Source organism: Primulina tabacum, chromosome 9 (assembly GCF_025594145.1).
Source record: "Primulina tabacum isolate GXHZ01 chromosome 9, ASM2559414v2, whole genome shotgun sequence".
Classification (NCBI taxonomy): Eukaryota; Viridiplantae; Streptophyta; class Magnoliopsida; order Lamiales; family Gesneriaceae; genus Primulina; species Primulina tabacum.
In genome coordinates, this window is record NC_134558.1 from 33021750 (window position 1) to 33078164 (window position 56415).

At 34.4% G+C, this 56415-nt stretch overlaps 7 protein-coding genes and 1 pseudogene across 9 annotated transcripts in view; 4 read left to right on the forward strand and 4 right to left on the reverse strand.

The window, feature by feature from the left end:
• The first annotated feature begins 3852 nt into the window (after positions 1-3852).
• LOC142504426 (protein decapping 5-like) lies at positions 3853-21101 on the forward strand (annotated as a pseudogene).
• LOC142555315 (uncharacterized) lies at positions 11619-12539 on the forward strand. The gene is made up of 3 exons (XM_075666132.1): positions 11619-11631; positions 11715-11833; positions 11920-12539. The coding sequence occupies exon 3, from the start codon at positions 12013-12015 to the stop codon at positions 12421-12423; it is 411 nt and encodes a 136-aa protein (XP_075522247.1). The 5' UTR covers positions 11619-11631; positions 11715-11833; positions 11920-12012; the 3' UTR covers positions 12424-12539.
• Positions 21102-22263: 1162 nt separating the features above from the next.
• LOC142504427 (uncharacterized) lies at positions 22264-22728 on the reverse strand. Its single transcript, XM_075617295.1, has one exon. The coding sequence runs from the start codon at positions 22726-22728 to the stop codon at positions 22264-22266; it is 465 nt and encodes a 154-aa protein (XP_075473410.1).
• A 3834-nt stretch (positions 22729-26562) lies between these two features.
• On the forward strand, positions 26563-29631 carry LOC142555316 (uncharacterized). The gene is made up of 6 exons (XM_075666134.1): positions 26563-26679; positions 27439-27501; positions 27586-27665; positions 28422-28530; positions 28615-28774; positions 28870-29631. The coding sequence occupies exons 1-6, from the start codon at positions 26677-26679 to the stop codon at positions 29367-29369; spliced, it is 915 nt and encodes a 304-aa protein (XP_075522249.1). The 5' UTR covers positions 26563-26676; the 3' UTR covers positions 29370-29631.
• A 1641-nt stretch (positions 29632-31272) lies between these two features.
• Positions 31273-34315, forward strand: LOC142556576 (transcription factor bHLH30-like). Of its 2 annotated transcripts, XM_075668040.1 has the most exons (3): positions 31274-31528; positions 31931-32398; positions 33735-34315. In XM_075668040.1, the coding sequence occupies exons 2-3, from the start codon at positions 32003-32005 to the stop codon at positions 34164-34166; spliced, it is 828 nt and encodes a 275-aa protein (XP_075524155.1). In that variant the 5' UTR covers positions 31274-31528; positions 31931-32002; the 3' UTR covers positions 34167-34315. The 2 variants fall into 2 exon arrangements, with proteins under 2 accessions (XP_075524154.1, XP_075524155.1); XM_075668039.1 differs by having other exon boundaries at positions 31273-32398.
• Positions 34316-37614: 3299 nt separating this feature from the next.
• LOC142555317 (transcriptional repressor ILP1-like) lies at positions 37615-42908 on the reverse strand. 2 transcript variants are annotated; one of them, XM_075666135.1, is made up of 8 exons: positions 41529-42908; positions 41188-41355; positions 39441-40108; positions 38693-38987; positions 38310-38599; positions 37916-38180; positions 37866-37881; positions 37615-37724 (listed from the first exon to the last, which is right to left on the reverse strand). In XM_075666135.1, the coding sequence occupies exons 1-6, from the start codon at positions 42777-42779 to the stop codon at positions 37988-37990; spliced, it is 2865 nt and encodes a 954-aa protein (XP_075522250.1). In that variant the 5' UTR covers positions 42780-42908; the 3' UTR covers positions 37615-37724; positions 37866-37881; positions 37916-37987. The 2 variants fall into 2 exon arrangements, with proteins under 2 accessions (XP_075522250.1, XP_075522251.1); XM_075666136.1 differs by lacking the exon at positions 37615-37724 and having other exon boundaries at positions 37794-37881.
• Positions 42909-49115: 6207 nt separating this feature from the next.
• Positions 49116-49693, reverse strand: LOC142556577 (small polypeptide DEVIL 4-like). Its single transcript, XM_075668041.1, has one exon. It carries the CDS (start codon positions 49409-49411, stop codon positions 49283-49285), a length of 129 nt encoding a protein of 42 aa, XP_075524156.1. The 5' UTR covers positions 49412-49693; the 3' UTR covers positions 49116-49282.
• A 2151-nt stretch (positions 49694-51844) lies between these two features.
• The window catches only part of LOC142504428 (uncharacterized), a 7113-nt gene continuing 2542 nt past the window's right edge, over positions 51845-56415 (reverse strand). Inside the window, exons 3-5 of the mRNA XM_075617296.1 lie at positions 53715-53797; positions 52527-53391; positions 51845-52330 (exon numbers count right to left, since the gene is read on the reverse strand). Of these exons, the coding sequence (XP_075473411.1) occupies positions 51845-52330; positions 52527-53391; positions 53715-53797 (1434 nt within the window). The remainder of the gene's footprint in view (positions 52331-52526; positions 53392-53714; positions 53798-56415) is intronic.

Below are 56415 nucleotides of genomic sequence, written 5' to 3' on the forward strand. Positions count from 1 at the left end.
ATACTTAAACAAAGAAGTAAGGGCTTCCAGTAACTCCTTGATGAGGCCGGGACATGTGGGACTCCAAATATTTCATGTAAGGTATGTGCTCCCAACACAGTAAAAATTAGTGGCCTCGACTAGAGTATATGATCCTCCAAGTGGAGATGATGGACGGATAAGCTTGAGGGAAGGCCTGAACCATGTGAATAATGGTGATCTTTTACTTGAGGGAAAAATTGTTAGAAATACAACTAAAGTATCACATTAGAAATATATGAGAAATATAATGAGTTAATAAGATGAAAAAATATTTTTTAATATTAGGTTTTATTGGTAAATTTGAAAAAAAAAAATTCATGAAGATTTATGATCAAAATGGACAATATCATATCAATTTTTAGATGTGTGATTTCCATTATGCAACAAGTAAGTTTCGAACAAATACATCCTGATTGATAGAATATGATTTTTGGATCATTTAAATTTACTCACCAAATTTTCTTAGAACTAATAAATTTTCAAATAAAGAGTATAAACTGTTTTAAAGAGTTCATGAAGTCAGCCAAATACCCTTATAATTATATATTGTACTATGAATAATCTAGATTATAATGGTTAGGGGAAAATTTAATTGTTAATATCTTTTTAAAAATAGAGACGAATGAAAGCATATTTCGTAATAATTATGAAATATAATAATAATAATAATATAATAATAATAAAAAAGTAAGAGGGACAAATCAAGCGACACTCGTGACTATGGAAGGTTTCTAATAATTTCAATTAAATTAACATTTTTCATTAATTCGTGCCATCATTTTTAAAATAATTAAAGAAAATGCTCTCATTTGTTAGTGTATCTCATTTGTTAGTGTATTTGCGTAGGCACGTACACTTTTTATATTTATAGGGGGACCGAAACATTAATAAAATGTAAAGGGCAATCGATGGGTGTAGCGGTTTATTTCATCTTACCCATGTGGGCATTGTCCCCATGATAGGATGGATGGCCAATATTTGTCCATGTATATATAGGACCCATTTTTTTAAAAAAAATTGTATGTATGACAAGATCTTACCCATTAAAATGAAGTGAAAATAGCGCCCACATAGATAGGATCTCATTAACCGGGTGTAGCTAGCTAGGAAGATCTTGTTTTATGGGTTAGGACCACGAAATCTATTTTTTTGTTTTTGCCAGCTCTAACACACTTGATTTGTCATTTTCTCCTTACAATATAATATCATTTGAAAATTGGGAAAATATTTATTAGTACAAGCATCTTATATAAATATAAGTACAAATATAAATATATATATATGTGATCTTATATTACATAGATAATTGTGTTCGCCAAAAATCAACGTACTCATCATCTAATTCTTTTCGTCTCGATCAAACCTTCTATGATGTTCACACTAATTGTTTGAAAGTAAAATCTTTCCAAATTTAACATGATTAGATCATAGCAACACTGAGGACATCTCCAACCCAAGCATCAAAATGACGTTAAAGCAAAATGGCGTTATTTTGCTGCTTGGGCTTCTCCAAAGCTCCAAGCTCTGCGCCAAATGTGGCGCAGAGTTCTTTTCTTATTTTTTTTTAATTTTTTTTTTGTTTTTTAATTATAAATATTTATATTAAAAATTATAAATATTTTTTATATTTATAGTTAGATAATATCTATTAAATATAAAATTAAAATATTTAATTATATAAATTATATAAAATATTAATTATATTTAAACATCTAACACACAAATTTATTGAATAATATTTAAACATTCAAGTACACAGTTAAAATAAAAATACGAATTCGAATTCAGATAATGCAGGGGAACCTGATATTGGAGATTCTGGTTCTTGAGTATCCGACTGTGATGAATCCAAATTTGTGACATGTTTTTTGGATAGTGGTATCGGTGCACTGGCGTTGGCCGAAAATTTCTCCATATCTTTCATTATAGGCCAAACATGATCAAACTTGAATCCTTTAGTGAAATTTTTATCTCGAATCATTAAATCCTTTGCCATGTTCAAAGATGCTCATTATGCATTACGAAATACTTTAATTGATCATTTATGGGATGAATATGGTCGTTCAAATATTTGAAGTTGTATTTGTGCAATGTTATTTAATTTAATGTCATATATTAATTTTATTTCACCAATTGAAATTATTTTTATTTCAATTCGTATAATATAGATTTCAATAATATATTTAAAATAATTAAATTAATCATTTTTGTAATATTATCACATTTATTAAAAATATAATATTAAATATATTCAATATAAAATGTAATTATAATTATATCACTAAATTTAAAAAATATATATTTAATAACTTATAAAAATGAAATAAATAAAATAAAAAAGAATATTCCGAGAATATTTTTTTTAGAGTAAGATTTGAAGTAGATGGGTTGGAGATGAACATTGTATTTGGTGCAGAAACTGCACTATTTTAGAGTAGAGTTGCTTTAAAATAGAGTTTTGGGTTGGAGATGGCCTAAACAAATGGTCCGTAATTCTTTTTATGACTAAATGAGATGTAAAATAAGGTTAGTCTATGTTTCACTTTAAGTTATTTTCCTTATTATTTAAAGTCATTAGATCAAAACATTCCTGAAATTCTTATATATTTATTGTAACTATAGGTTTTAGTCAAATAGGAGTTAGAAGAAAAGTAAAAGGTAAATGGCCATAAACTCTCTATTAAATCCATCTTATAACTTTATTTGGTGCATGTATGTGTATGTGTGCTTGAATATGATTTTATGGTGGTCTATCACTATAGTAATTAATGCTCTTTGTAACCTAAGAGATATGGTACCAGACTTGATGTCTTTTAAGAGGAAAAATTGCAATTTTAATATAAATTTGTTTATTTTGGGTTTTAGTCATGTAATTTGTTAAAGTTTGGTTTTCATAAAGTGATTTGATTTTTTTTTTTGAAACCACTAAATCAATCGAATGTAATTTATTTAACTCCAATTTCATTTTATGCGACACGTGTGATGAGAATAAAATATATATTACCTATTAAAATTTGTCTAAGCAAAGAAGTGAGAGGAAAATAAAACAAAACGACCCGAATAAATCAAAATGTGAGAAAAACATTTATTATTTTCCTTTATTTTTGTTTAAGTAGAATTTTAATGTGTGTAATATATGTTTTATTCTTATCGCATGAACTATATAGGAGAGCATCAATGTTAAATAATTAATGTTCGATGAATTTAGTGGTTTCAGGTAAATAAAAGACCAAAACAAAAAATTCAAATAATCTGATGTAAATCAAAATTCGATAAGTTACACGATTAAAATTTAAAATATGTCAAATTATATGACCAAAAATGTAATTCTCTCCTAGTTTCAATTGATAGAAAAAGAAATTTAAAATTGATGAATGTTAAAAAAAAAACAACGACATTCATTTGTTAAAATTAGAATTATCCTAAGTGCAGGACCAATTATTTTTGGTCAAATGGAGATCATATTTACTTTTTAAATTCAAATTTGAGCAATATTAGTTTTTTTTAAAAATTTCCTCCAAAAAATGGAGGTGATAGATTCAACATTTATTTACACGAAATGCGTGCATGTTAGGGCCACTTTAAGATTTTTTTTCCCTTGCTCTTTTTTTTTTACCAAAAAAACAAAAAATAATTAATTTTCAAAAAATAAATAATTAATTAGAAAACTTTTTTCTTAAAAAAAAATTAATATAATGACTTCATCACATATTAGTACAAATATTTACAGGGAACAGTTATTGGACTCATGTGGATGGACAGCCCAAATTTAGGCCCAAACTAGCCAAGGCCTACATATATGTAGTTAAAACGGTCAACAGCTTTCTCTCACTCGCTTGTTGACTAATAATTCCTCCATTTCTCTCGATCCAGACACGTATATAATTATTAATTTTAAATAGTAAGTTATCTGATATTGTCGTTTAGCAGTCGGAGAAGATGGCGGCGGCGGCGGCGGAATCGAGCAGTAAATATGCAGGTGGCGTGGCATCGGAGGACTCCTATATCGGCAGCTTAATAAGCTTGACTTCGAAGAGCGAGATCAGATACGGAGGCATATTGTACAACATCAATACCGAAGAGTCCAGCATCGGATTACGCAATGGTGAGAAGGATCAATCATTCAGTAAACTGTATTTGTATTTTTCTAATTATTTATAATTTAATATTGAGTGTTTTTGTCTCTTTCTTGGAATTTTTGGAAATAGGATCGTGATTCGTGGCTGATCTATTCGGTAATCCGTACTCAAAATTCTGTGAATTTTGTCTTTTTATATTTGTGTACTTTCAAAAACTAAGATTATATGGCATAGAAAGTTCGAGCATATATCAGAACGAGGGTTGAAAATTTCTCAGAACGAAAACGGCTGTCGGTAATTACAAAAGTGTCATTACGCTTTTGTGAGCACTGTGTTACTAGTTAATAACACAGATTAAAGTTTGACACTTCTACTGCCAGAAGCAAAAGTACATTGGAGCTGATTTATTCGGATGTTTGGCAAGCACCGGTTGTATCCTTAGGAGGAGCGTACTTTGTCTCGTTCATTGATGATTTTTCTAGGAGATGTTGGGTGTATCCAATCAAGAAGAAATCAGATGTTCTCCAAGTTTTCAAGATTTTAAAGCGCGGGTTGAACTTGATTCTGAAAAGAAAATCAAGTGTCCGAGGACTAACAATGGAGGAGAATATACCAGTGACGAATTTGATGCATTTTGTCAACATGAGGGCATCAAAAGACAATTCACGACGGCTTACATACCTCAACAGAATGGAGTGGCAGAGCGGATGAATAGAACCTTGTTGTACAGAACAAGAGCTATGTTGAGGATTGCAGGTCTAGAAAAGTCATTTTGGGCGGAGGCAGTCAAAACCGCTTGTTATATTATCAATCGTTCTCCTTCAGTGGCGATTGATCTGAAGACTCCGATGGAGATGTGTGCTGGGAAGCCGACAGATTATTCTCATTTACATATATTTAGAAGCCCTGTGTACGTTCTGTACAATGAGCAAGAAAGATCGAAGTTGGATTCGAAATCCAGAAAATATATCTTCTTGGGTTATGCTGATGGAGTAAAAGAGTTTCGCTTGTAGGATTCTACTGTTCACAAGCTTGTCATCAGCAGGGATGTTATCTTCGAGGAAGATAAAGTAAAGGGAGACAAAGACACATTGAATTCAGAAACTGCTATATTTCAGGTGGAAAATAAGACGGACGAAGGTCAAGTTTCTTGTGAAGCAGTACCAGAGCACGAAGAACAAGAACATGTTGAGTCTGAAGTTTCCAATGTGAGGCAGTCAACTCGAGACAGAAGACCACCAGGTTGGCTTTCAGATTATGTCACTAAAAGCAATATTGTATATTATCTATTATCAGAGGATGGTGAGCCATCGAGTTTCCATGAGGCTACTCAAAGCTCGGATTTATCCTTGTGGATGATAGCAATGCAAGAAGAATTGGAAGGCATTGGACGACAATAAAACTTGGGATCTTGTTACACTAACACGAGGGAGGAAAGCTATTGGAAACAGATGGGTCTATAAGATCAAGCGATGATGGCAATAACTGTAACGCCCCGAAAATTTAAAGGTCCACGCGAACCACATGCATATAAATTATTAAATTCTTTGTATTTTGATTAAAATGTTTTAATTGCTAATTAATTATGTGACATACTTGTTCATATGTTAAATGAGATTTTTATTGTCATCATGCATAAAATTGTATTTTTAGGAATATTCAAAGTGACGATCGAGGAACGGGGATCGAGGGCTGAAAAATGTCAAATGTTTTTATTAAATAATTGTTTTTGATTATTTAAAATATGGGTGATGCTTTTTATTATTTTTGAAGATATGGGGTTTTGAGGTGATTTTATACGCCGGGACGTAATTTTTATCGGTGTTAGATTTTCAACAAAAATACGAACTTTTTGGCAACCCGGCTATTAAATTCACAAACTATTTTTACAAAAACTATTTTAATATTTTAATTAAATTCTAATTAAGCATTAATGGACCTAATTAATCTCTTAATGGGCCTAAGCCTAATTAGTGATTAATTAAACTATAAAATACTCAAAACCCTCCCATTAATTCATTAACTCACGCCCACCTCTTTTCCTCAATTAAAACTCTTCCTTGGCACTCCATATACACGACATCATACACAAATTATTTTGGAGAAAATTTCGAAGGAAGTTTCAAAGGTTGTCAAGACTAGGCCCTCCGCGTCAACGTTTTCGTCGTCAACGGTTTTTCGTGCGTTTAAAACGCAAAGGCACGCCTTAATCTTCCTTTTCTCATCCATCATATCATATTATTGTTTAAATAATTTATGCATGAAGCACATGAAAACAAGTTTCTGAAATTTTCGGATTTCTACACTATTGCATGTTATGCTCATGATTTTGAATCCAATAAATTGTTTTATGATACTAAGGGGCTGCCATGATGTCTAGGTTTGGTAAAGTAAGGTTTCTACTTGTTTTGGAGTCCCACACACCACACGTAAATCGCCTGAAACAAAGAAAGAAAAGAAACAAGAACATGCAGAAACCGTGAACTTGCTGTCATGGGTTTAGGGGATCGGGTTCCTTGTTCCGGGGGTTGGCTTGGCTTTGGCTTGGGCCAGGGCATCGGCCAGGGGCTTGGTTGAGTCTAGGGTAGAGTCCTAGCCAAGCTAGGACTCGAGTTTGAGGGCTGGGAGGAGTCCTGAAGCAAGAGGACTCCTACCCGAGAGCAAGAGCAGGTTGGTGCAGTTGGGTGCGCGGCTTGCAGGGGAGGGAAGGCAGGTTCCAGGGCTCGTGGGTTAGGCTTAGGGTGACTCATTAGGGTCCTAAGAAGGTACACAACATGTTGGTTCAAGGGCTGGGGCGTCGGTCTAGGATCTAGGCACCAAACAAGAGTCCTAGGGTCATTACAACTCTCGGCCAGCATATGAATCTTTAGGGGGCTCACATTTTTGGCTTTGGGTAAGGTTTTCTAGTGGTTTAAGGGTCCAGTAGGTTACTTTAAGATGTTGGTCAAGTTTTGGATTAACATGGTCCGGGAGTAACTCGTGAAAATCAAAAGTTGGCTCGGGGTCGAAGTTTAAGTGTCAAATAGGGCTTTCAAAAAGAAGAAAATTGGAAAACGACTCACGGGGGTCGAGTCGTGGTCCATAAGGGCTAAAATAATATAAAAAGACTAAATTTAGAATTTAGGAATTTTATATTAAAGTTTGGGATTTTTCGGGATTAAAACACCGTCAAAACAATTAAATAAGGATAAATGAAAAGTCTAAGTTTTAAGCCAAATAAAATTATGGGAAAATTAATTTAGGCTTAAATAATTATTTGGGACATGTTAGAGTCATGAAATCAAGAAAAAAGTCGAAAACGTAAAATGTCGAGTCCAGGGGTAAAACGGTCTTTTTACACCGGAAATTAGTAAAGGTTATGGCAGTGCCCTAAATACTGTTTTTATGATATTATGATTATTTTTAAATGTTTATGATTAAATTATGATTTTAAAATGTCTATTTGATTTTTATGATTTATGGAAGACATTTAAAAGACATGTTTCATGCTTGGTTTCAAAAACAAAATGTTATGTTATGCATGATTTTTATAAAGTGATGAGAATGTAAATGTTGAAGGATGTGAAGTGATTGTGACTAATTCGTTAATGTTGGCGACGTCGTGAGAGTTATGGTCCCAGTGGGAGCCCGACGATCGTGTTTCCATCATTGCGAATATGTGGTAACGATTTTGTGGTAACGGAAGAATGGGAATATCGTGAGGGGAAAAAGGCCCCAGAGGGAACCCATTTATGGGAAAAGGCCCCTGAGGGAACCCCGACGAGCGTATTTCTATTCGATCATGATAGGCCAGGGCCCAGTTGACCGGTGAGAGTGTTGCTGGTGTCCCCCGCCGCCCAGTACTGAGGTTTCACGTAGATGGATCCATCGTCATGTCATGTCATGTCAGGAAAGTCACAATTAACGATCTGAATTCAACAAAGGAAAAAAAAGGAAGTGTTCATGATTATGTTTAAGGTTTTATGTCATGTCATGTTGAGGAAAAGGAAATTCATGTTTGCATGTCATGAAAATGTTCATGTTTAAGTTTTATGCATCATGAAAATGTTTACGAAAATGTTTATGTTTATGCATCTTCATGAAAACGATATTTTAAGTACAAATATTTTTCACCGTTATATGTTGACTGTATTACGTATTACTCGTTATAAAGATTATGGTGTGTTGAGTCTTTAGACTCACTAGGTGTGATGGATGCAGGTGGTATTGAGGGAGAACTTGATGAGTGATTTGACTGGACTGAAGGCGCACACAACCCGAGGACCAGCGCTTCTACTTTTTCCGCATTATGACTTTTGACTCATGCTTTATGATTAAAGATTTTTAAGATTTTTTATTTATGCATTTGAGAGATTTTTGAGAGGTTTAGTATGGGCTATTCTTTTCAAATTATTGTTTTTTAGGTTTGGTAAAATATGCGATGATTTCATTTTCTCACTATTGCACATGGTTTTTAAAATGCTAGCTGGTTAATGTTTAATTTTAAAGGGTTAAATATTTTATAAAAATATTTTCGTGAGAGAAAGGTACATGGCCGAAAATTGAGTGTTAAAAAAAAAAAATTCTAGTACTTTTAAAGCAATAAAAGGGCAGGACGTTTCAGGTACCGTGCTAGGTTGGTGGTAAAAAGGTATGCTCAAAAAGAAGGCATTGACTTCAATGAGATATTTTCTCATGTGGTTCGGCTTAAGTTATAAAAAGCGAGCGCCTGGCGACAGGCGCAGCCAAGGCGCATCTTTTGCGCTTGGGTGATACTGTAATCAAGCGCGCGCCTAAGCGTCCCAGGCGCACCTCATTTGAAAGGCGCGCGCTTGTGCGCCTATGTCAATAAAGCCAACGATTCTATACATATTAATTATAATTAAATCCCAACAAGTTTTAGGCCCAATTAACAAACAGAATCCCTATTTTATTTTCTACAAAGCCCTGCATGTGTGCGTTTTCTCCCTAGTGAGACAGAACTCAGCGACCTCTCAGTTTCTCTCTGTGTAGCGACTTTGCGTGCAGCGGCCTCTCTCAGACTTTTTCTGGTTCATCAAAAACTGTGAGTTTTCATACTTATTTACATACTAAAAACGATAAAATATTATGGAAGAAGTTGGACACAGTCCACGGAATATATGAAAGCATGTTGCAGAAAATTTTTGTAGTGGTTTATACTTTATATGATGATTGGAGCGGATCAGGCTATGAAAACATATGCTATCCACACTTTTAAAGTCATAGCCTTATTCAAATCCTTCCCAGTAGCCACACCTGATCGCTGCCGGTTGTGAGTAGATAAGCCAAATACTCTAACGTCCAAACATTTTTTTTTCATGTTTGCTGTCGTCTGTCCAATTGAATTTACTGACGTAATCTGTCTGTAATAGCATTTGGAGTTGGTTTGTTTATTTTTTAATACATTATTATCAGAATTATGAATGAAGTATGAACTAGAATTATTTGATTTTTAATGAAATATTTTCCAACTTTTGATCTATCTTATATAATCCCGTAACCTGTTGATGATTGAATTATTTAATATATTGTATTCAGCAATATATTTATATTTTTAATTTTGTATTTCAGCAATTTATTGCAGAATTCTAGAATAAAGCCTGTTTTTGCCGATAAAAATGTCAAATTCTGAATCACAAACCCTTCGAAAAGATCCAGCATGGAATTATGCAACATTAGAAGACCCAAAAAATACCAATAAAGTGAAGTACAATTTTTGTGGGAAAACAACTAACGGTGGGATTTATCGACATAAACAACATCTTGTTGGAGGCAATAGGAATACAAAAACTTGCTCAAAATGTCCAGAGCACGTGAAAGAAGAAATCAGCTTTTATATGTCAAAAAAGAAAGAATTGAAAAATCAAATGGATGCAATCCCTCACTTTGATGAAGTTGCAGAACAACAAGAATATTTGGAAGTTGAAGAAGATATACATGCAAAAGGGAAACGGCTTATTTCAGTTTCATTTGGTCAGCGTTCCAATCTTGCACCTGATTTTCCTGGGAAAAAATTAAAACAAGCTGGTCCAATAGATTTATACTTCCGACAAGATGTTGATGAGACTGTATCTCAAGGAAAGAAAAAAGATGCAAAGACAGCGAAGTTGTATGATGAAAACAAGAAGAAACTGAGGGAGTATGCAGTGCAAAAGTTCGCTAGATGGATGTATGATGCAGGTATTCCTTTTAACGCCGTGAATTATGATAGTTTTAAACCATTTATTGAAGCTGTTGGACAATTTGGTTGTGGAATGAAGCCCCCTACTTATCATGAAGTTAGAGTTACATGCTTAAAAAAGGAGTTGGAACATACAAAATTGATATTGAAAGAATACACGGATGACCATGTTAAATATGGATGCACTTTGATGGCAGATGGGTGGACTGATAGAAAAAATATGACATTGATTAATTTTTTGGTAAATGGTCCTCGAGGGACTGTGTTTATAGAATCAGTGGATGGGTCAAGCTATTATCACACGGGTGCGAAATTATTTGATTTGTTCGACAAATATGTGCAACAAATTGGGGCAAAGAATGTGGTTCAAATTGTTACTGATAGTGCAAGCGCAAATGTTTTAGCTGGTATGATTTTAACTTTTGAATTTTTATATTAGTAATTAGTTATATCGCTTTATATAAAATTATTATACTATTTAAATTAAAGTTCTAACTTCTAATGTGTAATTTGTTTATTGTATTTAAATTTTAATGAACATGACGTCATTTGGAAGCACAATATCCTCACTTATATTGGTCTCCATGCGCTGCTCATTGTTTAGATTTGATGCTTGAAGATTTCGTTAAGCTTCCTCACTTGAAGAAGGTATATGAAAGGGCAATGATGGTTAATGGATATATATATAACAGGGCCCAAGTTTTAAACATGATGAGAGAATTCACAAGACAGAAAGATATGGTTAGAGTAGGAAAAACTCGTTTTGCAACTGCTTTTTTGACTTTAAAGCGTTTTCAAAATCACAAGGCGAGTTTGAGAAAAATGTTTACACTCTGAGAAATGGACCACTAGTAGATTTGCAAAGGAGGCACGGGGTAAACGGGCAACAGAGGTTATACTAATGCCTTCATTTTGGAATGCGGTCGTTTATGCTGTTAAAGTGAGTGGTCCTATTGTGAAAGTTCTTCGATTGGTTGATGGGGAAAAAAACCTCCAATGGGCTATATTTATGAGGCAATGGATCGAGCTAAAGAAGCTATTGTTGCCTCATTTGATCACAAAGAGGATAAATATAAAGATATTTTTGCTATAATTGATCTTAGGTGGACGATACAACTCCATCGAGCTTTACATGCTGCTGGACATTTCTTAAACCCGGAGTTCTTCTATTCGGATCTAATATAGAAAATGATAATGAAGTAGTAACGGGTTTGTATAAATGTATCGCTAGGATGTGTGAAACCGAGGAGCTACTGTATAAGATAATGGAACAATTGCCAATGTACAAAAGGGCCGAAGGACTTTTCGGGATGCCCATGGCAGTCTGACAAAGAAACAAAAAATCACCAGGTAATAAATATTTTATTTTTATTATATGATAATTGATATGTAATTTTAATGTTCATTTTTTTATTTTGTTTCAAAATAACCAGCGGAATGGTGGTTGGCTTATGGGTGTTCGACACCCGAATTGCAAGTGTTCGCGGTGAAAGTTCTAAGCCTCACTTGTAGCTCATCTGCTTGTGAACGAAATTGGAGTGTGTTTGAATATGTGAGTACTAAGTATTAGTATTTAATTAACTATTAAATAAATTTATTATTTTAAAGCTAAAATTAATTTGTATCAAATATGTGCAGCTTCATTCCAAAAGAAGAAACAGACTGGAGCAAAAAAAATTGAATGATTTGGTTTATATCAAGTATAATAGGGCTTTGAGGCGCCGATATGATATGCGTGATACGATTGATCCTATTTCTTTGGCCGATATAGATGATAGTAATGAATGGTTGATGGGGGAACTAAATTATAATAGTGGTGACGAAAATGATCTCGTGTTTGATGATGATAGTTTGACTTGGGGTGAAGTTGGACGAGCTTCTGGGGTTGATGAATATGCCTATAATTTTAGATCTCGAGGTCCATCCTCTACAAAAGAAGCACCAGCTAGTACGAGTACATTAAATACGTATAAAAGAAGATCCACTATCCATCGTTATAACAATGAAGACGATGGAGAAATTGATTTTGGTGAAAACGATGAGGAATCAGAAGGATACAAATCTGGAGCTTCAGCTTCTGGAGATGATGATGATGATACAGTTGGGGAGGATGAAGATGGATTTGATGATTTAGATTTTTGAAGTTTTTTCCTTAATATACTATGATGGACTTACGACTTAATAATGAATTTTAGATGATTGGAGTTTGTTTTTTATTATGATTTATGCTACATTATCTGTTAATTGATTTTTATTTATATTATTTGTTATTTTTGTGAAAAGTATTTAATTTAAATAGTATAAAATACTTTATATATGTTGAATTTAAAATTTGTGTCAAATGCGCTTTACTTCGATAAAACGTGCGCTTCGCGCCTCGCGCCTCGCGCCTCAGGCTCCAAGGCACCCTAGCGCTTTATTGCGCCTTGCGCCCCAAATAACTATGCACTTCGGCTTACAACAGTCAGAGTAGTGTTGGCATTGTGTGAGGTGTTTGACCTTCATCTAGAACAGCTAGATGTGAAAACGGCGTTTCTTCATGGAGATTTTGAAGAAAAAATCTATATGCTCCAGCCAGAAGGTTTTGCGGAAAAGGGCAAAGAGAACTTGGTTTGGAGGTTGAACAAATCTCTGTACGTTCTCAAACAGGCGCCGAGGTGTTGGTACAAAAGATTTGATTCCTATATCATGAGCATTGGATACAACAGACTGAGTGCATACCCTTATACATATTTCAAAAGGTCTGGTGATGATTATATCATTTTGCTAGTTGTATGTGGACGACATGTTGGTAGCAGGCGCCAACAAAGATCAGGTCCAAGGATTGAAGGCACAGTTGGCTAGGGAATTTGATATGAAGGACTTGGGACCAGCAAACAAGATTCTAGGGATGCAAGTTCACCGAGACAGAAGTAACAGAAAGATTTAGCTTTCCCAGAAAAATTATTTGAAGAAAGTCTTGCAACGCTTCAACATGCAAGATAGCAAGCCAATATCGACCCCTCTTCCTGTTAACTTCAAGTTATCCTCAAAGATGTGTCCTAGCAGTGAAGCGAAGAAGATGGAGATGTCTCGAGTACCATATGCATCAGCAGTGAGAAGTTTGATGTTCGCCATGATCTGTACAAGACCGGACATTGCTCAAGCAGTGCGAGCAGTTAGTCGGTATATGGCGAATCCTGGACGAGAGCATTGGAGTACTGTTAAGAGGATCCTTAGATACATTAAGTTACTGGTTATGTTTACACTTGCAGGAGGAGCAGTAAGCTGGGTTTCAAAACTGCAAACATTCGTGGCATTATCTACGACGGAAGCAGAATATATGGCAGCTACTCAAGCTTGCAAGGAGGCAATATGGATTAAAAGGTTATTGGAGGAGATCGGGCACAAACAAGATAATGTTTCTTTATTTTGTGACAGTCAGAGTGCCTTGCATATCGCAAGAAATCCAGCCTTTCATTCCAGACGAAACACATTGGAGTACAATTTCACTTTGTGCGGGAAATAGTAGAAGAAGGAAGTATGGATATGTAAAAGTTCCATACAAAAGATAACACAGTTGATTTTTTTGACCAAGCCAGTGAACACTGATAAGTTTGAGTGGTGTAGATCCTCAAGTGGTCTAGCGGAAACATAAGCAACAGGAAATGGCAAGATTGAAAGGATGTGTGGAGATGTGTTTGATTCTCAATCAATCAAATCTCCAAGTGGGAAAAATGTCGGCAAATAATAATAACCAGTCAAAGAGAGGAGGCTGAGGAATTTGAAAACGTGGTTGGCAGAAATTTCACGGAAATTTCAGAAGACGTGTTTTATACGCATCTTCACAATGACAGAGGCTCTATAAATAGAGCTCCCCTCTTCATTCTGAAATCATCTCTTCTTCGAGTTTTCTCTCATCTTATAACATTTGAGTGCTTAGTTCTATAATATTTGTGAGGTGTTTGTATCCTGTATTAAGAGAGAGTGTGTTCTCTTTGGAAACACGGTGAGTGAGTTGTACACCACAAAATATTATAGTGAAATTCTTTTCATCTTACCCGTGGTTTTTACCCTAATAATTTTTAGGAGTTTTCCACGTAAATCTCGGTGTCCGGTTTATTCTTTATTTTCGGGTTTTATTCTCTCAAATTCCGCATGTGGGATCAACAAGACTGTTAATTCTTCTCCTGAACCAATTGATGCAACAGCTAGTTCTGCCTCTTTGTGTGTTTCTCCCAAAAGTACATACAGATTTGCAGCAACTTTTTTCGCCTTCATAACCAAAAGCGCTCCTTTCACAATTTTCATGATCCCTTTCTCGATACGGGTTTTGCACCCGATGTCATCCAATTGCCCCACGGACAAAAGATTTTTCGTCAATCCTTTCACATGTCGTACCTCCTGTATGGTGCGAATTGTGCCATCAAATATTTTAATTTTGATAGTATCGACCCCAGCGATTTCCAAGGCATGATCATTTCCCATGAATACAGATCCTCCTGAGACTGGTTCATAATGATCAAACCATTCTTTCCGAGACGTCATGTGCCACGTCGCTCTTGAATCCATAATCCATGTGTTACAAAATTTGTGTCTGTCTTCTGACTGTTGCCGCTTCGCTGAATAATATTTCACCACTGCCTGAAGTACTGGCCACATTTCCTTGAGAACTCTTGTCGATACTCGTACACTCTTTCTTGAAGTGCCCTTTACCGCCACATTTAAAGCAGTAAATATTTTTTTCTTACTTCTCGATTTTGATCTACCCCGTCTTTGGCTCCCACTGGAGTCACGGTCCATGAATCTTCCTCTCATCATCGGTAAAGCCTCTACCTGCTTCGAGGTTACCACCACCCTATCTTCCTTATTCTTGCGCCGACTTTCTTCTCCGAGAACCGCAGTTAAGACATCATCGAATCTTAGAAAGTCCATAAGAATATTGTTGGTTATGTTGATGATAAGTTGATCATATGAATCTGGTAGACTTTGAAGTAGAAGCTCTGCACGTTCATGTTCCCCAATTTTATGCTCCATGGAAGTGAGTTGGGCAAATAGAGTATTTAGTGTGTTGATATGGTCGGTTATTGATGAGGATTCCGTCATCCGAAGAGTATAAAGCCTTCTCTTTAGGAAAATCATGTTGTGTAACGACTTGACCTCGTACATCTTTGTCAGAGTATCCCAGATAACTTTGGCTGTTTTTATCTCAGAGATACTTGACAAAACTTCGTCTGCTATAGCCAAGTGTAAATTGGCAACATCATTAGCATGCATCTCATTCCACTTTCCATCGTACGTAATTTCCACCGACCTATCTCCAATAGCCACCAAGCAATTCTCCTTTCTTAAAACTGCTTGTATCTTTATTTTCCATAGCATAAAATTGCTTCCGTTGAACTTTGTTATCTCGTACCTTCCCGCCATTATGTTTAAAACAATTTAGTAGACTGAACAAAATTAATCCCGCCTTAAAAAAAAATCTCAAAAAATCTTTTCTGATGTGGAAGATCAGTCTAGGCTTCAACCACAGAGCATGCTCAGAATTTTAAGAAATTTTAAACCAAGGCTCTGATACCACTTGTTGGTCCCACGTGTGGAATTTGAGATAATAAAACCCGAAAATAAAGAATAAACTGGACACCAAGATTTACGTGGAAAACTCCTAAAAATTATTAGGGTAAAAACCATGAGTAAGATGAAAAGAATTTCACAATAATATTTTGTGGTGTACAATTCACTCACCGTGTTTCCAAAAAGAACACACACTCTCTTAATACAGGAGACAAACACCTCACAAATATTATAGAACTAAGCACTCAAATGCTATAAGATGAGAGAAAACTCGAAGAAGGGATGATTTCAGAATGACGAGGGGAGCTCTATTTATAGAGCCTCTGTCAGTGTGAAGACGCGTATAAAACGCGTCTTTTGAAATTTCCGCGAAATTTCCGCCAACCGCGTTTTCAAATTCTTCAGCCCGCTTTCTTTGACTGGTTATTATTATTTGCCGACATAAGAAGACATGATTTTTTTGTTCAGTTTTGAATGAGTTGATTGTGTTCTTGTATTTTCATTTCTATTAAGATTCTTGTATTGGTCATAACAGATATGTTCTTGTACCTATTTGTTATCGGAGTTTTGATATTTTGTAGCGGAAATAACGCGAAAGCTTGAGTGCCTAAGAAATGTGAAGTTGGTGCATTGAATTGGTAATTACCGGTTATATTCATGGTGATCATTGGTTCTATTCACGGAATTAGCAGGAAAATTTGAACGTGATAGTTCTCTTCACAGAATGAATTTGTACTGTATTAGATATTTGATTGATATTTACAATTTGGACGGATATGGCATGTGGCGGTACCCATGCTAGGCCACCGTCTTTTGAAAAACTGGAATTCTTTAGCTTTTATGACATTAGATATGTCAATGTTGTTCTCCACTTCAACAACATTTCTTTTGTTGATTTGAGGATCAGTTGAAAAGAAGAATGGACTAACATACATCGTTACATATTGATTGAGTTATGAGATTATATGAGTGTCAAGTACCTCAGTCAGTCGACATTGCACTTTTGTGATTGTAATCCAACATGATAAAGGGAAGTTAAGCACCTCAGTCAGTCAAGCTACCATAATAGTAAACTTGGGCATGTCTGGGGAGAACTATGCTCGTAGCTAACATGATACCTTTAATCTAGTCTATCTATTCACATTATTGATTTTGTATATGAAACTGGTTGTATGTAACAATTTTTTGTTTTCTATGATGCTTGAAATGTAATTATTGGTGCTCAATACCTTTGGCAGTGAGATCATTTGGAACAGAAGTTCGGAATAGGATGGCCCACAAATAACTCCAAGTGATAAAACATAAGATTATATTCTGTTTAGAGGAAGCGATATTAAGGTATCTATTTTGTTTTTCTGCTTCTTTGGTTTGTCTTGAATTGCTGATTCTTTCACTAGCTACACAACCCTGTTTGAGGACTAGGTCTAATTACCTGGTGGGATATCTCCTGATTTGGTTACTAAGAAATCATTACTTTTGAATCTGTTATTTACATAACAAAGGATGAGACATGTAATTAAGCTGAAGAGCATATGTAGGTCTCCGCGCATCTTGGAGGCTCTAGAAACATTTTAAGCGTACCTCATATGAAAACATTGTATGTTTGAATGTAATCGAATTTAATAGGTTTTGTATTTGCCTGTTCACTGATGAAATATTTGTTTTATTTTGTGTGTGTGTGTGTGTCTATATATATATATATATATATGTTCATAAAAGTACAAAATTCACATCATCAATGAAAAAGTTTACAAATGTCTACAATTTTTGCAAAAAGTCCACAGAAGTCCATGTTTACAAATCTTTGAAATTCTATAAAAGTCAATAAAAATTTATCAAATCCACGAAAATCTGTAATTTTAAAAAAGTCACTGAAAATCATTAAATCTATATATTGAATACACCCCACTTAGTCTCAATATACTCGTCCAACAACCCTCCACAAACTTGTCTTCCGGTCCCAGTGGATCTTTGGCTGATATTGGTTCCCATTCTTCACAGTTGGGGACTCCCTGGTTCAAATTTTCAAAGTGGTCTTCCTTTATATCAACCTAGAGCCCCAAATGCAAGTGGCAGTGGGCTAGCTGGGCCAATTTATTGACAGGGATTTTACGGTGCACTTAATGGGCTTCCTCAACTGCCTCAGCAGTCCTTGTTCCAACCACCTCCTAGCTTGGCTATTCCTCCCTCCATGCAACCCATGCAATTTTCTAGTTTCAGTTCATATATGCCAATGGAAGCATCAAGCCTGCCCACTTCTAATTTTCTGGAATATCATTGGTCCTTGGTTCCTAACAGCAATGTTTCTGCTACTTTAATCTCTACTTCTTTACCTTCATCCTTGTCTTTGAATGTTCACCCTTTGCATCCTGTGCCGCCTACACCAGAAAAAGGAGTAATCTATTGCCAAAGAAAGCTCCTATCTCTGTTATTCCTACATCAACACTGACCTCTAATTTGCAAATTTTGTCTCCTTTCTCTGGTTTAGCTCCTGATAATGCAGGTCTATCTTCAGTTGCTAACGGTCCCATGATTCCTGGCCCTGGTGCTGGTGTCTCTTCAGTAGCTGACAAGCCCACAATACCTGGCCCTGTTCCCTTGACCCATCTGACAATTTCTCAACCCTTAACATCTGTTGCTTTGGCATCTGGTTCTGTTCTGTTTTTGCAGAAACTTCGACAACTTCACATAAAACTCCTGGGCCGCTACAGAAATCTGGACAAACCATTGTGTCTTCACCTCAAACTTTACTAACTAGTCAGAAAGATGTGAAAGTAGTTCAGGTTTTACCACAGCCTTCATCTGAACCGTTGGTTCCTGCAGTGACGGAAGCTCAACCGCCTATACTACCTTTACTACCAAATACTCGAGCTCTCAAGGTTTGTCTCTTTAAATATATCACAAGCAGACATTTATTTTCATTCTTTCTGTATCTTCTTAAATCATCCTTTCAGATTGAATTGAATGCTACGAATGATGAGTATCTACTTGGTTCCCAACTGAATTTTACCGAACTCTATTACTACCTTTTGGGGTTACAAGTCGTATAAAATGACAGGAAGAGTGAGATCTTATGCAATGAACTAGTTGAGCATAATCATAATTACCCTTACGACTTTGAGAGAGATTACCCTTTTTTAAAAAAAAATTATCATAAAAACACATTGTCCTTTATAATACATTTAGGAAACCATTAAGAGAACATTCTTTTGTCTGTTTGTTTCCAACAAGTTTTTGGAAGAAATTATTGCAGTGTTTTTTTTATTCTATTATGTTTTCATGATATTATTATCAACAATTTTTTGACTTAATTTATGTATTTCATGACGTTTGATCACATTTGAAATACGTTTAGGGTTCTAATCTGTTTTGTTTAAAAGTATAATTTTATGAAAACCACTACTATTGAATTTGACATTTCTTTTCAACTTTCTGCTATGTGATCCTTGATCAACATATTTTTTTTATTGATATAATATTATTCTGACACCTCATTATATTTACCCAATGCGATACAATAAAAAATAAAGGAAAAACATAGTTCACGTCTTCCCTCCCCTGTCTGCCCTTTCTCCTTGCCCACATCCTCTATACACAAATGGTCACTCAGAGATTTTTTGGGGGGAGTAGTGAGATTGAAATCCTTATTTGAAGTCTGTGGGCTGATGTTGTGTGAGCGGGTATATGTAAGGGCATATATCGGACAGGTTGGACGTTATGAAGAGTGCAGGTGGAATGGTTAAGTTGGTAAACATAGGGTTGTGGTGGAAGGGATGATGGAAACAATTATCCGATGGATTCCTGTTATCTGTAAAACTTTTTGAAACTGTACTTGGGGTTTTGGTGCTTGAATCAACTAAAATTTCTAACGGAAATTGGTTATTGTTCCTCAAATGGAAATTCTACCGTTGGGCAATTTAAAATGTTTTCTGAAAATTGCAAGCACAATTTATGGGCAAGTTAGTGGAATGTGCAGTAGTGATCCATCAAGTGACAACCAGATAATCCTCCATTAAGTAGCAAAATCAGAACAGTGGCCTTAATTTTTCAATCCCTCGGTCTCTGGGACGACAAACCGTCCTAATTTGCAAAATATTTATTGCTGATTGTAGTTGAAGTTCGTAGCACCTCATTTTCTATTTGCTGATGACAATTTGGGATTGGGAAACTAATAAAATGTGGTTGGATTAATTATGTATTGTTTGTGTTTCTTTTTCGCCAAATGATGTTGGTCATCCATTGAGTAACAACTACGGAGGGCCTGGCGGACAAGGATCTGGGGTAATTTTTGAGGACTTTGTACTATTTTATAAATTACCAATTTCTCCAAGAATGATAATTTGTGCTTGAATAAATTTATATCTATGTTTGTTAATTTTATGACAATGATTTTAGAAGTAATTGGTTGTATCTTTTTTGCCATATAAATACATACTTGATTATGTATAATTACTATTTACTTCTCAACATGTGCACCTTTTCTCTGGCTAACAAAGGGTATGCAGACCAACTACCACATTGCACGCCCTGTGAGAAAGTTTACCGAAGAATTTGATTTTATGGCAATGAACGAGAAATTTATTTAAGGACAAAGTGTGGGGTCATTTGGGAAAATGTAATCAATCACAATCTAAATATAAAGTGTTAAATGAAAGTGGAGTTGATGAATATGATTCACCGGGTGAGTATGATACTGAACTGTCAAAGATTGAGATCAAGCCATCAAGGTTATTTTCATTCTTGATTGTTATCTGATCACTCTCTACATTTGGAACAAGATTTTAGGTTAACACTCTTGCTATCTTTGTGTGCTTGCAGCCTGTTTATAAGAAGGATGATTTTTTTGATTCCCTTTCTTGTAATGCTCTGGACAATAACCCTAATTATGGAAGAAGTAGATACTCGGAACAAACGAAGTTGGATCCCGAGGTCTCTCCTATTTGTTCTAATACTTTTTTTTTTACTTTATACCTTCTTCACCCTAAAACTGAGTGTGAATACTGGTTTTCCAACTCTCTCGAACGGGTTTTTCATAATCTTGGGTTGTTTAGCTGTATTTGCCCTTGATCTCCTACCATCGGTTTTAAGATTGGGCAATGCATTTTTTTGAAATGCAGACATTTGGAGATTTTTCAAGGTATCGGGGTGGTCGTGGCTCTGTTCGGGGAGTTGGTGGTGGTCGATTTCGTGGCTCTTACTATGGTGGAAGAGGTTATTATGGATACGGCTACACGGCTAGGGGTCGTGGTCGAGGTTTGCATACCTAGAGTAGTAAAGCATGTGTTAGTAATGAGGATTCGAAACCCAAAGGTTAATCTTGTCTACCGGGATAAATGTTGATCTGATACTTGCTATGATGCATAGAGAATCTTGGCCACTCTCGTTGTATGTCTGTATTTGTGGAGAACAATGATGGAAAGGTCTGTCGTGTAAATGTACTAAAATCTTTTAAGAAAATATTACATGAAGTTTGAGAAATTTTGTATTTCGAGGCGATCTATTTATATTTGTTTCCAGTTATGTTTTGGTAATTTGAAATTGAGGGGAATCAGGCATCAATTTTAAATTACTCTCGATTATTCCTTGGAGTAATTCTTTTGTTGTAGTGTAATTACATCGTTTGAAAGTTAATAAAAATGTAATAATTTTAACATGTTTTGACACGATCTTGATATGCTTTAAAAAAATTATCATAATTGTTTTATTATATATATATATATATATATATATATATATTTAAAATCTATGAATTTCAATTATAATTTTATTGTGTTTACAATAAAACAATAGATCAAATCTTAAATTCAGATCTTACTTGTCTTATTCATTTACATGTTAGCAATACAAAGTAATATAAATTACAAATTATACAACTTAAAATTCATCATAAATTACATGATATATATTATATAAATATGTAAACATTAAAATTTAAAGTTTATGTCTTACTTCTCTAAACAATAAAAAGACATTTGGAATCAATCAATCCAAATACAACCTAATTTAATTTTAACAAAGTATATTTGGAAAACTTCGAAATCTTTATGCTACTTTATCATGCAGGAGCTGCGTAGAAATAGATTTCTTAGCATCCTACAAGGTCAAATATTGGAGAAAAATTTATTTCGAAGAAAATGTGAAACCTTGTTCAATAGATGAAAAGCCACATAATTAACCATATTATATAGTTTAAGTAAAAGCTGTCCTATGTATACTATCCCAACCTTAATTCTAATGACATATGTTTTTCATAATTTTTTTGAAACTGTTTTACTGTATAATTATAAATTGTCTCTTACTTCAACTTATATTTATTTAAACCAAATCATTATAATTATAACTTATTAAAAGTTGAAAAAAAAATGGAGAAAAACAGTAAAATTTTCATAACAAACCAAATAGACATTTACATTTGATTTGAGTCATTCATTAGACATCCAAATGATCCTTTTTCTCCACAAGAAAAGTAAAACCTCTCAACGGGCCAACTCTCGGTGACTTAGGCATCTCCGGGACCCTATTCCCATCATAATCATAGTAGATCGCCCCCGAAAACTCCGGCGGCTGGCATTTCTCCCCCATCAATATCGCCTTCTGCCAAACCCCGATCTCTTCTTTCCCGGCACCGGAGTCCGGCCTTGATTTCTTGCCATGAACTAAAGACATGATCGCCATGCTGCCAAGACTTGTTTTCAGTTGCTTGGGTAATACTAATGGCGACTTAAGGGGCGTCTCCGGCTCAGTCGTTTCGGAAGCATACTTTCTTGGTATTTGTCTTGCATGCTTTGCACAGAGGGCGACTAGGAGTGACGCTGAGACAAACAGTCCTATTGCTAGAGGGATGGAGGAGAAAGTATCACTTATATGGATTGGGATAGGAATTGGACGAACCATTTTTTTGTGAGTTTTTGTTGTTTTGGGAATTGAGATTGCCTTAATTGAAATGGAAATGGTTTGGTGTTCATATATATATATATATATATATATATATATATATATAGGGGTCAGATAATTGATTTCCATGTATATAAATTGCAGGGTGCAGTTGAGAGGTGGGAGTGTGAGAGACAACTTCAACGATTCCACCTTCTTGGTATATATTACATTTATCGGATTTGTCAAGTCTCTGTTGTATTTGCTGCGCATCAATTGGATTATCAAGTTAGATGTCAACTTGGCTCGCTTCAATTGTTTTGATGGGGGTTTTATTATATCTATATATTTTATAGATTATTAGCCGCCAAGACGCACAATTGTAACATAATAATAAATCATAAAAACTCGTATAAAATTGTCATACATGTCAATTTTGTGAGACTGATGTCCCACACATGAAAAAATATTATTTTTTAAATTATGGACCAGGTCGATCGATCTCACATGAGACCTACTCATAATAAATATATGATGTGAAAATTTTCTCCGATTTATTAATCTAATTTTGGAACAAATAGAAGCTTTTATTTGATCCGCAATATTTATTCTCAATTTTTCGAAAAAATTGAAAAACTATATAATGAGAAGTTATATTTAAATCACGGCATGTGATATTTTTGGAATTAAATAAATTGTTTTATCATGTATGTGCTCATATTTTGATAATCTAAATTCAACTTGACTATAAGAATATTTTCATTGATTAAGCCTGAGAGTTGTAGTTGAGAAAACAATAAAAATAATAAGAATTTTTGAAAAAGAAAAAGAATGAGGATAACAGGAGAAAATTTTAGGGGAAAAAAAAAACTAAAAATAACACTTAAGATAACACTAAAATATCGTTCAATTATAAATAAATGGAAAAATCTACCAAATAAGTAACGTTTGAGATATATCAATTTCAGTTAAAAATTATCATAATTTAAATAATTTTTTATTTTGGGCTCTAACTATAGCTCAAAATTTGTTATTCACAAGCTCAAAATTATTTTTTAGATATTTTATTTATTGTATTATAATTTTAATATAAATAAAGATAAAATTAATAAGTAAACAAAATTATTATTAAACAAAAATGTTGATATTAATTTCCTTACATAGAGTTTATAAGCTTACAAATTAAAATTGTGAATGAGCTCAATACAAAAATAAAAAATAAAATAAAATAAAATAAAAAATAAAAAAATTCTTTTCCGTCGCAAATCAAATTAGCGACAGTTTCAGTGATGGAACTTAAATTAGCGACAGTTTAGGTAATTGAAATTTTTACGATAAATTTCTTATAATACATGTCAAATATATTATTATTATTGGGTACTATATTAAATCCTACATTCATATTTTTAATATTTTATTGATTATGCTAAATATAATAAATATTTTTAGAGAACGAAACATGATTTGTTGAATTTAATTTCAACTTTTTTAGGTGATGAAAAGCCAACGCCTCTTCGGGAATATACCATTTCTTTACTCCTAAACCGAAATCATGTTCGTGTTTCATATTATGTACTATAATTTGTTAGTCAAACAAACCTCGTATCTTTTAATTTTTTTCTCAATATAAATAGAAATATTAAATTATTAAGAATAGATTTATTTTTTATTTTAAAGTAAGACGTCACAATTATAATATATAAGATATATATACATAAAACTCTATTTTAAAAAAATATAAAATAAAATTATACTAGACCAATTTGAGTCAACTGCAGTGACCAAGTCCAAAAACATTTACACCTTTCTCAAATAAAAACGATATATACAATTGTGAAGATTGGATATATGAATGTTTGACTTCCTGTTCTGCGTTGACTTGCGCTGTACAATTTCCATTTTTTAAAATCAATGATTTGCAAATTGTTGAGGTTTCATTTTCTTTCAATCAGGCATACCGAATCGTGTTCATAGGTATCAATAACTTTGACCAATTTATGTACTTAAATGAATATCATATTACATTTATATAAATACACAAAAACTCTTATGAGATTGTCACATGAGTCAATTTTGTACGATGGATCTCCGACCTGACGTTATGCCAAAAATATAATTTTTTCACTGTAGGTATGAATTTGGTCGACTCTTCTCACTCATCGTGCTCATCTCATTACCCATCAATGATGTATCACTCATATATTGGATGTGATGAAAGATATCCAAATTTACATCAAATAGATAAGTCATTGGTGGCACAAAGGTAAATACGGTGGATAAGCATATCAAAACTCTATATATAATACAATTTTGATGTGTTGTATGTCAATCGTAACTACTTCCGTGTCCACCATTGAGGTGACACTACCTATTTGATATGACAAAACCCTATCTTCATCATTACATCGTTAAAAAAAAATAACTCGGGTAATTTTAAAACTCTGTCTTCACCATTACATCGATATATTTGTCAAAATTCGATGAATGTTTGGCTGTTTTAGTTGTGGATTTGTAAGCCATATAAATAATCATTGATCTTTAAAAGTTGAAGTCAATGATTAAAAATACGTAGTCTTTCAAATTGTCAAGTATTTGAATAATTCAACAAAATACATCGACATTAATAAAAAACTACCGTGTCCAGCGACTTTGCTTAATTTGTCCATGCAATATTTAATGCTACGTGAAACGGTTGACCTTACTTTGGAGTTTACAATTGGCCTCATACAATGATGTTTTAAAATTTGCTTCCATATTTTTGTATTAGGCTTTTTTTACATATTTTAACCAGAAAAATACGGCTTGTAGTAATCAATTAGATTATCGTGATGTTATAATTAGTCAAAGTTAAAACTTGTCGACGAAAGCGACCGACGCTTTCGGTTAAAAATAAATCTAGAAAGGAGACTAAGTCAAGCTATAATAAATGATTGACGAGTCCAAATATCGATATCACATATATTGATATTTAATTATTAATTTTTATCACTTAGCTTAAGCTAAACCCAAACTTAAATTTTTTTAAAAGGGTATTTTCATGCTTTTCTTGTAATATTAATATTAATTTACTCAAACTTGAGTTGCGAATTGGAAGAGTTTATAGTTGATCTGATCCAATATTAATATTACCCCGACAAATTAGTATCTTGTTATGTTTGTTATAATCTCTAAAATACCTCTATTTCTTTTATTTTTTTTTTAGTATGACAAATTAAAATTATTTAAAAGCTTTTTTAAAGAAATATTAAAACTTAGAAAATTTTGAATTTGATTTTAAATTTTTCAATCTTTTTTAACAACAATATTTATATACTAGTTATTCTTCACACACGATGCGTGTGTGTACAGTCTTTTTTATCATTATCGATGGACTAAAGTGAAATTTGACAAATTATGAAGGGATTAAATTGATATTTGAATTGTTGAAATAAAAATAAAAGTGTGTTGAAATTTAAAAACAAAAAACAAAAATGTAATATTAGTTTCATATAAGGGTAAAGTTGGAAGAAAAAGTTGATATACTTCGTATGTGGTTACTATCATGTCATCACTTTTAATAAAATAAAATAGATAAATAAAAAAATTATGCTCGGACCCTGGCTCAGCTAATAACAATGGGCCCAAGTCCGTAACACTAGTCCAATTGAAGTCTTGGTTTTGGATTGGGTTTAGCATTTTACTTGAATAGGCCAGGCCGAAATTGTCCTCGGTAATTTGGATTCAACATTGACCATTTGAAGTAAGTTACACATCCTAAAATTACATAATAGCCCAATATAATTTGGATTGGGCCTGGGGCGAGGGGCCACTAATCGAACGACGTCGCGGCATCTACTTTTTCAGCAATGATTAAATTATCCCCACTCGGTATCTCTCGCATAAAATATTATCGAGGCCTTCGCGGAAAACTAGAAATCAACAGCTCGCCTTCTTCAAATCTGATCGGAAAAAGAGAGTAACTATCACAAAATGGTGCGTAATTTATTTATTTTTTGGTTTACTTAATGGTTTTGTTGCTGGATCAGGATTTTTTATTTGTGCGGTTATGTATGAATTGAATTCTCGGTTTGAACTTTGTTTTAGATGTTTTTACCCCGATTTGTTGGCTGGTTTGAAGGATGGTGGAAACATGAGCCACTCGTATGAGATAATCGTTGAATTAATTGCTTCTCCAGAGTTTGAGTTGAATAGGGTTTGAGACATGAAAATTACCTAAAACTGACTTAGAGGTTGAAATAATTCTAGGTGAATTTTTCATGAAAATAGAAAATTGATGTTATTTTGGGGGGGTGGGCCTTTGGAGGAGGCTCAGTTTCCTTGTCAGCCTTCTGGTTCTATATATCCCTCTGTGCTTGTTGTACTTTTTTTTTTAGTTTGTCTGGGGATTTGTGGAAATAATATGTTTGATTTGTGAAAAGTGAACGATTTTGCAATGATGTTCAGATTACATGAATGAAATTTGAATTGGATTTCTATTGATTATAAATAAGATGAGCTTCTGCAAATTCGTTCTTTACTAAAAATATTCTATCTTGAATTTTTATTTGAACATCTTGCCTACAAGCACCGATTGTTTTATATATTTTCCACGTTTACAAGGAGTTATAAATTGTTATTTGCCTTAATTTACTTCTTTATATGTTATTCCACTTGATTGATGCTCTAGGATTTGGGTTTGCTTAAACTTTTGTTTATCAAGTGATTGAAAGTGAATTCGTTTGGTTTCTGCAGTCATCTCTTGCAGCTGCGAGGGCAGATAATTTTTACTACCCACCGGAATGGGAACCAAAAAAGGTACTGTGTAGTGTAATTCGTTTAATTGATTGTCATGATTAGTATGTACATATATTTCATATTTTTATACGCTCATCTCTTCAGGGTGGGCTGAACAAGTTTCATGGTCAACATGCTTTGAGGGAGAGAGCAAGAAAAATCGATCAAGGCATCTTGATAATAAGGTAATGTGTTAGGCAAGTTTAGTGATTAGTTTCTTGTTATTTTGTTTTTTTCTGAGGAACTGACCTATAGAAAAATTTTTGTAATTTTTTTTGTTTAATCGCAATTGCTCGACAAGAGAAATGTGCCGTGTCATCTGTTTGGATTAGGATTTCCTTTGGGAATTTTCACAGTAGAGCTGAACAATCAGCTTTTAGTCCATTTTGAAAGATGCTCCTGGGTGATACAAATCAATGAAATGATACTTTGAAAATTTATGGCCAAATGTCTCATTGATTATGAGACTATTTAGAGATTGGAATTTACATGGAATGCACTAGCTTGTATCCTGGACAGCGATTGTCATGTAAATTTTAGTTTGTTTCGATGAGGGCAATGTAGACCAGCTTCCCTCCATACAGGCAAAAGAGTTTTGTGATACTTCATAGGGCAGTTGGTCTGACACAATTTAATTTCCTGTGACTGGCCTAAGCATATTCATATCACAATTTTATCAATTTAAAAACGAACTGTGTATTGTGTCTGTCACAATTATTTTGGCGGTGAACAGACTTGTGACTTGTAATGGTAATTATTATATCATCGATGAAAGCATCCGAGTTGAAACCAATAATAAATGATTGTGCATCTCATCAATCATGCACTAAAGGAATAATCGTGTCTTGCAATTGACACAATGATTGAAAGTGTGTTGTGATATCTATAGTGTGTTTATGCTTAGGATGATGGATTCATAACCTATGCTCTTGATTTTACAGGTTTGAGATGCCTTTTAATATATGGTGTGGTGGATGTGAGTCCATGATTGCAAAAGGTGTGAGGTTTAATGCTGAGAAAAAACAAGTGGGAAATTATTATTCTACAAAGGTATACTGTTGTTTAACACAAATGCTCAACTAGTTTTCGTGCATTGTTGCTGTCGATAGTTATAGTCATCTATGCTGTTTCCAGATATGGAGCTTTTCAATGAAGTCTGCATGCTGCAGACATGAGATTGTCATTCAAACAGATCCAAAAAGTTGCGAGTATGTGATTATTAGTGGAGCTCGAAAAAAGATCGAGGAATATGATGCTGAAGATGCTGAAACTTTGGTGCTGCCGGTGGAAGATGGTGAGTTTTCTTTTATAAACAAATCAATCGCGTATGTCATAAAAACAACCCAAAACATAACCATACTTTTCCTGCCTTTTTATTGTCGGTTTCAGATAAGAACAAGCTGGCAGATCCCTTTTACCGTCTTGAGCACCAGGAGAAAGATATGAAGAAGAAGAAAGAAGCTGAGCCAGTACTGGTGCGTCTTCAGCGAGTTTCAGATGCCATGCATTCAGACGATTATTCCTTGAACAAATCACTGCGAGCCAAACTTAGGGATCAAAAGAAAAGAGTGGCTGAAGAAGAAGCTAGTTCTAGGAAATCCGGATTTGGTTTAAGACTTCTTCCTCGTTCTGAAGAGGATGCCGCGGCTGCATCGCGTGTTAAATTTGCTACCAAGTTTGAAAAGAATAGAAAAAACAAAAGGGCACTAATTCAAGCCGCCTCAATTTTTTCTGGACCATCCGGTTCTTCTGAATCTGATAAAAGACGCTTGGAGCTGGAAGCTAAAAGGAGGAAGATAAATGCGTCATCCGTGTCAAAATTGTTAGTAGGAGGATTCAAGCCATCATCATGGGCTCAGGGTCCTCCTGGTAAGTTTAACAGCCGTTGAACCCCACCCCACCCCACCCCACCCCACCCCACCCAGCTGTGGATTATAAATTGTTTGGTTCACTTTGAGATGTAGGATTGACACAAATAAACGGTGTTAAGTCTGGCCGATAGTTAGTAGTTGCTTTGAAGTCGAGATTAAATTTGCAGTTTTTGTGTATACCTGCCATGTACAGCCTGTATTATCTGTTGTATTATCTGTACTTTTAAGAAGGTATTGACTGATACTTAAAATGTCACTAATTATATTATAGGGCATAAAACCGGGAACTTGGAATGATTTCTCTCCAAAAACATGATATATCACGAACAAAAGATGATCCTTGTAATTGGATTGGAACACATCACATACATTCTCTGCTTGAGACCAACTTGTACTTGGTATCTTTTGTAATAGTAAATAAAATAAAGCTTGTCGGTATGTGTATTTTTCAACAATACATATTATAGGATTAAAAAACAATGCATATTATATAATAATAATAAATAAAATTTATATTGAAGAATATTTTTGAGAATGGAAGATAAAGATTGCAGAAGTACTTAATTATTCTAGTCTCGTGTTGCTCTTGAATCTTGATGTTACATGAATAGGGTGTAACGCCACACGAACGTGTATATTCAAATGTTGTGGTGTAACCTATATTTTCCTTAAGAAAAATTGTAATTTCAGTTTTGCAAGTTGATTTGTTTTTTGTTTTAGTCATGTTATTTTTCAAAGTTTGATTTTCATCCAATAACTATGATTTTTTAAAATATATTTTAGTTGGAAGCCATTAATGACATTGATTCTCTCTTATGTGACTCGTATAACAAGAATAAAATCTATGTTATGTACATTAAAATCATCTAAGCAACATAATTAAGTTACATAGGATATGATCGTGTCAAATAAATAACATTAGGTGGTTTTAGTTGTCTTGCCCAAAAAAAAAAAAAACTAGAACAAAAAAAATCTCTTTGCTAAATAAAAAAAATTTCGTTACTTGGTGAAAATAAAATTTTGACAAGTTACAAGACTAAAATCCAAAACACATCAACTCACATAACAAAAATTAAAATTTCCGAATTTTTAGTTTTGGTCGACTTTTCTCCGATAATCTTGGAGCCAAAATCCTTCTATTTTGTTGTTGATTTTTGTCTCATTTTTTCTCATCTGACTTGTACAAAAGAATGCTTTTAAAAAATAAATCTCATTTATAAGACAACATAACATGATGGACAAGAAAAAAAAAGCTCGATTTTAAGAATAGATGGCTAGTGTAGTAATACTTACAAGTTATAATAACATGCCGTAAACAAAAAAAATATACCGAGGAAACTATATTGCATTGCATGTACTGTAAGCAAGTATAAAGCGAACTTTGTGCTGGGGTGGGGTTTTAAGACAATGATTCCGTTGGGTTGGCGTGAAAATACCCACTGATATTTATAGTATTATAAATTATTGAAAAACAAATATTTTATATTAAATAATAATGGATTATATATAGATACATGTCGTAATTTATATTGTGTATTATGACCTTGTTTGATACAAAACAAACTTAGCATTTGACTACTATACAAACTAGCTAAAACCGTTTACTTTTATCATCACATGCACACTGGAACATGCCCAAAACGTAAAGTTACTATGCTTGAACTTAATATAATAAATTATAGATGACAAAATTTTATGTAAGACGATCTCACATGTCGTATTTTATGAGACATATCTCTTATTTGGGTCATCCATTAAAAAGTATTACTTTTTATGTTAAGAGTATTACTTTTTATTGTGAATATCGGTAGAGTTGACCCATCTCACAAATAAAGATTCGTGAGACCGTCTCACAAGATACCTACTCCAAATCCAATGGTCATTATTGATCTAAACATTTGTCATATGAAAAAAAAAATTTGGGACAATAATACTCATTATCCGAGGATAATGCCGGGAACAAGAACTCAAACCACCAACGAAGCTCAACACAAAGGAAAAGGTTGTAGTCAGTGGTAGGATAAGAAGGGGTTCTTTCACTCTTCAGAAAAATCACCACTTAATAAAGGCTTTGTTGACAGAGAAAGGAAAAGAAAAAGGGCTTGAGGAGAAACGAGAAAAAAGTTCAAGTTAGAGGAGCAAAACAATATTCTTCCTCCTCGCATCACAAAACAAAGGTCTGTCTACATAGTATATCCCTTTTTTATTTACTTCCTTTTGCTCCCCCATGCGTGCCCGAGTAGAATCCAAGTTTCTTGATACTTTCCCTTCACATATTCTATCTTTTCATCTTTATGTGAAAGAAAGATGGCACGATCATGAGTCAGCCCTAAACTATGTTTGAGTAGTGACCTAAATTTGCAACTTTTGACAACTAAAGAATTAGCGTATATCTAAATCCCATACAGAACATTCATAAACCGAGGGGGTGTTCGAGGTTTTGATATAATATTATGAATGACAAGGAGGAGAAAGACGAGAATCAAAAATATATTAATAGATCTCAAGGGATATATGTTGTGTCTAATAACAGTGAGGGTTTCCAAGTTCAAGATCTATCACTTGTTCAAGAAATGCAGCAAGAAAATACAACGGATGCATATATTGGAGTCGGAGGATCAACCCTAGCTTTTGATAAGCTATCACAAGTCATGCCTTGTATTTCTCCGGTTCACATTTTCAACCCTGTTGATAACTTTTCGGGTTCGGATAGCGACCCGTTTCATCTCCAACCACCACCATCATTTGGAGGTTTCTTTAACGGGAGAGGTTCGGCCAGCTTACAATTTGGATACTCATACAATGGACAGGTTCTGGACAGTCAAATGAGACTCATTTCTGAATCTTTAGTCCAAATGGTGCACCCCTACTCGGCCCCCTTTGGGCTGGAAGTGGAAGCCGAGGTACAGACAATGACTACTCAAGAAATCATGGAAAAAAAGGCTCTTGCAGCCTCTAAAAGCCACAGTGAAGCTGAGAGGAGACGTAGAGAAAGGATCAATAATCATCTTGCTAAGCTCAGAAGCTTACTCCCTAGCACAATCAAAGTAAGCATTTTAATCCCCTATTTTGTTAACTTGATAATTACCTATTTCTTATTATCCGATGTTCACACAAATCTTGGAGCTTGATTCTGTGTCATCTTTTGTGGGTTCAAAGATTTTTCAGATTATAACATATCCCAAGATTCTACTTAAAATACTTTGCGCTTATAGGGTCCGATCCGACTTCACACAGGTTTTGTTCGGGATTAATGGGACTCAGAAAATGGAAGAATCTAGACATTAGACAAGAAAAAATGACACTTTTAGTGCAGGATTAATCAGTATGATGAGTGGATATAATTTATGTGCATTCTTGATGCAAATATTTATATTTAGTGCAACTTTTTTGGCATTTTGAATAGTCATATTAAATTATACTTGTCCATTATCCGATCAGCATATATTCGAAGAACGTGAATGAGAACACAGCAGAGAACATCAAAAGAATGTAAGAAATGAGTTTTTTTCTTTATGCGACAGACTTGGTGTAGCAAGCAATTTGAACTAATTTATGCTGCATTTGGATCCCCCAACGGGGCTCGTCTGTTTTTCTTTGGTTCACATTCTACATCAATGGGTGATTTTAAATTTTATTTATTTAACTAATTTTTTATACTGATGTCACTGATTCCCAATGGTAGTTCCAAGGGAAAGGACTATGGGGCGGGGGAGAGGAACATGCGTCACATCTCTCAGTTTGATTCGATAAAGAGAAACCTTGGACCAGTCCAAAAGCTTCCTTCAAAATTTCTTGCCGGATCTGCAGACAAAAATTCTATTTAAAAGAAAAAAATAAAATAAAATAGACAGACAAAGAAGCATTCTTGTCAGTAGGTCGGCTCATTTTCACACTTTATTATACCTATGCCTAGTTTCCAAAACTCCATGCACCTTCAACATTTACCTCCAAAAGATTGATAAAACTTGAAAAAAATTCGGTTTGCGGTTCGATTTAGTTACCCATTTCTACAGATTAAATCTGGGTTTATTGTTCTTGCAGATATGATTTTTTTTATTAGAAAAAATTATTGTCATTTTGAGTTTTGTCCCTCCAAAATACACTAAGCTATGAGTCAGGTGTTAGCACCTTAATTCATGAACTGATACCGAATCTGGGGAATTTAAATTTTCTTACGCAAGTCTTGTAAACAAATTTATTTGCTTCCAATGAAAAAAATATGTGATACAGTGAAAGAATTTAAGGCTCTAACTTCTCATTTTATCGCTGCATGTTATGGTAAAATTTAGCTTCTGCTTCAGTCATTGTAACAGATTCTATGATAACTAAACATTGATAGTGTAGCTTTTATTCTGTCATAAAACGTATCGTGATTTTTAGACAGACAAAGCTTCATTGTTAGCAGACGTGGTCCAACAAGTGAAGAAGCTAAAACGCCAAACTTCCCTAATTCAAGAAACGAGTCCAGTTCCATCGGAAACCGATGAAATAAAAGTTGATAACGCATCAGATAAAGATGGTAAACTAGTGATCAAAGCTTCAATCTGCTGCGAAGACCGGTCTGACCTCTTACCTGACCTAATCAAGACTCTAAAATCTTTGAGGTTAAGAACACTAAAAGCGGAAATGACTACACTCGGAGGCCGAGTTAAGAATGTTCTATACATAACTTGTGAAGCAGATAATCAAGATTCAAACAATGACAACATTGGTTTTGAGCAGCAACAACCATTATGTATTAGCTCAATTCAAGAAGCACTTCAAGCAGTATTGAAGTATAATGGCAATGAGTATGGTACTTCAGAGCAATAACTTTATAGCTTACCCAAAGTCCAAACTTCTCAAAGGCAAGAGTGACGCCGTGCCGTCAAGTTTTGGATGCGAAGGTGAACTTGAAAGCAGAAATACGTAAATTTCAGAATATTGGTATGCCGGTGTGTGGTAATTTTAAATGTATTTGTTATTTCAATGTCAGCATAAATATTTCGAAATTTTTGAAATGACAGTGTATTGAATTTCATTAAAATGCCCTTTGTTAATTATCAAAAACTTGTGTGAGACGGTCTCATGGGTCGTATTTTGTGAGACGACCGGATATCTTATTTAGGTCATCCATGAAAAAGTATTACTTTTTATGGTAAGAGTATTACTTTTTATTATGAATATCCATAGGGTTGAACCGTCTCACAGATAAAGATTCGTGAGACCGTCTCACAAGAAACCTATTCTTGTTAAAATATAAATGTAAGCATATAATATTTTGTTTCTAGAAAAGCATATAAATATTGAAAAAGACAAAATTTATCATAAATGGTATATATATATATATATATAATATCGCTAAAAAAATTTCTTTAGAAATTAGATTGCAAGGGGGGAAAAATGGATTTTAATTATGGAATATGAAAATTTTGAAATTGATACGGTGGGTTGGTGCTACACCTGGCCACGGGCCAAGTTAGGGTTGGACCAACCGAGTCCGGGTCGGGACAACCCCAACCCTAACCCTTAACAAGCCTCCTCTTGGCCGGTTACGGCCCGGTTCACGGAACCTGTTGTTCGGGTCCGGTTCTGGGTTCGGTTCAATTTTTTTATTCTTTTTTTAAAAAATATTTTTAATAAATATTCAAAAAAAATTAAAAAGACTTGCACGATTGAACTTATAAAAAACTCTATCAAATATTCCATTATCTCATTAAAAAATTTATTACATTTCAACATTCAACATCTTGTATAAAAAATCTATTATATTTTATGATGCTCAATCACATTCACTCGCATTTTCTCCTGTCGTTCCAAAGGTTCCCTCGATTTCGTCTTGATCTTTTTTATCACTTTTAATATGTTGTGGTCGACTAGCATCTTTTAACCAATCATTGAACATATATTGAGCTTCAATTCCAAATTTTCCATTTTTAAGCTTGAACATCTCTTATCCAATGTATCTTTTCAAATACTAAAAGATTGCTCCACAACAACCGTTTAAATAAAGCAAGCTAAAAATTTCTTTTGTCAATATAGACAAAATTAGATGTATTTTTTTTTTTGCGACCATTATCGCAAAATATCGAGAGTTTTCTCATCTGCATCACTAAAATCAAAAGTAGTGGTAAAATAATTCTCTAGTTCCTGACATAAATTTGAGAATTCTCGTGGAAATTTCATCTGTTCTCTTAAAAAATTTATGATTTATTATGATTAAAAGTAATATTGATAGTGATAGTCGATTGTGTTTCATGTGGAATAATTTGCCCATCATATTTGGCGTTATATTCATTATAAATATCGTATAAATGAGTTTTAATATTAAACAAATATTAGTAGCCGTTTCCGTAATATGGTCTAAAGTTTCATAATATAATATTAATATTTCTTGTAAATCATCTAATTTAAGTCTAGGATCTAAAAATACACAAAATATTTTAACAATTTGAAAAAAAATTATTTTTCCCATTTTTCTTTCATGATATAAATACATTGAACTAAAATATCATCATTAGATTTAATATATTCACTAAAAATACATGCAATGTTGCAATAATGTGTTAAAATTAAATGAGAAGTAGAATTATAAACAACGAATAGTCGGTCACTAATATCATTAAAAACTTTTAAAATTTCACAAATGCTAGTGCATATGTTCAATTGATTTGAATACAAATAAATATGACGAGTTGGAACTTGTTGATGAAAAAATATACATAATAAATATTTATATTCAAAAGACGATAACTAGTTGGAAACGTTTTGTGCAAACAGTTTAGGCGTCATACCATTTATTTTGTAAAATTTGCCTCATTAATGTTTCATTACTTGGAAATTATCCATAAATAATGAATTATGTTCTTAATTGGTTGAATATGTGATGCTAAATTTTTTAGTCCATCTTGAACACACAAATATAAATAATGACATGTGTGCACCTAATCTAGTGATGGTTTAAATATTTCATTACACTCAGTGATACTAGAAGTATTTGCACAGATATTATCAAAAAAAATTGAAAAAACTTAATAAGTTAAACCGTATTCTTCTAAAATAACTAATATTAAGTTGAGAAATTTTTCGTACTCTGCGTGTTTCATCAAAACTTCCATATGTAAGCAATCTTTTTTTAATGTTTCAAAAATTATCAATCCAATGATATGTGATACCAATATTTGAACAACTTTTTCAATGATCACTTTAAATGTCGGAACACAAAGAAATTTTATTATTTAAACAAGCATATTCTTTAATTAATTTTTTTATCAACGATCATTTTTAAAGTGTGCGTTTGAGAGTATTTCGTGTGATACATTTAATAGAAAAATTTACACTTGTTGAAATCTAATTTTAAAAAAAAAAATATCATTAAACTAAAATAAAGTTGTTGAACTGTATAAAATTTAGTCGTTTTTTTCTCTAAATTTAGTTTCGTCAAATTTAGAAAATTGAGAATCGTTGCCCGATGAGAAGAGAATGCCCGAATTTGAGTTTAAGAACGATCAATACTAACTTTTACTGGATGATTTTTCTTCATGTGTCGCGTCAAAGTTCCATAACCACCTCTTTGTTGAAATTTTTTAGTTTTCAATCAATATTTTCATTTGGCTTGCATATCACTAGAGCGAAGCGTTATCTTTTCGAAATATTTGGTGGAAATATCGTATGTCAGGCGAGGCACCACCCTAGTTTTACTTTTAGTCGTTATCGGAATACTACTCATATTTTCTAAACTTCTATAATGACGTGTTTGTTGAGCCTCTTGTTCCCGTTTTTTATGTTCCTAATCGAAAAAATAAAGATCATAGCAATCGGCATTGAATGAAGGAAAATTATGTGCTGGAACTCAGGTGGCATGATGTCATTTCCGTTTCTTTTCCTACCCTTACAACTTTATCTTGCTCCGGTCATTTGTATAAATATGAAAATTAAAATAATTATGAAAATAAATCAACAATTGACAATAAACCAATAATCGAAACTTGATATTTTGATAATCAAGAAAGAATTGAGAGTAGAGATTTTCATAAAATTGTGTGAAAAAATGAAGGAGGTAGATGATATTTATATAATAAATATGGAATGATCGACTTGTTGTGTCGACAAGCGGTCACGGTCACTTAATCGTGACCGTAGATCTCCAACTATAATATGCGAAACACTTCATTCTACATTTATATTTTTCAAATTAATATAAACATCATAATTCATCTTGATGCCGATAAAAATATACACTACTTGTGTTTGAAAAGGTTATTAAAAAAGCATTACTACATGCTGTCACATAATAATTAAGGAAAATCATGACCTATTATTATCTTCAAAAAATTATATACCTGGCTTTATTTCACCAAGTAATGATATTACTCTATCCATCTCGTGATCCTGAAATTGAGATTGAACAATTTTTCGTAACCATCCCTTCTTGGCCAATAGAGCACCACAACAACCAAATCAAATAAAATCATGAAACTGCTTCCAAACAAGAAACAGCTGCACAACAGTGTGAATAAATTCAAGAAAAACCATTAATACGCTCGTGTCAACGAGCTCGGTTTTTTTTTTTTTTTTTTTTATCAACGAGCTCGGTTGAGCGTGCTTGATACAAGTATACTATTATCAAAACTGTATACAACTTGATAATCAGATCAGAGTGCCTCTTTGAGATTAAACGTTCTTGATAAAGCTCTTGCATGGTCGTATTCATTCAGCTCCACCAGCATTTTCCTCAACCGTCTAACGAGTTTACCTGTTTCCGTTTCCATGTTGCTGGAGACGAACTTTTTCTCCAGCGTTTTCCCAATCAGCAGCAAATAGTCCACCAAAGCCTGCAACTTTCGACTACAATGCCAAATAAAACAAAAACAAAAAAAAAAAAGTTTATAAAAACGAACAATCTCGAGAAATTATCCAGTCTAACAAATTGGAAAAAGCCTTCGAGCAAATCTGAGTGAACCGTATTTATCATACCTCCGATCCCCTGTAACACTTGGACCCGTCCAAACGCCATTCATTGAAGCAATGACTCTCTCAGTTCGGAAGATTGCATCATGAATATTAGAATGTATGACATGAAGATGCGGAAGAATCTTGCCACACAAAAGTTCATCGAGAGCAATCTTCTCCAGCACATGCATAGAAAGAATTTTATTCCACAAGCACAAGTTTCTCATCAACCGAACCGCTGTACCAAACCTATATGCTGCAACTCGAGCTGCATTTGATACAGTGTTCATTTCGACTGGGCTCCATGTTGGGACCTATAATTTATAAATCAGAGGAATAAATCGTCTAAAAAAGAATTTAATTGATAGTCTCACAAATACATAATATGAATTCAAACTAAGCGTCACCATCAGATCAGCTACAGCATTAGTAAGACGATCATGGAGCACAGCTACTAAGTCCCCAAGAGCCGAGCTGGAGTGATCTACATATCTCACGACCAAGTTCATAGCAGATACAGCATTGGTTGTTTCAAGGGTACTAAGCGTGTCCCAACAAGAACTTAATTGATGGTGCAGAATAGGGATTGCAAGTTTATCGACCAATACAGGAATAAGATTTGCATCAGAGTCAGCCTCAGAATCATCCCTTCCATTTCTATTTTCGTCTCCAGGTACACCATAAGCAAATAGCACGGAATGCCTGGAATACACAGAAATTACATAAACATGTGGGATAGAAAAATATGAAATGTTATCAACTCACGTAATTAGGATTCAGCACTACCATCACTTGACTCTCCAAAGAGAACTCTTTGGGAAAACAGAACGTATAATCAATCCAAAAACCACTAATTATCAAGTATCATAATAGCATGGCAAACAATCTTTGTGATGTCAACGGACCCCTTCAGAAGAGAAGGAATAGAAGAGATTTGTTAACATAATCACATATTAATTTTCTGAGATACTAAAAAGCGTTAGACAAGTAGCAGCTAGTACATATATAGGCGAAGTGGTTAGTCAAAATTGATAACCCATCAAATTAGGTGAAAATGAGCAAGATGCCTCAATTTTCTGCCTATTAGACCTACGCGATTGTACAATGATTTCTCCATGCCAAAAAATTACATCAATTGTTTAAGAAGGTACTTACCACGCCATATCAATAAAGTCTGCATCTTCATGTAGTGGATCCCACTTCAGAAGCTCCAGTCTCACATAGGGAGAGAATATAGATGGTATACTCAATGCCATATAAGCATCAAAATAGCTTGATGCATAAACTTTCTTCCATCTATCAAACCTTTCTACCACCATTGAAAATTGAGAATATTCCTCATCTGCATCACTAAAAATTTTATCCGCAACCTGAAGCAGTTGATTAAGGGTTGACTCATATGCTGTACTCTCACTATCACTTTCATCAGTGCTCGATTCTCCTTCCATTTGTGAATAAAAACGATCGTTTTCGATGGACAACTTTCTTTTAGAGTCGGATTTGGCTCTTCGTCTTTGTCGAGCTTCAGCCCTTCTTGTCATATCCATTCGTTTTTTAAGATTCAAATCTCTACCAAGGTCATCCAGCTCTACTGGTGCATTTTTTAACGCTCTAGAATTAGAAGATGCGGCCACTGCAGCAGCTATTTTTGCCGAGTTGCTTCCTCCTTTACGGAATTCTGCGCGTACAGCAATTATAGCCTGTTCTATTTCAGGAATTTCGTCATCATTATCTGCTGCTCTTCTTTCTGCGATGGCCCTTGCCCGTTCTTCATGAAGTTTTTGCATTTGTTCTTCAAGTTCTTCGATGAAAGGAGCTTTATGCTACAAAACAGGTAAAAAAAATTGATATCAATAAAGCCAACCTATCGGTCACCACGCAAGAAACAAGTAAGATAAAAAACGCCAACTTGCAACACAGGTAACCACAGCACAAGCATCAACCGATATTTGTAAATCATATCACAGAATGGAAGGTTGAGTAAAACAAAAGGTTTGAATAGTATAAACACTTCATAAACCGACTTGTCCAGTAATTGACATCCAATAAGTTATCTTTTAGTAGAAGGGGAAAAAGTCAACTAACAAAATGTTAATGATATTTTTTTTAACCCACAAAGTGTTGCATATATAAAGTCATCAATATTTGCCCTATGTTCACAAAGGATCAGGTAAACATTACTGCAAGGGAACAAAAATATAATTGCTTTTCCTTCACTCCTCCCATTCTATCTCCAAAATAGAAAAAAAGTAAAAGAAAAGGAAAATCTGAGGAAGAACAATCTAGGTGAAGGCAGAAATCTTAGAAGTTACAAGGGAAAAAACTAACCGAAGTCAACTTGCATAAACCAAACATTCGCTTATCCAGATATCCATTATTCAGTATGTAGGGTGGTGATTTCAAGCTTACGGTCGATGAAACATAGTTTCCCAACTGTCAACTAAGCTGACTAAACCAAGGTATAACAATATGTCCACCCCATTGTTCTGAATTGTCTTTTAAGATAGATGGTTTTATATTCTATGTAACAATATTTTCTTGCAATTTATGAAGAATGCAATCATTTTGCAGCAGTTTTCTCTTAGATATTTATCATCTCATCATGGCATTCTACTTCATCCACAACTCATGCAGTGGAAAAGGAGAGCAAATTCAGAGTAGGTAAGATACAGTACCCTCGAACTAAGAAAGAAAAATAAAAAAACCAATGTGAGTAGCGAGATACCCCCCATACTAAATTTTGTCATGATTGAGAATTTAATAGGTATGTCATTGTAATGTGTATGAAGCCAAACCTCGTACTTCACAATATATCAAACAAGAACAACATTGACACAAAATCTTAGAAGGGTCGATAAAATATTATAACAAAAACAAAATCCATGATTAAAATAATTCATACCTGCAAAAACTCACATAAAACAGAAACAAAGTCACGAAGCTTTTGCATAAAGAGGAACTTCTCACCGGCAGCAGAGAAAGAATCCTCCAGACTAGTGACATTAAGCAATGAGGAAGACAGATTTTCTTCATTATTTGCCAATGACACCATAGTTCGACCATGAGATACCTGAAAATAGAAGATGTGATACCTTGAATTGTATCGTTAAAAGCTCATATAATCAAACAATCAAAATGGCAAATATCATATAACACGTAATAAAAAAAATAACCTCAATGTGTGATATATCTTCATATTGAAAACAGAAAAGCAGAGAAACACATACAATCAGAAAGATATACCTTAACCCTACTCAAGTTCTCGTTCAAAGCTTTCTTGGTGAGGTCAGCCTGAATAGATATAGACATTACATCCGGACCAAATAATCCTCCAACTGCTCCTCCAATACTACTATAACTACTACCGCCCAAATTTTGCACTGCAGGGTACATCCCACCAGGTACGATACCCGAGTATCCAAAACTTTGTTGCGAATCAACAGCACTATGAACACTACCCACACCACTAGCGCTAGCGCTCACTCCTTGATTCACAACACCGTCGTCTAGCCTCTTTCCCAACCCTTTCCTTACCTGTTCTTCCTCCCACATCTTGTCCTCCTCATCCTCCTCATCACTAATCCTTTCAACGACCCTATATTTTGGCATCGCCCTATCCTCAAAGTCTTCAAACACGCCTTTCTTATCACCACCTACTTTGTCCCCAAAGAACCCAATCCTCCCCTTAAATTCTGGCTCCTCATCACTCAAACCATCGGCTGCACCATGATTACTCCCTCCATCCAATGCAATATAATCTGGCGCTGCGGCCTTAGCTTTCCTCAGCCTCTCCCTCTTTGCTCTAATTGCCTCTATCGTGGCTTGATCAGGAATCACTTCATCATCGTCCCGCAAACCTTTCCCCAACCCGAGTTTTCCCAGCCGAGCCAAATCCGATTCATCATCTGTCTCCACGGTTAAAATTCCACTCTTGTTTTTCAAACTCACTTCATCATCTTCAAAATCTTGGATTTTTCCAGCAGACTCCGAAACGAAATCGTTTGAAATAATTGGTTTCACCAAACCTTTCAGAACGATCACAGGTTCGGGTTTGGGCTTATTACGGGCAGGAGCGGCGAGGGTTTTAGTATTCTTCTGGAGCTCCAAAAGGGCTTCTTTTGTATAACTTCCGGGTTGTGGCTGGACATTAGAGGGGAGAGAAGATAATGGGGGGTGAGGGGCGCTTCGGTCTTTAGAGGAGGTAAGCTTATGAGCTGATTTGCCAGAAAAGCGCGAGGAGGAAGAGGAAGGTTTGGAAGAGGAACGAGAGAAGGGAGATTCCGAAGACTCTTCGTCCTCGGCGAAGGAGAGGAGGCTCATAGCGGTTGGAGTCGATGTTTTCTTGGGTTTACTCGACGCCGAATGTGGCCGCCTCGCGGTGGAAGAAGCGCCCTTATTTTTTGCGGTGACAGAGGTAGAAAGTGTGGGAGAGTCGTCTTCTTCATCGTCATCTCCGCCACGGCGGCGGAAGTTGCGGGATTTGGCGCTGCTCATGGCAGCAGAGATGTGGGAAGAATGGCCTCGCCGGTCTTGAATAGGTCTGCGGGGTGGGGGAGAGAACCGGATGGATATTTCAGTATTTGGATCGCTTCGAATTGGTGACCGGGTCGGTTCTGCGGTCGGGTTTGATTGTTGTGAGGCTATTAACATGAAATTGAATCGGAGGGTTATTGAAAATAAATAAATAAATAAGCTGGCATTAGGGCATTCGTTAAATGGTCGTAAATTTTGGATTATTTGTGTTTGCTGTAATAATTGTCCTAGTTAGAATGACACGCTTGTACTGTTGTATGTTTTAAAATATTGAAGTTGTATCGTTATCATTGTTATAATTTTGGTAAATCGACAAGTTCACAATTTTATAATTGTGTTCGGTTTAAAAAGTTTTTTCGTCGGTTTCAATTTTGATTTTTGGTAATTCATTTTTTTGTTTTTCAAATTAAAACTACAAAATCGAACCAACCAGTTCACGTATAATAGAAAATATTAAATATTTAAAAAAATTATATATAATATTTTAAAATATTTAAAAGGGTGATATTAATACATGCAAAATCCCTGAGCATTTACGCAAAATATTAAATGAATGTTTTTAATCATTTTATGATATTTAGTTATGTTTCTCAGTATTTGTTTTAAATGGTTAGTTTTATTTAATTATAAAATCTTTGAATTTTAGATGGATTTTCAAACGATGACCAGTGATTTGTTAATAAAACATTGGAGTTAATTTATGATTTAATTTATGACTCAAGCGTATAAACTAAATTATAATACCAGAAAACCAAATCGGAGCAAAATAAAATGATTTGATTTTCGCATTAGACATTTGAAAAGCACAAAACAGAAGAACCGGACTGAAATTTACCAAAATAGAACCGAACCGACTATTGCACAGCCGCCCACGACTGACCTTGGCCATCCTCGTATTCGCATATGTACTTCATCCAATAATTGATATTGTTACGAGGAATCTCCTAAAGAAATCAAGACGAAGAAAAAGAAATGGCAGATTTCGGGGGAGGATAACGGGATCGAGAAAATGTAGAACTCAGATTTTGAAGAATGTTTAGATGACAATTTACAAATGCTTGCTTATATTTACAAATGCTTGCTTATTTATTTCTCGAATTTGCTGGGTTCATGAAAAAACTTTAGCGGGACAAAGAGGAACGGTAGTAGGGCTGAACAATAAAATTCAAAATATATACATATCATAAAGCTTGGCTACGTAAAAATTGAGCATTTATGATTCTCGTGACTTTTGTTGGCCATTTCATCCAAATTTCACCCAACTGTATTTAGTTAGTTTCTTGCATGATTAATATTTGTAGATTTTTATAGGATTATGACAAGCGGGATCCCCATCTATAGTGTTTTGTCCAAAACATGCCCAATGTGAAGGAGCATATATGGGAAAATGCATGAACCTGATCTCTCACAGGTAATCGAGGCTAGCTGTTTTTCCAACTGAAACATGAAAATAAAGAGACTAATGGACCTACTTAGTTATATGATCCGTAGATTGTGCAGTTTAGAATGCTCATTCGAAATAATGCTTCTTTACTGTAGGCATGATATATAAAAAAAAAACGAGGATATAACGAATCGATATGACAATCAATCTATGAGAGCTTGATTTTTTTTAGTTATGCCACACATGTTGGAAAAAATATTTAGAAGTTGCATATGTAAGATTTGGACAATTTTATCCCTTGAGCTAACTTTTTTGATTGAGTTGGGTCCAAGTTTCAATTTTATCATGTTATCAAAGCTCGACCCGTCGTTATGTGTATGACTGCCACATCGGTTGGGAAAAAATATAAGAGTTGCATATATGAGACTTGGACAATCCCCACTTGAACTAGCTTTTGTAGTTGAGTTAAGTTCTTCATGTATCAATTTTACAAGTTTGATTGAGGTTGTGTTAATTGTCCCACATCAGTTGGAAAAAACTATAGGAGTTGCATATATGGGACTTGGACAATCCTCCCATTTAAGTTAATTTTTGAGGTTGAATTAGGTCCAAGTATCGAGTTTAACAAGTTTGATTCGATCCGATCGTATAAGAGTTTTGATTCGAAATGCATTATTATATAGTGTAGATATCGAAACTTCCTCCCATCTTTTGCCTGATTTATAATCGGACTTGCAATTGATAAAAAGTTGCCCCCCCTTGAATAAATTGTTCTTTTTGTTAGGTATTAGAGTGTGCTACTCTTTATTATATATACATTTATTTGTTAAATAAACTATTGTATCTTATTATAAATGAAATCATTAAAATATTTGAATAAACTAAATTAATTGTAGGAATAGAATAATTTTTTTAAAAAATCAGATCCACAAAAGTATGTGCATGTGCATGTGCATGTGAATGCATGAATGGCTGTAGTCACCCTACGCCTCAAGTGTCACAAGCGGTTCATGAGATGCTAACATAATGGTGGTAAATTTACATTACATCCAAAAACCTGATTTTAATCTGGTTATGCGCACGTGTCCAAATCAATTTTCGATCTTTGGATCTAGCATTAGAATATTACCATTATGCTTTACAATGTTTATTTATTTTGTATTTTCTCACTTTAAAACATTAATTTGTTGTCACTTGAAGATTTTAAATGACAATTTCACAATGAATGGCAACCACTAATGTTTCCATCAATAATTATGCATGCGTTCTGAGGAATAGTATATAAAATGAGGTTTTTTATTTTGTGCCCACAAATTCTCAGAGTGCTGCGACTGCCAACGGAAAAGAACGTCAATTGCTTTGTAAAATTCACTTAGGTTTCCACTCTTTTGGACCCCAACATTACGGTAACTGCGATGGGAAAGCCACCCACCCATTGCAATCAATAGTTCTGGGTTCAAATCACGGATTTTTTAAAAAAGTATTGGGGAGGCGCGCGGATAGAGGGTGTTGCGCACGTCCATTGGTGCATATTGTGGCTTCTTAAATTTATGTTGTTCCGTCATTTGTTGATGTTTATGTTTTTTAAATATAATTTTTCGTTGGTCTTTAGATTCATGTGATGTCATACTCATTCTCCCATATATTAAAAAATAAAGATTGAAAATAAGTTTATAATTGATTTACAATGGACTTCTATAGCAACTTAGGTTAATCATTTTCGTTAAGCTATGATGAATACGAAGTAGTTGTTATCGTGCAATCACGCAGGCGCGGGACCGAGCTCGAGGCATGACATTTGATGTTTAAGTTTTTTTAAAATTTATGTTGGTCTTCATGTTTCTTAAATAAATACTGAGCTATAAGTGTACTAATATAAATGATAACAATTAAATGCATGCTCAAATGTACTCATATAAATTATGGAAGTTATTGATAGCAATTATGTTTAAAAAAAATTAGTGTGTTTATGTTTTATTATTAATGCAAACTAATCGTTATAAAATAGGCGTTGTAAATTAATAAATTAATTAAGATGAATATCATAAACATATATTTATGATAATATATAAATAAAGATTATAAATAAATACATTGAATAAAATCAAAGCTCGAGTTTGATTCTCAAACATAGGTTAAAAGAATCGAATCGAGTCAAATCAAAGCTCGAGTTTGAGTTCGACTCGATAGATTTTAAACATGTTCGCAAGCTATACGAACTATCACTCGAAAATATATACTCGAAAAACTCGAGATATATCTATCTACTATATATGTATATTATATTAGTAAAATATCATGGCTAACGAACTGCTGAACAATGTAATTTGAGGTCGAATTTGTATCAGAAAAAGTTTGGACACTTTCGAATTCAGTTCGAACTCGATCAATTCAAATACTAATAAAATATTATTTGATCTGATTCGAAAATTTCGTGAACCAGCTCGATTGATTTACTAACGTGTTCCCAAGTATGAAAATGGGTGATGCGTCCAAGAAATCCATTCACGTGCATATAAAAATAGGTGATATTATTTTCACATTGTGTAAATTTATTTAAATAAATTTACAAACAAGTGAAGAAGATTTGACATAGCTGTACATACATGCATGCGTAGACACATAGATAGATACAGTGATTTGAATAGAAGAATCAAAGAGTGAATTAAGGTGGGGTTGAAGATGAGAAGAAGCAGCGCACGTGGGTGAGGATAAGGCTGCTCTTTTGACTCATCACACATTATGTCTTAAATTCAATGCCAACCATTACCAAATATCATATCAATATGCGCCATTTTGGACTCATTCCCATCCTCCTCTACACTTGTCCCGTTCGTTGTTTTTCTCAATAATGTCCTATTTTTTTATATAAAAAAATCATCTATATTTCACTACAATTTGTGACCATTTTACATATAAAAAAATGGTTGAACTTGTTGTAGCTTAATCATGATTTCAAATAAATCAATTATATATTATTTAAAGTGATCCGAACGGCTTTGAATTACAATAACTGAGGGGGCCAAAAATAAAAAAAAAACTTACATTGTTATGGTATTAATTTAGTATTTTAGTTGCGCAAAAACTTTTTACAAAATGTTAATTGGCCAATGTCAAGTTTGTTGGAATTTGATTTTTTATTTTTTTTTAAAAAGTAGTTGACCAATAGTGAATTGCTCATAGCACACATGAAACTTTGCGATAAAGATATCACGTTCGAGACTCGATTATACCAAACATATCTTAATTACTTATAAAAAAATACTCATATATAGTAAATATGTTAATAAAATCAAACCGTATATGTCGATTTTGTTGGAATTTGTAAATAAGATAAGCATCTCCAATTTGAAAATAAATAATTTAAATATCTATGTTTTGATGATAAATCATTGTTACAAGTCTCCCGACCTGTTCCCCCGACGTCTACGTACCCAAGTCAATATGGCTGGCCAACAAAACTGAGTTTGTGTGCGTTATCTATTATGTTTGGTCGAACACATGCAAGTTAACAAATAAGATTACCATTTTATATGACACTAAATTAATCACTAAATTAATCAAGATTATATAAATACATATATAGTCTTAACAACTTTAATTACTATATTATTGTTAATTAAGTATATTGTTGGATGAAATAATTTATCTGTGTCGAGTATAGCAATAGAAATGTTGTGCTTTGAGATGTTGTATTATTTAAAATATTTTAGTTGCACCGTTACCACTAACTGTAGCTTTTTGAAAAACGATAAAAGTTTGGCTTTATAATTGATATCAGAGCCAATGTCATGAATTCGATTTTCATTGATCGCGAGTATCTCAATTATTTATAGGGAGATTATTGGATACAAATAATTGTTCATGATGTATAGAGCAATCGAAACATAGTGTTTGAATTATTATACGGTTTAAAATATTTGAGTTTTACTGTTACGACTAATTATAGCTTTTAGTAAAACGATAAAGCGTTCGACCCTATATATATTTTGGTTTTTCATGCTAACGGCCCTTCATGCTATTAAATGATTTGATAAACACGCTTAATTATGAAGCGTACCTTTAATATTTAAACCAACACCAAGAGTGTTTGACTGATTCAAAGGGAGTTAACTCTGGGATTTTTTTATAATGTTGGTGAAAATCTAAATTTATTTTCCTTTATTTTTTAAAAATACATTTCCTCTAAATAAAGTTTCATTACACAATATTAGCTTAGTTGAGGGGAATACTAAGCCTTTTGTACAAATTAATCGAAGAAACTCGACAGAATGCCAAAGGAGATTTAAAAATATTAGTGGGTGAGTGAATTTTTAAAAATAGGAATTGTGATGATAAAATAAACTAGCTTTACAAAAATTATTTCAGAATTTTCGAAATCGATGTTTCACAATAGATTGGATCGTTGCCGTCAGAACCAGAAACCCTTTTATTTAACATGAATGTACGATTTTTTTGGCTACCATACGAGATCGAATATACATTCAGTGACGGAGTTGGACCGTCAATCAAAGCGAAAAACTTCGACCTCGCACGACTGACATGCTCTTAAGTAAACTCCAACTCCTCTTCGCTGTGCTCGTTCTGGATCTTGCTACGATGAATTTCAAAAGAAAGCTGTACTAAGTTCCAAGTTGATTTGACAGGGCTTGTTGGATTGATGTGCTAGGTGAAAATGCATTCAATTAATAATTTTATTTAATTATATTCCAGTATATAATATATATTATCCAACTCATCGACACATCATATCCCAATAATTGAGCAAGAAAATCATGCTAATCTTCACTCAATCACATCAAATTCCAATAATTCAGCCAGTCAGGAATTAAACACATACCATCAAACACTAGTAAACAATTCAAGAACTGAATAAAAACAAAACAAAACAAAACAATCCCAGAATTCAAGAATTGAACCAAACCAATAAATTTCCATTCGATTCGATCCACCAGTCGGATGTATACAAGAAGCCCACTTAGGCTAATTGGTGCAAAATTGTCAAAACTTAAAAGACTAAAAATCTCTCCTTCCCCTAACTATTTACACAACCCCCCAAAAAAAAAAAGCTGGATGATAATCAATCATGATAACAAAGAAGCATGACTACACATCTTCTAATGATGTAAAGCCTAGCCCTTTGCTCTCTGAGGACTCCTCCAAGCCCTCTGCTTGAAACCCTTCTCTTGAAATTACCGCTCATCTTCATGATTCCTTTGTCGAATTTCGAATGAGAAGCAGCTATCAAGAAACTAACCCTGATTTATCGGAAGAGAAAAAAGATCGAGGGAATTCTTTTTTAGGTTGTGTTGTTTGAGCTTTGGTACTCGACAGTTGTGTGTGTTGGAAATGGAGAAGAAAAGGGTGGGTTTTATAGAGTAGAATTCATGAGGGGGTTTGATTTTGCAAACTGGTCTAGTAAAGAGGCAACTAGGGGACAAGATAGAGCGTGCAAGTGCCTCCTACCTCACCACACAATTCCCTCCCCGCGGCCCTACCCCTACTCGGGAATCCATTCCCCATACAGTATAAAATATTCAAACTACAACCCCCCCAATCTCTATTATGGGTCTTAGCAATTATTCAAACAGAAAAATTGTACTTGTAATTGTGTGGAAGATTTAACCACTCATCAGCCTACCCACTTTGCTTTTCTTTTTTCTGAAATTTTTTATTCGATATACTTGCAATTTTTTCAACGGAAAATTTATAAGTTTATCAAGTTTCCGCCAACATATTTATAAATACAAAACCTCATATGATATAGTCTCACTAATCAATTTTGTGTGATGTGTATCTGATTCAACCCAACTCATTAATTTTTTTTTTCAAAATTTTTATGTCAAAAATATCACTATTCATGATAGATACATATATAGACTCGTGAACCCAAGTAACTTACTGATCAATTTTGTGTGATGTGTATCCGACTCAACCCAATTTATTAATTTTAAAAAAAAAATTATGTTAAAAATATCATTATTCATGATAGATACAACTCGTGAATCCAAGTAACTTACTCACTTATAAAAAATTTGTTCGCAATATAATAAAGATATTTTACAATGTCAGATGAGTATGTATATGTTGGTCTCCCAGCAATTTTGGTATTTAATTAATTTTGGATATATATATGATATTGTGTTGACATTGATCACCAACATATTGGGTCGGGCATTACTTAAATCAGGATACATTTTAGTCTGTGAGCTGCATGCCTTACAATATATGGTGATAATGATAACTCAGAATTATCGAACTTGGACCTATTGACCACATAATATACACATTTTTCATATATTTTATTTTATTTCTTGTTTGTCGGTATATAAAGCACAAAAATCACATATATATATATATATATATATATATATATAATATAGATATAGATATAGAATTTAATTATTTGTATAGTTATGTTCCAACTATCTATTTTAATATTACTCATAAAAAATCTGTATTTAAATTATTAATGTCATTGCTAGATTTTTATAATTACGTTATTAAACATAAATGTCACGATAATTTTCGTGATTATTTAATTATAAAAATTTGAATATGATATTAGCTTTATAATTACATAATTTATAGAAGAATGACTAAAATTGATTGTTGGAATTTAATTGGAATAATATAATTGATTGAATGAAATATACATGAATGAAACGTCACATCCTAATACATACCTAACCAAAATGAACATAGCGAATTTTTTTTTATTATTATTTTACTTGATCAATTTTATTTACGGTATTTTCTATATTTTTTTATTTTCACCCTCTTCAATTAGATTGGAAATAAAAATTGGAGTAGTGTACGAAGAAATACTATAGGAAGGTACCACCTACAACCCAAAGAATGTTTCTGGTTATGGAATTCGAATTTAAATAATATTGGAATAACTGACACAATAATCACTGGAAATTATAAATTATTAATCTTGCTATATATAATAATAATAATGATTTTATTCATGAGTTAATATAATTCATTTTTATAATAAAAAATAATATTTTTTTTATATTAAATCTTAAAAAAATATCAATCTTATAAATTGGAACCGTAAACTGTAATTTGTGCGTGTAAATCATATTGCAGCAGAAAATCAGGTCACACGTGAAGATCTCGTGGTTCGATATGTGCCACTTGCTTAAGTGGCATATACTGCCACTCGACATTATCTAATAACTACAATTTTTCACAAAAAAAAAAAAAGAATTAATTATATTTTGTTTTATTACCAACGTCATAGGGTTTGCATGTTAATTATATATTCTGAAGCAAAACTGGCTCCATCACCTAATTATCAACGAAAATTTCGATAATCAAATCTAACATGCCCTGGTTTTCATAATTATTTTTTTTATGGTAACGCTTGTAATTTTATTCAGAAAGCAATAAATCGTCTGTTACAAGACTCACCAACCAAAACGGGAAAACCCCATTTTCTCAAACAAAAGGAATAAGGGAAGAAAGCGAAAAAAATGCAAGTGAATGCGCCACCCGATTCGCTGATCTGCCAACATGTCTAAGATCGGTATCAGTGCGACTGTCCAATGAGTTCCGAATATCCAACGCCAGTGCACCACAATAACTTAAATCTTCTGCTGGGTTGATGACTGCTTGCACCGCCAGCAGAGAGTCAGTAGTAATTACACTGGGCTTCTATCCCACGTTCCTCCAACAGCCTCATCCCATCTCTTATTGAAAGGAGCTCAGTGAAGACCACCGACTGTGGCTTAGAGATTCTTTTTCCGAAGGCAACCAGTATTTGACCGTCATGATCTCGCACTATGCCCCCAATCGAATAACCACCCGTGTCAAAATTAACCGTCGCGTCTACATCAAGTTTCAAGGTGTTGACCGGTGGTCTCGTCCAGCGTTCGAGCTGGGGTAATGGCTTCGGAGCATGTACGGTAATTAAGGATTCCCGAGCTTCCTTGAAGTCTTTCAAAAGGGAGGCGCTCCACTCCACATCAAATTGAGCACATCCAGGCACCTTCTCATGCAAAATCCGCAATCTATCATGCCATACAGCCCAGGTGCGCATCGCAAAAACCTCCATATCTTCCTTTCTTAACACTGATTTCATTCGGATGAATGTATCCAAGAAATCCATGTCTTTTACCTGTTTCAGAAAAGGATGAAAAATTGTATCCTTCCAACACTTCTTGGCAAATGGACACCAAAACAGAGCGTGCTCGGTTGAATCATGACCATAACCACACAACTGACACTGATCTGTGACGGGAACATGATGCCGCAGCAGGTTCGCGCGAGATGGAATAATGTTGTGCAATGCTCGCCACAAAAAAAATCCGAACCTTAGGAGGAACTGACAATGACCATACAAATTTCCACCAAGATTTCGCATGGGTGTTCGAGGTATGGCTGGGCGTATTGAAGAACCCGACTTCAAGCTTGTAACCATTCCGCACAGTGTACTTTCCTTTGGGATCATAGAGCCAGAATCGACAATCCTCACTCGAATTATTTGCTAGTGGGATAGCTAGAACATCTTCAGCTATATAAGACGGGAAGGTGGCTCGAATCAGCGACTCATTCCACGCTCCGTTCACAATGAAAGAGTTTACGTTATCAAGATCATTCGGGATACCTGCTGGTCGCATTAGAGACTGCAATCCCGGAATCCATTGGTCTCGAAAAGTTGCGATTTGTTCTCCATTACCAACTCGCCAACACAGACCCTTCCTCAGTAGCTTTCTACTCCACAAAAGTGATCTCCAAATAAACGAGGGGTTTTTACCTATCGGAGCGTCCATAATATCATGATGCTTGAAATATCTCGCCTTAAAAACCCTGGCTACAAGAGAGTCTGGATTAATGGCAATTCTCCAAACTTGTTTTGCAAGAAGGGCTCTATTGAACGCTTCCAAGTTACGAAAGCCCATTCCTCCCATACATTTTGGCACACATAATGTATGCCAATATTTCCAGTGCATTCTCCTTCTCCCTTCTTCCATGCCCCACCAAAAATTTGCGCATTCCCGTTCAATAGCCTCACAGATCGCCTTAGGTATATGGAAACAAGACATAGCATATGTGAGGATGGACTGTAAAACGAACTTGATTAACGTTTCTATGCCTCCAGGGGAAAATGTCTTGTTGCCCCACCCTCTCAAACGTTTAACTATAGTCTTAATTAAATTTCTGAACTGGAGCTTTTTGCTATGCAAAGAGAATATCGGCAATCCCAGGTAAATGTCATGACCCTGCGTAGTGGAGATATGCAACATCCTCTTTATTTGATCAGCAATCACTGGATCCGTATTCGGGACAAAGATGATTTCTCAAAGTTTATTAGCTGGCCCGAAGCTTTTTCATACAACGATAGACACTGGCGAAGATTCAAACAGTCGGCGATAGTAGCTTTTAAAAATATGAGGCTGTCATCAGCAAAGAATAGGTGGGAGATTTGGGGACTAGAATTTGCAATATGGACAGCAGTAATCAACTTACGTGATTCAAATGAGCTCAAAATCGATGACAACCTTTGAGCGCACAGAACAAACAGAAAGGGTGATAGAGGATCCCCTTGACGCAACCCTCTGCCCGGATTAACATTGTGCAGAACCTGAAATTCCAGCAGTAGCAGCAGCTAGCAAATTTCAGCAGAAGCTAACAATTCCAGAAGCAACTTAGATTTCAGAATATAGTATTTTCAGCAAACAAAATCCAGCAGCAGAAGAGTTCAGTAGCGAGATTCCAGCAGATAACTACTGGTTCTGCTCAGGACTTGTAACCGAAGCATTTAACATGAAATAAAGATTGTTAATGGCAGATTATGGTCATTAATTGGAAGGCTCAGTCAGCTTTTGGCCTATAAATAGCACCCTCAATCTCTGAAATTGATGTTACCAAAATCTTGAGTTATCACTTGAAATTAGAGCTAAGAGAGTGCATTTTTCGAAGCTGTAAAATCCAGTAGCGAGACAAGCAAATTTCCAGACTTCAACCGAAATTCTTTAAGCAAATTATTGTAAGTGGGCTATGTATAAATATCTTGAAATCGGTTTGATAATTCTTGTTTAAGTATTTCTGATATCTGATTTTTAAAGCACTGAAACTTAGTGAAATAATGGTAGGAATATATATTCTGAACATTACTGATTACTGGCCTCACCCCTTAGAGGAGACAACATATAGGGGACTGATATCAGTTTAGCCATGAAATTCACGAACGTGCTCAGTGCTTACTTGTTTAATTTCTGATTACTGATTACTGATTTCAGAATACTGAATACTGATTTCTGTTATGAAAATAAGAATTTCTGTATATTATTCATATTACTGTTTCTGTATGAAAATGATTTCGAAAACTGGGAGTTATTCCCGCCCCCGCTTACTGAGTGACAATCATATCACTCACCCACCAAATCTATCTCAGATAAGAGCGAGGAAAAATTGTTAGAAGAAGAAGAACAACATCAGTTCTGGGGATGGTGAAGAAGACTGTTATTTTTCTCAGTTCTGATTTATGTACTTAGATTCCGCTGCATCTGTTAAGACAGTATTATGTTCGGTTTTACATTTTCGCTATAAAACATTTGAGTTTGTATCAGACATTGAGATATTCAGTATTTATGAATAAAAAGACTGGTTTCTGAATTTTGTACTTCTGAGGCTTCTTGTTTTCGAATGTAAATTTGAGAGCAACGCCGGTGTCGACCAACCCTCGTCCCGGGGCGTGACAAACATGGCCTATAATATCGCCATTGAGGGCAATCGAGTATTTGACAGAACGAACATGTAATGCCCGAGATTTTGATTACTGTGATCTGATATGATTGATTTTGAACTGATATGATTATAGACGGGCTATTCCGAGACCAGATTGGCCAAAGCATATGAAGGGTGCATATTTTGTACAGAACTGTTGGCGCCCGAGCGGTAGAAAAGGGCCGCCCGAGCGCCAATGCATCACAAGAATGGATTTTGGATAGAGAGTCTGGTGCCCGAGCGGTAGTTTTTGACCGCCTGAGCGCCAGTGTATAGCAACTTGAAAGCTCGGACAGAACATGCCGCGCCCGAGCGGTAGTTTAGCACCGCCCGAGCGCCGACAGCAATGTTTGAAAAAGAGACACGTCTCTCTATTATGCATCTTAGGATATATATATACATATCCACTTCATTCCTTCAGCTGAAACGAAGAAAAGAACGAGAGGCCTCGGAGAAGCTTCAGAAATCCTTACGCCTTTATATTTCGATCCGTCCGTCTGATTTGTAATCCGACTGTAGTACCGTGTTCCTATCGACGAGAGCTTCAACTGGACGTAAGTTTTACTACGTTTTGATATGTCTTGAAATTATGATACTGTCAGAATCGGATATGATTCATATATGGTGTTCTCGACATGTTAGACATCGTATAATCGAAATCGGATTGAAGAACGGATACCGTATATAATTGTTATGAATTTCTGATTGGATATGATTGAGATTGATATCAGATTGGTGTTGTTATTGATTATGAGTTTATTGTCATGCCGTTCGGTTTGACTAATGCTCCAGCTGTGTTTATGGGTCTGATGAACCGTATATTCCAGAGAAAGATATAAGTCAATGTGGTATTGGGAGAACGACTCGAGTAGGATATAGTTGAGTTTCCCTAAATCACATACTTATTATTATTATATTCATTGATGACATTTTGATTTATTCGAATAATATGATTGACCATGCCGAGCATTTGAGAACTGTATTGAAAATTCTGAGGACTGAGAAATTGTATGCTAAACTGTCGAAATGCGAGTTTTGGTTGAGACAGGTTGTATTTCTGGGGCATATTTTATCCGGAGACGGTATATCAGTTGATCCCAGCAAGGTTGAAGCCAGTGATTTCTTGGCCGAGACCGACATCAGTACCCGAGATTCGCAGTTTTATGGGTTTGGCAGGATATTACCGTAGATTTATTAAAGATTTTTCTAGCATTGCCAAGCCAATTACTCAGTTGACTCAGAAGAATGCTCCATTTATTTGGTCTGAAGAATGTGAGACCAGCTTTCTTGAACTGAAGAAAAGACTGATCAGTGCACCGATCTTGACGATTCCATCAGGTACTGGTGATTTTGTGGTTTATTGTGATGCATCTCACCGAGGATTGGGTTGTATTCTGATGCAGCAAGGACATGTTATTGTTTATGCCTCGAGACAGCTGAAGCCACATGAGACTCGTTACCAAATTCATGATC

What these genes read in the sequence shown, in the direction of transcription:
- LOC142555315 (XM_075666132.1), top strand. Translation starts at nt 12,013, where the DNA reads ATGCGTGATACGATTGATCCTATTTCTTTGGCCGATATAGATGATAGT.
- LOC142504427 (XM_075617295.1), bottom strand. Translation starts at nt 22,728, where the DNA reads ATGGTTCGTCCAATTCCTATCCCAATCCATATAAGTGATACTTTCTCC.
- LOC142555316 (XM_075666134.1), top strand. An exon ending in CGGAATGGGAACCAAAAAAG is followed by an intron (nt 27,502 to 27,585) that starts GTACTGTGTAGT and finishes TCATCTCTTCAG; the next exon opens with GGTGGGCTGAACAAGTTTCA. An exon ending in GAAATTATTATTCTACAAAG is followed by an intron (nt 28,531 to 28,614) that starts GTATACTGTTGT and finishes TGCTGTTTCCAG; the next exon opens with ATATGGAGCTTTTCAATGAA.
- LOC142556576 (XM_075668039.1), top strand. Translation starts at nt 31,805, where the DNA reads ATGAATGACAAGGAGGAGAAAGACGAGAATCAAAAATATATTAATAGA. An exon ending in TACTCCCTAGCACAATCAAA is followed by an intron (nt 32,399 to 33,734) that starts GTAAGCATTTTA and finishes CGTGATTTTTAG; the next exon opens with ACAGACAAAGCTTCATTGTT.
- LOC142555317 (XM_075666135.1), bottom strand. Translation starts at nt 42,779, where the DNA reads ATGAGCAGCGCCAAATCCCGCAACTTCCGCCGCCGTGGCGGAGATGAC. An exon ending in AGAACTTGAGTAGGGTTAAG is followed by an intron (nt 41,356 to 41,528) that starts GTATATCTTTCT and finishes TTCTATTTTCAG; the next exon opens with GTATCTCATGGTCGAACTAT. An exon ending in ATGCTGTAGCTGATCTGATG is followed by an intron (nt 38,600 to 38,692) that starts GTGACGCTTAGT and finishes TATAAATTATAG; the next exon opens with GTCCCAACATGGAGCCCAGT.
- LOC142556577 (XM_075668041.1), bottom strand. Translation starts at nt 49,411, where the DNA reads ATGAAGATGAGCGGTAATTTCAAGAGAAGGGTTTCAAGCAGAGGGCTT.